Source organism: Lacerta agilis, chromosome 16 (assembly GCF_009819535.1).
Source record: "Lacerta agilis isolate rLacAgi1 chromosome 16, rLacAgi1.pri, whole genome shotgun sequence".
Classification (NCBI taxonomy): Eukaryota; Metazoa; Chordata; class Lepidosauria; order Squamata; family Lacertidae; genus Lacerta; species Lacerta agilis.
In genome coordinates, this window is record NC_046327.1 from 19,718,385 (window position 1) to 19,789,777 (window position 71,393).

General features: G+C 44.0%; 2 protein-coding genes across 7 annotated transcripts; one reads left to right on the forward strand and one right to left on the reverse strand.

Moving 5' to 3' along the window:
• Positions 1-25,459: 25,459 nt before the first annotated feature.
• Positions 25,460-50,802, forward strand: KEL (Kell metallo-endopeptidase (Kell blood group)). Of its 5 annotated transcripts, XM_033173562.1 has the most exons (20): positions 25,460-25,612; positions 25,915-26,061; positions 27,245-27,279; positions 28,127-28,259; positions 28,660-28,863; positions 30,336-30,460; positions 31,062-31,208; positions 32,470-32,535; positions 35,508-35,696; positions 37,097-37,242; positions 37,621-37,750; positions 38,409-38,519; positions 40,809-40,907; positions 41,873-41,950; positions 43,499-43,602; positions 44,349-44,459; positions 44,794-44,861; positions 46,316-46,482; positions 48,129-48,224; positions 49,373-50,802. In XM_033173562.1, exons 4-20 carry the CDS (start codon positions 28,178-28,180, stop codon positions 49,547-49,549), a joined length of 2,100 nt encoding a protein of 699 aa, XP_033029453.1. In that variant the 5' UTR covers positions 25,460-25,612; positions 25,915-26,061; positions 27,245-27,279; positions 28,127-28,177; the 3' UTR covers positions 49,550-50,802. The 5 variants fall into 5 exon arrangements, with proteins under 5 accessions (XP_033029453.1, XP_033029449.1, XP_033029452.1 ...); XM_033173558.1 differs by lacking the exon at positions 27,245-27,279; XM_033173561.1 differs by lacking the exon at positions 27,245-27,279 and having other exon boundaries at positions 30,339-30,460.
• A 1,483-nt stretch (positions 50,803-52,285) lies between these two features.
• LOC117060806 (LLLL and CFNLAS motif-containing protein 1-like) lies at positions 52,286-55,155 on the reverse strand. 2 transcript variants are annotated; one of them, XR_004428034.1, is made up of 2 exons: positions 54,906-55,153; positions 52,286-52,639 (listed from the first exon to the last, which is right to left on the reverse strand). XR_004428034.1 is itself a non-coding variant. In XM_033173350.1 (2 exons), the coding sequence occupies exons 1-2, from the start codon at positions 55,030-55,032 to the stop codon at positions 52,497-52,499; spliced, it is 312 nt and encodes a 103-aa protein (XP_033029241.1). In that variant the 5' UTR covers positions 55,033-55,155; the 3' UTR covers positions 52,286-52,496. The 2 variants fall into 2 exon arrangements, 1 of the variants encoding a protein (XP_033029241.1); XM_033173350.1 differs by having other exon boundaries at positions 52,286-52,681; positions 54,906-55,155.
• Between the last annotated feature and the right edge of the window lie 16,238 nt (positions 55,156-71,393).

Here is a 71,393-nt window from a genome sequence, read left to right on the forward strand (position 1 = left end):
AGATTCTGTTCAACAACCAAGGTACGACTGCATACAATTTTCAGAACTTTTTAAAAAATGTTTAATGTTTTATTTATTTTTTATACATGTTGGAAGTCACCTAGAGTGGCTGGGGCAACCCAATCAGATGGGCAGGGTAGAAGAAGAAGAAGAAGAAGAAGAGTTTGGATTTGATATCCCGCTTTTCACTACCCGAAGGAGTCTCAAAGCGGCTAATATTCTCCTTTCCCTTCCTCCCCCACAACAAACACTCTCTGAGGTGAGTGGGGCTGAGAGACTTCAGAGAAGTGTGAATAGCCCAAGGTCACCCAGCAGCTGCATGTGGAGGAGCGGAGACACGAACCCGGTTCCCCAGATTACAAGTCTGCCGCTCTTAACCACTACACCACACTGGTAGTAATAGTAATAATAATAACGGAGGAGGAGGAGGAGGAATAAGACGTCCCTACTTTCATCAGAGAAATGTTGAAGGGTATGTCACTGGAAGATGTATCCACTCCACTGCTTTCCTTTATCTTCTGAGATGCTTCCCTTCACATTTTCTGCTTCTCTCTCTCCTCCCTTCCTTTATACATTCCATGTGCCTCCCTCTGCCAATAAATTGCCTTTGCAGATCTTGGATGTAGTAGGCCTTGGATCAGCTGAGTCAGAGCTCCACTGTGGCACCATGCCCTGGGTACCGTAGCTCAGGATGGGGCATCACTCAGTAGAACAGCCCCTGCTTTGCATATCAAAGGTTCCAGGTTCAATTCCTAACACCTCCAGTTTAAAAAAGAATCAGGAGGGGGGGGGGACGCTGCTCGAAACCCTGGAGAGCTGCTGCCAACCAGGGTAAACAACATGGAGCCAAGTGAACAAACAGCGTGACCTCCTAGTATAAAGTAGCTTCTGATGTACCATGTCAATGGGTGGCCCTGTTTCAACTACATGATAATACCAGCTTTGCAAGTAGGAGGTTGGAGGCCGGAGAGAAAATGCAGGGGGATAAAGAACTGGTTAATTTCCACTACCCACAGCGCAAAAGCCTAAGGGTGCTGAATTTGGGGGCTAAAGGAGTAAACGTCCTGCTCACCTATTCCCCAAACTCAGCAATTTTATGCTGTTTAGCACAATAGCCCGATAAAGCTGATGGCTGAGCTTTGGGACTAGGTTAGCAGAGATCCAACTCTGATTGTCTGGAGCGGGAAGGTACATACTTCCTTCTCCCCCATCCTATGCTGCAGTAAAAGCTGGGAGCATGGTTAAGGTCTGACACATCTCAGGTGTATCTTCTGACTCTATTTTCACCTCTCTCATTCCAGAATACTTCTAGCTACCTGGGGCTTGACGAGGCCACTTCTCTCCTCCTATTCCTTTTTTAAATTTTACCTGTATACACATCATACATTTAATGCATCTGCCAATAATCCTGGGAGCTGTAGCTCACTCTTCACAAAGCTACAGTTCCTAGCACTCTGAACAAACTTCAGTTTCCAGGATTATTTGGGGTGAGTCATGCACTTTAAAGGACTTCAAATATATGGTACTAGTGGTTTAAGCCCGTTAAAAAAACGGGCGGTAGAATATATGTGGAGGGGGCTGGCGCCCCACCCCCACCACCCCGCCAAAGCCTGCTTTAGCGGGTGGTCGGGGGGTGGAGGAGAGGCAAGCAGGGCTTCTCCGCTTTAACGGGGAAGCCCTGCTTGCCCCCCGCCCCCCGCCCGCCTGCCAAAGCCTGCTTTAGCAGGTGGTCGGGGGGTGGAGGAGAGGCAAGCAGGGCTTCTCCGCTTTAACGGAGAAGCCCTGCTTGCCCCCCCGCCCGCCTGCCAAAGCCTGCTTTAGCGGGTGGTCGGGGGGTGGAGGAGAGGCAAGCAGGGCTTCTCCGCTTTAACGGAGAAGCCCTGCTTGCCCCCCCGCCCGCCTGCCAAAGCCTGCTTTAGCGGGTGGTCGGGGGGTGGAGGAGAGGCAAGCAGGACTTCTCCGCTTTAACGGAGAAGCCCTGCTTGCCCCCCCGCCCCCCGCCCGCCTGCCAAAGCCTGCTTTAGCGGGTGGTCGGGGGGTGGAGGAGAGGCAAGCAGGGCTTCTCCGCTTTAACGGAGAAGCCCTGCTTGCCGCCCCCGCCCCCCGCCCGCCAGCCAAAGCCTGCTTTAGCGGGTGGTCGGGGGGTGGAGGAGAGGCAAGCAGGGCTTCTCCGCTTTAACGGAGAAGCCCTGCTTGCCCCCCCGCCCGCCTGCCAAAGCCTGCTTTAGCGGGTGGTCAGGGGGTGGAGGAGAGGCAAGCAGGGCTTCTCCGCTTTAACGGAGAAGCCCTGCTTGCCCCCCCACCCCCCGCCCGCCTGCCAAAGCCTGCTTTAGCGGGTGGTCGGGGGGTGGAGGAGAGGCAAGCAGGGCTTCTCCGCTTTAACGGAGAAGCCCTGCTTGCCGCCCCCGCCCCCCGCCCGCCTGCCAAAGCCTGCTTTAGCGGGTGGTCGGGGGGTGAAGGAGAGGCAAGCAGGGCTTCTCCGCTTTAACCGAGAAACCCTGCTTGCCCCCCCGCCCCCTGCCCGCCTGCCAAAGCCTGCTTTAGCGGGTGAGGGGGTGGAGGAGAGGCAGCAGCGCCATGCAGGCCAACGGGGCAGGAGGGGGTCAGCAGCAACAGGCTCTCCTTGTAGCGGCGGGAGCAGCAGCGTGACCTCCCTCTTCGGCTTCCCCTCGTCCTCTGCAGCGCCGGCGTTCCATTTAAACCGCCCCGCTTGAACTGCCGAAGCTGCTCGTGGCCCGATGTCTCTCTGCTCCAATCCCTGTGTCCCTGGGGCACATGCTCAGTTGCGCAAACCCAGAGACACACGGACTGGACGCAGAGACACTTGCATTTTATATATATAGATGTATACATAGCCAATGTTCTTCAGCACTGCATGTGGGCAATGCATATGCTCAGTCCTCTGCTGAGGACCACTGCTCCATTATTATTATTTTTTACATTTACAAGCTAATATTTTTCTACATACCTGGGTGTCCCTTAAATATATGCAACCCCCTACCTTTCTTGCTTGTAAGGTGGCCCCATTTGACTTCATTTGATAGGCATAGGACTATCAAGTTTAGTAAAGTATTAGGTAAATGATGATGAGGATGTCATAGGAAACATCCACTGGGTGGCAGCACAGCTTTGTAATATCAGAAACAGAAAAATGGCAAGACAGCCTTCGCTACAGGTCTATACCTAAGAAATCATGCTTGTCCTGTTTCAGAGGTGTGCCGAATAGTGGCACAGGTGCATGTTATCAATAGTTCAACATGGAACCTTACCAGTTTCTTAAGGGTGAAAAATTGAAGACACAAATACACACAATTCCAACAAGGAAGAAAAATGGGAGGCATCTACAGAAACCAGTGTGCCTACATAAGGAGCTCAAAGATGAGCTGAGATTTAAGATGGGCATTTATAAGAAATGGAAGAAAGGGGAAATCCCAAAGGAAGAGTATACATAATTAGCCAACAGTTGCAAGGAGAAGATCAGGTGGGATCAGATCAGAATGAGCTCGGGCTTGCAAGAGAGGTCAAAAATAATTTTTAAAAGGTTTCTTTGGCTATGTTCAAAGCAAGAGGAAGAACAAGCAAGTAGTAGGTCCTCGGCATGGAGAAGACTAAGAAATGCTCTTGGGTGACAAAGAGAAATCAGAACTGCTCAACACCTACTTTGCCCCTGTCTTCACCCAAGATAAGAAAACAGGTGGTAAGGGAACACTTAGCTACTTTAAATGAATTCAACTCTCCAAGACCGGATGAGCTGCACCCAAGGGTACTAAAGGAGCTTGCGGATGTAGTCTCAGAGCCTCTGTCTATAATCTTTGAGAATTATTGGAGACCAGGTGAGATCCTTGCAGACTGGAGGCAGGCAAATGTTGCCCCCACCTTCAAAAAGGGAGAAAATAAGTCCCAGGTATCTACTCACTGGTGAGCTTGACATCAATACCAGGAAAGGTCCTAGGACAGATAATTCAACAGTCAGTCTGTGAAAACTTAGAAAAGAATGCTGTGATTACTAAGACCCAGCATGGGTTTCTCAAAAACAAGTCATGCCAGACAAATCTCACTTCTTTTTTATATAGTTACAAGCTTGGTGGATCAAGCAAATGCTGTGGACATATTGTATCTCAATTCCAGTAAGGCTTTTCACAAAGTCCCCCATGATATTATTGCAGAGAAGCTGGAAAAATATTGGCTGGACGAGGTTACTGTTAGGTGGATTTATAGCTGGTTGACTGACTGAACCCAAAGAGTGCTCACTAATGGTTCCTTATCATCTTGAGAAAAAGTGACAAGTGGGGTGCTGCAGGGTTCTGTCCTGGGCCCATTGTTGCTGAACATCTTTATAAATGACTTGGATGAAGGAAATGAGGGGACGCTCGTCAAATTGGCAGATGACACCAAACTATAAGATAGGGGGACACCTGGCTTGCCAGCAGTACATGTGAAACGGATCTAAGGATTTTAACAGAACACAAGCTTAACATGAGAAAACAGTGTGATGCTATTTAAAAGCTATTGCTGTTCAAGGCTGCATCAACAGAGGTATAGTGTCACGATCAAGGGAAATAATTGTACAACTCTATTTAGCCTTGGTCAGACCATACCTGGGGTACTGTGACCAGTTCTGGGTGCCACAATTTAAGCAGGATATTGACAAGCTGGAATGTGCCCAGAGGAGGGTGACTAAGATGATAAAGGGGTCTGTGCCAGACACAGATTCCATCAATGGTGTCTCTGAAATTTTTACACATCACTTGGGAAGACAGGTGAACTAATGCCAGTATACTGAAGAAGCAAAGATCACCAGTGTTGAAGCAATGATTTTTCAATATCAACTTCATTGGACTGGTCATGTTGTGCAGATGCCTGATTATCGTCTTCCAAAGAACTACTCTATTCCAAACTTAAAAATGGAAAGAGTAATGCTGGTGGTCAACAAAAGAGGTTTAAAGACTCTCTCAAGGCAAATCTTAAAAAAGTAGTATAAACACCAACAACTGGGAAACACTGGCCTGCAAGCGCTCCAGCTGGAGAACAGCCTTTACCAAAGGTGTCATGGACTTTGAAGATGCTCAAACTCAGGATGAAAGGTACAAACACGCCAAGAGGAAGGTGTGAGGGATCCTATTCCCTCCCCTTTAGATACTTCCCCAACCGTGACTCTCCCTAAGTTTCACTGTCCACTAGGATGAATCCTTCAGTGGTTATAAGGGAGTGTCCCTGGGGTACCTCAGTGCTTTACGTTCGAAACAACTCTTGCCACCTTTGGGATCTCCCGCCCTGGGTTCCCAAACTACTGCAGCTTGCCTTCACTTTAGGCAACTGCGTGGCACCTTTGGCTTCCCTGCCCAGTCCTCTGTATGCCAGGAAAATAAGCCACCCGTTCCCTCTATCACAGGAAACCCCTAGTGCTTTTCCCCTCAGCCACACCTCTTGAGGCACTGACGCACTGCCACAGTCAGCGAACGTTTAAACACTTTTAACTTTATTAAGGTAACTTGAAAACATGGATGTCTTGAGTTCTTATTGGTACAAATCTTCTTATATAATTCAGCTCAGTTATAATCTTTCCTGCATCCCGTTAGCAATGGTAATGACCTTTCCTCCCATTCCCCAAAGCCTAACCTCGCAGTTTCTCTTTCTAACCTCCACACCCAACTGCCAAACCCCCAACTGCCTTTCCAGGTTGTTCCCCCTCCTTTTAGAATGTCAGGTAGCTCCGCCTCCCAGGGAACACCTACCTAACATGGGAGTGATAGGTTAACCCATGATGAACCAGGCCTTATTCCGCCACATTCGTCCCACCCCCAAAGTCATTGCATAGGCATAGTTATACATTTTAAACAATGCCGAAGCAATGTATTGGAGCTTAATCAAAACCAACAACATAGTATTTCCCTTTTGTACACAACTTCTATGTTGCAACATAACTTAACAAATAATTTACCTTTTCCTGTATCTTATTTCCACCATAACAACTAATTTGGCACTTATACACATTTCTAATTTGGAATAACATTTGCTATCTTTCTATTTTTTTTCCACTCTAGCATTCAGTCCTTAAAACATCTTGATAATGCATTAGCTATGACATTATCCTTCCCTTTTACATGTTTAATGTCAAAGTTGTAATCTTGCAAATGCATACTCCATCGAATTAATTTATTATTGGTGCCTTTTACTTGGTTTAACCACTTCAAAGGAGAGTGATCGGTACACAGGGTGAATTTTCTTCCCCACAAGTAAGGCTTTAGTTTTCCAATCGACCACACTATTGCTAAACACTCCCACTCTAACCTGTGTTTTTCTTTTTTTTCTTTTTTGTGACAGGTCCAGGCCATTTATTAATTGCTTTGACCTTGCTGTGGTCAGGCCTGAGGACCCCACTTTCTAAAATGTGTCCCAAATACCATACTTGCCTCATGCCAATTTGACCATTAACCTTGAATATTACCTTGGTTTCTGTCAAAATATGGTTTCAACATATTGACATGAAAAACTTTACATCGTCTCTCTTCAACATTTAACTCAACTAGATAGTTCACCGCTGATAGTTTTTCTATCACTCTAAAGGGTCCATCCTAGGAAACCTCGAGCTTCCGCTGTCGTCTGGGCCTCAACACCAGGACTTGGTCACCAGGTTGGAAATTCCGATCTCTGGCGTGTGCGTCGTACCATCTTTTCTGACGTAGTTGTGCTCTTTTTAAATTACAGGCTGATAGTTCCTTAAGTTCCTGTAAATCACTTTGTAGATCCTGAAGATAGGTTAAGACGTCCGCATTCCCAATGGGTTCCTTTCCATTCCCATTCCGGGCCAATAAAACCACGCTTTTATTCTGTCTCTAGTTTTATTAATGCCTAGATAAGCAGCCATGGGTGACTCCAGTGCCAACTGTAAAACTTGTAGTCGGTATTTCCGGGGCAAAACCAACTTTTTTTTTTTCATTTTCCATTTGGCTGCACCTTTTCTCCTTTTGGCTATTTTCATTTTCCACTTGGCTGCACCTTTTCTCCTTTTGGCTATTTTCATTTTCCACTTGGCTGCACCTTTTCTCCTTTTGGCTATTTTATGACGTCTCCCTTCTATTGCAGTAAACAGGCAGGGATTCTCTAAAGTCACTTCGGAGTCAGGACCCTGCACCTCATCCCACAAGTCTCTCAGAGATTCATCTTCCCTCTGTTCCACTAAAACCTGGGTGCTAGATTCCTGTGCATTTGGTAGCGTAATCAGTACTTCCTCTCCCACAGGCTCTGTGGTTGGTGCATTAATGGCAGGATTTGAACCCACAAGGGCTTCTGGTTTCGCTCTTGTGATAGCATGTCTCCGTTTGGCTAGGTCGTTGCCTATCAGGACAGGAACCTCCAGATCATCCCAAATACCCACTGTCCACTTGCCATTGAAATCTTGATACTGAATATTCACTTCTGCTACCTGCACCTCAAACTCCGGTCCCCATATACCTTTTATGCTGTAAGATTGGTTTGGGAGATATTGTTCCTTAGGAATACAACTAGATCTCATCAGAGTAACTTCCGATTCAGAGTCCTGTAGTCCCACTAACTCTTGTCCATTTACACTGACACTCTCCAAAAATTCCTTATTAACCTCTTCCTCAGATCTCCAGACCTGCATAACTTTTGCAGAAGCCTCTGTTTGACTATACGTTGGCTCCTGGACTGGTGTCTGCGGAAGGTTTTTAATATCCGTCTGAAGTAACAGTTTTACTGGCTTCGCAACAGCAGCTGCAGTTTGTGCTTTGACCACTAGAGGACATTTAGCTCGTATGTGATCTTCACTTTCACAAAAGAAACACGTAATTTTCTTTTGAGGTGGCTTATCAGACCCGGATTGTCTGACAGGATTGGGTTCTTGTCTTTCCTTTCCTTCCCCAGCTTGCCACAGTTTATTTTTCTGTGAAGGCGTAAAGAATGTGACTTCATTACTATCTTGGCTCTGAGATAATTTTGCTCTTAGCCGTATCTCCTCCAGCCTCAGTCTTCCCAACTGCACTTCTCTCTCCATAGCAAATCTCTCCTGTTCTGCCTCAACCTTGGCTAATTGTATTCTTTCAGATTGCATTCTCTCCTCAGCAGCTATCTTAGCCTTTTCTGCCTCAACCTTGGCCAATTGCATTCTTTCCTCAGCAGCTATCTTAGTCTGCTCCTTTTCTGCCTCAACCTTGGCTAATTGTATTCTTTCAGACAGCATTCTCTCCTCAGCAGCTATCTTATCCTTTTCCTTTTCTGCCTCAACTTTGGCTAATTCTAATTTAAGTTTCATTAACTCCAGTTCGGAACTCGGATCTTCCCTTGCCTCAGATCCTTCTGTTCTCTCATCTCCCTTTGCCTCTTTAGCTTTCCTCAAATGTGCCATTTTCCTGACTGGAAAATCTTATCAAAATCACACAAAACTTGGCGTGTGGGCTTTGTATTCGAATCGCGACGCTGCCACCAATAAATGTGAGGGATCCTATTCCCTCCCCTTTAGATACTTCCCCAACCGTGACTCTCCCTAAGTTTCACTGTCCACTAGGATGAATCCTTCAGTGGTTATAAGGGAGTGTCCCTGGGGTACCTCAGTGCTTTACGTTCGAAACAACTCTTGCCACCTTTGGGATCTCCCGCCCTGGGTTCCCAAACTACTGCAGCTTGCCTTCACTTTAGGCAACTGCGTGGCACCTTTGGCTTCCCTGCCCAGTCCTCTGTATGCCAGGAAAATAAGCCACCCGTTCCCTCTATCACAGGAAACCCCTAGTGCTTTTCCCCTCAGCCACACCTCTTGAGGCACTGACGCACTGCCACAGTCAGCGAACGTTTAAACACTTTTAACTTTATTAAGGTAACTTGAAAACATGGATGTCTTGAGTTCTTATTGGTACAAATCTTCTTATATAATTCAGCTCAGTTATAATCTTTCCTGCATCCCGTTAGCAATGGTAATGACCTTTCCTCCCATTCCCCAAAGCCTAACCTCGCAGTTTCTCTAACCTCCACACCCAACTGCCAAACCCCCAACTGCCTTTCCAGGTTGTTCCCCCTCCTTTTAGAATGTCAGGTAGCTCCGCCTCCCAGGGAACACCTACCTAACATGGGAGTGATAGGTTAACCCATGATGAACCAGGCCTTATTCCGCCACAGAAGGCACGCTTGGCAAACCCTCACCGTGATCAACTCATACCTATGTCCTCTGTCCCTCTGTGGAAGGATGTGTGGAGCCAGAATTGGCCTCCACAGTCACTTCCAGACACACTTTTAAAACCATGTTTATGGAAGACAATCTTACTTCGCTATGAGTGATCACCAAAGAAAGAAAGAAGAAGAAAAGAAATCCTTTTAATTAAGCCAAGTATTAAAGGCTAATTAAGGAAGGCTAACTTCCTTGTGAGGTGATAGCCTGGGAGATGAGCCAGATCAAAGGAACCCCGTGTGAGATGGCAAATGAAGGGGGCCTTTCACTCCACAGATAAAGCTATGTGAGTTAGAAGCTTAGGGTAGGAATTATGTGGTAGAGAAGCAGGTAAGCAGGAGGTGCAGCACAATGGCTGATGTATGTTTGAATCCAGGGTTGCAGCTATGGGAGAAGGCAAGAGACCCTCTTGGAATGTGATGCAGGGAACCCTTCCATTTTAGGCCCAAGTTGTAGATATGTGTAAATAAACCATATATTGTAAAGACACCACAGTCTCCGACAGTGTCTCATTTCCCAAAAGAAAACACAAACTCTGAGTAAGTGTACCTGGAACTCCCTGAAATCTTGCACTGTTCATAAACTGGGGGTAAGTGCAACAATATTGTTTTACAGTTCTGATTTTTTTAATGATTAGCATTATATAAACATTTTAGCAGTATTTAAATAAAATAAATTATGGACACACTTATAAAAGCTAAAGTCAGTATCTTATATTCTGAGGCCCTTGGGAGCTTTTAGGGCCAAACTGAATGTGATGTCAATTCATGTTTTGCAAAAGAACAACTGGTTGCTTTTCTTTTGGAGGGGGGAAAGAACTGGAGAACCTTTAATCTAGAATGTGCTCCTGCTCTAAGTAGACCCTGCACTGGTTTTATGTTAAAAATCACCTCCTACCTGACTGCTATTTGCCCATAAATATGCTGTTATTTTCATAAGGTTATATAGAGAGTTGAACTGTTTCCAAAATCAAAATAAAATTTAGGGAATGATTAGATAAGCTTTCTTGGGGGCGGGGAACCTTTGCCTAAAGACAAACACATTTCATCTATGTCATAAATTGCCTCTGGAAAGCAATCTCTCTCACCACTGTGCTGGCATGCAAGCATTCAACAGGATGGCACATGATTAAATTAGGATTGATTGGCAAGAATTTGAAACTGTTGCCTGCAGCATAACAGCTCAATTAACTTTCATTTTTGTAGAGAGTAAGCAGCTGCATGAGGAATGCAAGATGTGCTTCAAAATCAGCTGAAGTTGTTATTCAAAATCAGCTGAAGTTGAGTGTAATTTATCAGGAAGTTTTCTCCGGGTAAACCCTGTCCGTGGATTGTATTGGCATTGTTTAGAGAAACACAAAGAGTGCGGTCATATGCATGTTCATACAAACTGTGTACCATGGAGATTATTCCTGGGTAAATGCACATTGGATTGTGGCGAAAGGTGCAATCATATTCACACTTACTTGGCAGAAAATTCAGTGGGACTTAACTACTAAGGGGGGGGAATGCACAGGACTGGTCTCCATGAAATACATTTCAGTCCCTCTTGTTCTTTTTATTTAATAGAGGAAAGAATTCAGAATAGTAATCAAATATCTGCTGTGGGCAGTCAGGGTCAGTTTCGCATTTGTATTGGCGGATTATATAATGCAAAGTCAATATACCGTATTTTTTGCTCCATAAGACGCACTTTTTTCCTCCTAAAAAGTAAGGGGAAATACCTGTGCGTCTTATGGAGCGAATGGTGGTCCCTGGAGCTGAATTGCCCAGGGGCCAAAAGCAGATTGTGCTTTTTATTTTACAAAGAGAAAAGGGAGTGTTGAAAGGACCCCGCTCAGCAGCTGATCAGCAGGAGATCGGGAGAGAGATAAGAGTCCCTGGCTCCCTTTCAGCCCCGCCCTCCTTTGTTGAATGTGCTGCAGAGGGAGGTTGTTTGTTTCCCCAGGACCTGTGACTGGCTGATTAGATTATCTGTCTGAAAACAGTAGAAATGGCTCCCTTTCCTTAAGATTTTTCAGAAATGTGAGTTAAACCCCATAAAAATGGGGCTTTTCCTCTTTGCTTTTCCCCCTTTGCAAAAGGAGCTTTGCTTTTCCCCCTTTGCAAAAAAAGCTGCAAAACCTTTAGCTGATCCTCAAAAAAAAACAAAAAACAAAAAAAAAAACCCTAGGGCTTTTCCCTTTGCAAAAAAGCTGCAAAACTTTTAGCTGATTCTCAAAAAAGGCCTTTTGCCTTTGCAAAAACAGCAGCAAAACCTTTAGCTGATCCTCCAAAAAATAACCCCCCCAAACCCCAGGGCTTTTCTCTTTGCAAAAAAAGCTGCAAAACTTTTAGCTGATCCTCAAAAACAAAACAAAAAACAAAACAAAACAGGGCTTTTAGAGGAGGAAAACCAGAAAAATATTTTTTTTCTTGTTTCCTCCTCTAAAAATGAGGTGCGCCCTATGGTCCGGAGCGTCCTATGGAGCGAAAAATACGGTAAGCCTCATGTGTAGAAATGTCCTAGGATGTGATTACCTAAAAGGGGGATGAGCTAGAGAACATAAAATTCACTGCATCCTTGATGTTTTATCCCTCCTCTTTTATTTTTTGGTAATCACCTCCTAGGGTATTTTAAAAAACCCACCACGTGTATTTCTTGAACCTTAACTCTTTTATTTAGGAACGTAATACAGTTTGTTGCTCAGATGGAATACATATTATACTTCACTGGACTGAATCAAATGGGCCTTTTCATGTTCTACAAGGAAATTGGGATTGAATCTGGGATCCTTTTCAAAAGCAAATCACATGTTCTTCTACTGAGTGGTAGCATGTACTGCTTTAAGAACACCTTCTCCAGCAATTAAATGTCCAGATATATTCAATGTTGGCTATTTTAACTGATGGCTATGGCCACCTATGGGCTAGCTTCAGCAAGTTTCCCCTTATATTGACAGATGCCGATTTCATTGGCCTTCCCACCCACCAATATATTGTTACAATAGTTGGGCACCACCCCTGCTCTCTGCTGAGAGGTAGCAAGATTCGAGGGGGTTCCAGGCACTCACCCAGGGTCTGTGCTCCTTTGGAGAATAGAAGGTGAGACGGAGACCGTTGTAGCTTTAAGAAATAGGATTTATTCACATCTTTGCACCTTCAGCCTGCATGGAGGGAGTCCCAGCTCCTACAGCATGGTCATTTCAAGAGGGGCTTGTTCCCCACAGAAGTGCAGCACTTGGTCTCTATGGCATCTCTCCTGATTTCTGCTGTTTCTTACAACTAAGCCTCCTTCATTCAGTTGCATTTGAATGGTCCGTCCTTTTGATGCTTTGAAGTACTAATAGTTAATCTCCCCAGGCACTCACTGAAAAAAGGAGTTCCGGACTTCATCAACACTTGTTGATTGACTAGGATTAAAGACTGGTACACACTTAAGACATTTACCTAAGTTAAGTAACTCTTCTCATGCTAATTGCTGATCCTCAGAAGTAGGTCCAGGCACATGGATCTTGTTAACATTCTCAAGGTCTGACACACAGTCTTCACACATCAACACAAATTAAACACCCCAGACCCCTTGCATAACTCCCTTTCTAATACATATAGAGACTGTCTTATAACATATTCCAGTTATACAAGTTCTAATTGAATCCTAATGTTTACTAAACCTAAACATTTAGCACCATATATCTATTATATTTATCTACTTGCACTTTGATGTGCTTTTGAACTGCTAGGTTGGCAGGAGCAGGGACCTAGCAACAAGAGCTCACCCCGTCGCGGGGATCCGAACCGCCGACCTTCTGATCGGCAAGCCCTAGGCTCTGTGGCAGGAAGGTAAAGGGAAGTGGCTTAGTCATGTTGGCCACATGATCCAGAAGCTGTACACCGGCTCCCTCAGCCAGTAAAGTGAGATGAGCGCCGCAACCCCAGAGTCATCCGTGACTGGACCTAATGGTCAAGTGTCCCTTTATCTTTATCTATTATATTATTGTTCCATTTTTAAATGTTGCAACTGCCACCCTCCCCTTTAGGGGCAGTTCACCTTAGGGTGAAAAGTAGGTACAATAATAAGAATAATTCTAGAATCTAAACCTTTTGAGGACTGAGTTTTCTTGCAATATTTGCTCAAAGGGTATAAGTTGTCTAAGAGCATTTACTGTTTTATAAGTAACAAACTTGATGTACATTCAGCCAATTTACCTGTATTCCTTAAAAGGGATGCCAATTCTTATGTTCTTGTTCTTGGTTTTGCAGCTGGCTAAAAATCTGACATTATCTATCTATACATGCACACATAGGACTAAACCTTCTGCAGCATGGAAAGTCCATTGCATTTCCACTTGTCGTTTATAGCAGAGGAGTCAGGTTTGGGTAACATTAGGAGCTGCCAGCCAGGAAGCACCCCATCTCTTCTCAGTGCCATCCCAGGACATATTGCAGCCTAGTATTGAGCCCAAATGGTACCCCCATTTCCTGGCTAGAGGCAATACTGTCAAAAGTGTCTTTGTACCTTTCAGATTTCAGCACCTGCTTTTGTGTATCTCCCCCACCCCCAATGATTCTGCCTGAAGCGGGTTACTTGCTTCACATTCTGCAGCATAGCAGTGCTGGCCATGCTTGTTCTTGAGAGCTTGAAAAGGCTCTAAGCCACCAGGCAAAAGAGCTGCCATCTGCAGTTTACTGATAAAGAATAAGTCAGCTGATAACAGTTTTTGTGACGTCTCTTTCGCTGCTATACCTCTGGCCCTCTCAGTGGCTAATAAAAATTCCCAGGCTCAAATAAGCTTCTAATTTGGATATGCAAGCATATTCATATCTGTTACCCATTATTATCAACTCCAGACCCATGGCAAGAAGATTTGCAACTGGAGACCATATAATGTTTAAGGCACACAGTGGCTATCCATTCTACATCCTGTTTTAGTTAAGGCAACAATAAGGAAATGTTTCAACTCCCTTCCTGCTTAAAAGTTACAGAAGAACAAGTAGCTGTTAAGTACATTTGGGGGGGGGGTCAAAACGCACAGTAGGGCAATACTTTTATCAGGGTCAACTGAACTGCCACAAAATAGTGAGCAAGTTTTCAAGTTTTCTAGAGCCCTTCATCAGGTAGAATGTTAAAAAGCAAGGAGCTATGAGTGGTGCAGTTGCTCTGTAGCCTGCAGTTTATAAGCATATTGAACTGGAATACAGATCTTTTGCAGTCATAATTGGATTAGCCTCTCAAGGTGCATTGTAGAGTGTAAGGACATCCTGGGCTACTGGGAGAATAAAATAAAATAAAATAGATCCTCTGTTTTTTACAGCATAAAAGATAGTGGCTATTTGGTTCTGGAAGTCCAGAATCATATCAATAAGTTGTATGAATGGATCACATGGGTGAATCATTCTTCGAGACATTATACGGACACATCACACTCAATTTTAAATGGCAGGAAAGAACTGTATGCCAGTACACTGTCCCAAAATTTGTCAATGCAAAACTCTCACAATTTTCCAAGTTGCAAATGGTCCCCCCCCCCGGAAACCACATGGAAATGTGCACTAAACTTCTACTAGATGTCCAAGTGGCCTTTAAGTCACGTGAAAGTTGAGAGCTTTCCCTGCGAAAACCTGCTCTTTAAAGCTCAATCGGAGCAATGCCAATCAGCAGAAAACCCGAACTGACATTTGTTCTGATTGAGCACCAAAGAGTGGATTTTTGCAGGGAAAGCTCTAGGGCAAAAAATAAAAATAAATCAAATACTCCTGGACAATGAGCTTTTAAGCATGGGCCTGTGTGGGGCAGAAGGCAAGTGTGGATAAGCCCTTTGACAGGCTCCCCGACTCCAGTAAGGAAAAACAGGATAAATAACTATGTACTTAAGTTGATGTCTGTTTTTCCTAGGAAAGTCACTTTCTCATAGCAAGACATGGAAGTTAAGCAGTAACCAGGATTTGGTGTAAACTGCACTAGTTGATCACAAGATATAGCTTGGGGAACAAGCTGGTGTGACTGCACAGTCAGTAACTGTTCCCGCCATTTGCTCCTGTTTCTGTTCATTGTCTTAGTCTGAACCACTTCGTATTTCTTTTGCCTTAAGAAACAGATGTATTTGTATTTTTGCATCAAAGCATGAACTAGGTAAAGATACCTATGTTCTCTGGGTTCTTTGCACAAAGAATTTTTATTTTTATTTTTTTTACAAAAGGTCAGTCACTCAGTTCTAACCCCAATATACGAGGAAGACAGGATGGAAAAGAGAGATTGACTGAATGTTTGATTAAGGGCTTAACCACATTTCCTAGAAAGCATGGGCCTGAGTGTTCTGCCTTTGCTCTGCTGCCTTCCCCTGGAAAACCTGCTCTTTAGTGATAAATCAGAATAAGCATCAATCGTTTGCTCCAATTCACTGCTAAACCATGGGTTTCCCCGGGGGAAGGCTTTTTCCTGCTTGGCAGGGGGTTGGACTGGATGGCCCTTGTGGTCTCTTCCAACTCTATGATTCTATGATTCTATGATTCTATGATTCTAAGGCAGGCATGTCATTGAGCCACACATCATCGCCAATGACGTCAGACGGGTGACCTAAACATAAGTGCTGTCTGGATGCCATATCGTCCTTCCACCTATAGCCTCTCTTTTGCACCCGATTGTGTGGTTAACCTTCTTCCTCACCTCGTTGATTTTTGAGGGAGCTGGGATATCCCACCACTGGCGCCTCTCCAATAGTTCGGACCAGCAGATGGTCATTTGCGGGTAAAATCCATTTAGAGAGCCCAAGTCTACAATGATGGCCCAGGTGAGGTCTATGCCCTTCCTAGGGCCAAGGTCATTCAGGCGGACAGGATGCCTTGATTTTGGCTGGCAAGAGTGGCATCAGCTGCTCTCATCGCATACCCCTGCAGCTGAACCGTGTCATCTGGACATCTGCTGGCAAACTGCCTCCATGGCTTCGGGAGGAGGATGAAGCAAGGGCCCTTGCCCAATGAACGATGCTGTGGCCGTGTATCCAAATTCTTTTGGGTGCCATACCTGAAAGTGAAGAAGTCAACAGGACATACTGAGAAACGGAAGGGGAGTGTGAATGTATTACCTGTCGGATGCAGAGAGCCACCTGCCCAAAGCTTTAATTTCATCCACTGGCAATCCGCGAGCGGATGTTATTGTTGCAGCACTGATTCTGAAGGAGTGGGGGGCAAAGTTGGCAGGTGGGAGGCTGCAAGCTGCTATGGCTTTACTGAGGATCCGAGAGAATTGGTGCCTGGCCACAGTGGGGCTGTTGTCAAATTCTCTCTTTACCACCCTCGCTTTCTCCCGACTGGCCATTTCTCCTTCCTGCCATAATTAGATGATGAGTTGGTGCTCTGTCTGTCACAAATGGATGCACAATATTCAATAATATTTTCCTTTATATGGATGCCCGTCAAAGCAATGGGCTACACTGATATGGACCAATAGATGCTGCACGTTTGCAAGGAATCTGGGTAGTAAGAGGACTGGATCGCAGCAGGTGTAAACAAGCCCTTACACCTACATTAGTTCGTCAGGCATGCCAGAAGAAATAACATTAGCAGGAACATGAAAGGGAAGGGCAGGGACATGCAGATTGTTTTTCTTTTTCAAAATGTGTGTTACTCAAGGGCAGCCATTGTCACAGTAACCAAAAAAACCAAACAGCCGTTCAAAAACTATATAGCTACAAGACAGCTAACTTTAGTCATAATTAAGTGCAATTGGAAATCATAAAAATTAAAGTTACTTGCAACTAACTTGTTTCTGTGGGACCCAGTGATGGTTGGATGGAGGCAAATGCTGGGAGGTTGATTTTTCAGAAGCATTATAGCAGCAATAGCTCCCATCTAGAAGTGTGTGAAAATAGCTCCTAGGTTGTGTTGCTCTGAGGGTAGCTTCTGCGTTGATCATTTAATTTAATTTAATATATTAACTTTCATATATAAATCAGTCTTCCCAATCTGATGCCATCCAGATGTTTCAGACTACAATTCTCAGCTGCTCCTGTTAGCATTTATATATGTTAAAAATGTATTCTTTTTGCTTCTTTGCAAGCATTTCTGTTTTGCCTCAAGCTTCAAGAATTTCTGCTTTATCTCAAAGATCAGCCCGCATAATTTGTCAGTTTACTTCTTCAGAGGGCTTGGGTTCCAAATCCACACATAGCTTGCTGAAGCTGTTCTGCCTTTTTCTTTTCTTTTTTATTAGTAAAAAAAAAATCTATTCAAACAGTGAATATATTATCGGTTTTAAGTTGTCCTTTGACTAGTTTTCCTTTCTGTGCTAGTTTTTTTTTTTTTTTTTTGGCCATTGCTAAGATGTAGGGTTGCCAGGTCTGCTTCCAAAAAATAGCGGACAAGCGGGGGGGGGGGGTGTTAAATTAAATTAAATTATATATTTTCTTACAAACATTTTAACACATATTAAAGTAATCACTTCAAAACTTTACTTAAAATTCAAAACATCAAATATATTATAATAATATGTAAAATATTAAATTACATTTTACTTTGCTGTCGTGTGTATTTTTTATTTGACTGCGCAGCTTTGATCAATTCTTTGTGTTTAAGGAATAATTCTTTAATTTCAGTACAACGTTGAGAAATATTAAAAAATATACAAAGTTCACTTCGAACTGATGGTACAAGCAGTCGGTTATGTTCGTTAGTCCACAAATTTCCCATGACGCTGAAAATTCGTTCAACGTTTGCATTTGATACCAGAATTGATGCACAATACTGGAACAGTTTCAGTAAACTCGGAGCTGGCTCTTTCTTGAAAAAGTACGTCCACTTTTCAAGGGATGAATCACCCTGCAGATGAACATAAACTTCTTCTAAGGCAGAAATTTCATCGAAGAGAGTGTTGGGTGGAAGTTATTCTCGACATGGTGATAATAACCAGATGTTTGTCATTTCTTCTAAAGTTGGGGGATTATTGCGATCAATTAGATTGAAACAATTTAGCGTCTCATATACTGAATCGGTGAAATCATAGCACTTTTCTAGGTACGCAATGGCTCTTTGATACACGTTGATGGCTTCTTCCTTGAACTTTTGCACGGCATTCTCAGGCAAATGTTTTTTACGTAAGGCAAATAAAACTTTCATTCCAAAAAAATGCTAATCTTTTTTTTTTTTGCAAAGAATCACGCAGCTTACACATGATAATGTGAAGATCACATGCAATAATTTTCTTGCTTTCCAGCTTCAGTAGGGTGTCTTGCATTATTGACATGAAGAAGTGTGTGAAATATAAATACAATTCTGAAATTGTTGGTTCATCGTCCTTTGCGAGTTCATTTTCCTGATCCAAAATAAGGTTCCAGATAACCTTATGGCACTCATCAGATCCAAGAGAAATAAAATACGATTTTAGAGCTATCCAGTTTAAAAGTAGTGTTTCGACCGCTTTAAACAAACTTAGTGTTGGAACATGGCGCAAAGCTTCATGGAATTCTGACTCGCAAAACTCAAAAAATTATTTCAACTCTTCTCGTTTCTTCGCAGAATTCGAAAATTCAGCAAAAACCTTCAGCACTACATTTTCGATATCAAAAGATAACTGCTTTAATACATTTTTTGCACTGTTGTGTAAAATGTAATTATTGCAACGAGCAGCTACAATATTGTCATTTTCCAGCAATAATTTTTGGTAAACAGATTTGTTCACTCCATAATTCACTGATGCATTATCTGCTGAGTAAGCTGAAACATTATTTATTTCCAATTCGTTATCACTAAGAACTCGACACAGCTGATTTTTTATTGATGTAGAATCTTCGAAAGAATCCGCATAAAAGTCTAAAATTTTCACACACAGTTCTTCTTCACAAGTAAAATATTGTGCAACATTTTGCGATTTCCCTTGTTTGATGCGTCAGTGGAGAGAGAAAATGGAATTCCAGTTTTAAGATCATTGAGAACCAACTCAATAGAAAAAGGATACAAAACCTCATTGACAATAGCTGATGATTTGGTTCTTCCACAAGACATCTTTTTTACAATTTCTGAATCATCAAAAATTTGCTTCATTAACTTAATACCGCAATCTTGAGCCAGGAAAGAAATATGGTGTTTGATCCCATGGTAAGTTTAAGCCATTTCAGCTACAGTCACTTTCTCACTGAAAGAGGAGTCTTTAACAATGAAAAACGAATTGATTCGCTTGTTGCTGGAAGCTATTTTTTCCTTATCTAAATGATTTTTTTGTGCTTGCATGCTGTGTGACAGCTTTTATACCATTATATTCAATAGTGAACGATTTCTGACACAATTTACAGTAGGCCGTCGTATTTGTTCTGTTGGTTTCATTGTTGGTAATGCATGCAAAAGTAGCTTCCCAGTCCTTGGTGTATTTGCACACTCCTCTCTTTCGTTTTAAATAATTTGAAATCTCGCCGCTGTCACTCTCATCACTCGATGCCATTTTAGGGAGGCGATCCTTGGGGCAAGGATCTCGCTCCCTCAGGTCGTCGGGCAAGTCTCCTCCAAGCCCACCCCCCCCCCGTGCCTCTACCAGTAGCTGGTTTGCTGCTGCTCCTGCGCGTCAGGAACAGGAAGAGGCGTCTTTTTCTTTCACGCCTCTCCCTTTTGTTCTCCCCGCGAGTCAGGAACAGGCGGAGCAGAACTCCGGCAAGAGGCGCCTCCCCCCCATTTTTTAAATGTCTTGTGAAACAATTGAGTATGATTAATAATTTTTTCGGAGAATCGAGTTCAATGGATATTCGATCTTTGTCTCATTCTTACTTATGGGGAAAAAAAGACAAAACACGATTCTCCTATCCTTATTCTCTTAGACTGTACAGCTTTAGATTACGTACCATTTCATCATAAAGCTTTTGAATAAAAAAAAATGTCCACTATTTTGTGAAAAAAAATAGTGAACATAATGTGAAAAAGCGGACTGTCCGCTCAATTAGTGGACACCTGGCATCTTTCCTCAAAATAAATAAGCATTTGGACACAGCCATCATATGTGGTAATAGGTACCTCTGTTATACCCACACATCCAAAAATAAGCAGTTATTTATATAGGAAAACTCCTGCATTATACCACCTGTGGATGAGTTTTAAATATTGTTTTTCATGTAGGTAAATACATTTCAAATATTCATTGTCCCAGATTGTTTTCCAGCCTTTTGTGCTATTTTCAGTTTCTAGATCCATGCCCCCCTTTTTAGACTTTCCAGTGCACCTGTGTCTGGTATCTATGTTTAGATATTTGCCTTTCTTCCAGTGCAGTAAGTTGAGTTGCTTATCAACTTGCTCAAGTATGTATACACTGTCTTACATAAAAAACCATGGGTGATATTAAGTGTTATATTCAGAGTAAATCCATTGAAATAAATGGATTTGAGTCACACAATTAAATTGACTTCAACAGATCTATTCTTAGTATGATTTACATTAGATACCACCTTTCTCTAATTTCGTGTATTGTGAATGGACTTGAATTACACACAAGCTGCTCTTATTGTTGTTGTTCTCTGTTGCATTCATTCATTTCTGTATATGAAAATATATCTCAAAGTGACTAGAAAACAGCTAAAAATCAATTAAAAAGCAAATAGCAAAGAAAGCAAGACACAATAAGTAAAAAAACAAATAATCCTTAAAGTACCCATCCAGCAATACTATAAATAGTACAAATCCTATTCCATCCCACTAAAAGTGAGCACTACAGTAAAGATCCAAAGTATTCCAAGGTACGATCCAAACTTATAACCAAAAGCCTAGACAAACAACATCTAAAGGTCTAGCACTGAAAAGCTGGCAAGAGCATTCCACAAATGGGGAACCACAACTGAAAAACCCTGTATTTGTGTTGCCACTCTCCTCACTTACCTTGGAGGAGGAGGAGGCTCATTGAGAAGGGCCTCTGATAAAGACTGTAGGTTCTAGGCTGCTTCATGTAAGGAGAGCTGGTCCTTGAGCTCCTTATCATAAATATGAAAACCTCAGCTGTGGAAAGGCAATTGAGGGAGGAAAGTGGAGGAGAGTAGAGGTGAATGGGAGGATAAATAACCCTCCTCCACTTGCTATTTTTTCACTATAATTTCTTCAACATTCTACAGAACCAGATCCAGGGTTGCTACGAAATATCTGGTTTGGGTCTAAGCCCTCATAAGGCTTCATCTAGAAGACATCAGATGTACATTCCCTCCAACATTTCTGCAATGAACATGGGGATGTCCCATTCCATAACGATATTTTTACTATACCCCACACAAATTACTGGGTTGCCCCAGCCACTCTGGCCAGTATATAAAATTATGAAACAGGATGCGGGTGGCGCTGTGGGTTAAAGGGGTGAGCTCCTGTTGCTCGGTCCCTGCTCCTGCCAACCTAGCAGTTCGAAAGCATGCAGTACAAGTAGATAAATAGGTACCGCTCCGGCGGGAAGGTAAACGGCATTTCCATGCACTGCTCTGGTTCGCCAGAAGCGGCTTAGTCATGCTGGCCACATGACCCGGAAGCTGTACGCCAGCTCCCTTAGCCAATAAAGCGAGATGATTGCCGCAACCTCAGAGTCATTCGCGACTGGATCTAATGGTCAGGGGTCCCTTTACCTTTACCTTTAAACTTAAAAAAACACTTCCCTATACAGGATTGCCTTCAGATGGCTCAGAGGTTGGATAACTCCATACTCTCCAACATTTCTCCAATGAAAGTAGGGACATCCTAAGTTAACATGGAACATTCTGGGATCAAACCAGAAACCGGTACGGCTTCTCTAAATCAGGGATGTCCCTGGAAAATAGGAACACTTGGAGGGTTTGAGATGAGTGTTACTCTCTCTTATCTTAGCTGCTCACCTCTTCTGAATTGGTTGCCAGCTGTACTGACTTTGAGACAAATTCATTATCGCATTTGCTATCACTAGCAAGGGGAGGAGCCATAGCTCAGTGGTAGACCATGCGCCTTGCATGCAAAATTCCCCAGGTTCAATCCCTGACATCTCCAGGGAGAACATCCTGTCTGAAACTCTGGAGAACTGATGCCACTCAGTGTGGTGTAGTTGTTAAGAGGGGTAGATTCGTAATCTGGTGAACTGGGTTCGCGTCCCCGCTCCTCCACATGCAGCTGCTGGGTGACCTTGGGCTAGTCACACTTCTTTGAAGTCTCTCAGCCCCACTCACCTCACAGAGTGTTTGTTGTGGAGGAGGAAGGGAAAGGAGAATGTTAGCTGCTTTGAGACTCCTTCGGGTAGTGATAAAGCGGGATATCAAATCCAAACTCCTCCTCCTCCTCTTCTTCTTCTTCTTCATCATCATCATCAGCAGCAGCAGCACTGAGTTAGTCGGATCAATGGTCTCACTCAATATAAGGCAGCTTCCTATGTTCCTAATACCACAGTGGTTGTTAATCTTTAAAAAACAACAATCAGGAAAATAATTCTGGCCTGCATACTGCTTTCACTTGCAGTTTCCCCAGTAACTTATATGATCCACGCTCATCTCTATTTTTAGCTGTCTATGCTAGGGGTGTGTACTGGCTGCAAGATTCAACTTGCTTTGGGAAACAGCCTAGTAGTTTGTTTCTTAGCTGCTCTGTGTCTTTCCCTTTCAGTTTGTTAATAGGGACTAACTGCATTAGAGCTGGTAAGAATTTAACTCTGCTCCCTCCCCAATCATTATAATAGGGAGTCTGAAAGCAGGTTTTTTTCCCCCTTTCCAGAGAAATTTGATATTTGAGGGGGATAGCAGCACCTCTGGAATGGCTTCATAGTTTGATGGGGGGGGGGAACCAGAGGAAAAGTCTGTATTTCATTTTCTACCAGAATTTGATGCAATTTGCAGTCATTGCCACCCTTTCTGGGGAAATGATCATGCATACCAAATTTCAGAATGGTGGATGCAGTGGTTCTCCCCCAAGGGAAGACTTTATCATTTGGGGGTGAGGAAATGTCACCCCCCCCAGCAAGAACTCTGCTACCCCCAAATCATTGGTGAGAGTGTGCTTCTCTCACTCCCCCCAAACATAATTTTGGGGTATACAGCCTGGGAGAGAGAGCTCTCTCTTTTGATTTGCAAAGCAGGAGAAAGTGGTAAAAAAAATTGCATAAATCCTCAGGGAAGAGAGGTGGGAAAAATATATTTCCATTGACTTGTATAGGAGAAGGCACAGATCCACAGAAAAACATAGTTGTCAATCCCTAGACCTGTCATGTTTTTAGGCTAGACCTGATCTTTGAAACAAAAAATCCCCCCTGTCTCCCGATTCCCTTCCTCTTGAGCTCTGGGCATTTACCTAGTCAGCTTGGTCTTGTGTCTCAGGCTTCACAAGAATATTTGCATTTTGGAAATCTTGAAAAACATATCCTGCACATAGAACAGTAGCCTGTCAGGGAGAAGAGTCCAGTCTGACCTCCCTCAGTGTGGAAACAATATAAAAAAAATCCTTCCAGTAGCACCTTAGAGACCAACTAAGTTTGTTAACAAACTTAGTTGGTCTCTAAGGTGCTACTGGAAGGATTTATTTATTTATTTTGTTTCAACTATGGCAGACAAACACAGCTACCTACCTGTAACTACTCCCTCAGTGTGCTATTCTTCTTTATTCAGGGACTATTCCCCACCCCCCAGAGGCATTCAAATAGACCACTTCCCCAGAGATGCTGTTTTTGTGAACTGCCTATATTATAAGGACTCTGGGGGAAAACGCAAGGATTTAATGGGGCAAAAACAGAACTATATATAGCTGTCAAATTTTCCATTTTTTAAAAGGGAAATTCCCTTATTCCGAATAGGATTCCTCGTGAGAAAAGGGAAAAGTTGACAGCTATGTATCTGAGTTTCAGCCTATCTGCCTGAAAAGAATAATGTTGTAGGAAGAGCGCTTAATATAAAAACTGAGGCCTAGTTTCACTGAGGTGGTGAATTTCCATCCAGGCTGTACAATTTCATGGTGCAGGGTGAGGGTTTGTATAATTGAATAGCCCTCCATTAAAAAATGAATAAATCCAAAAACAAACTCCTTTCTCTGTCAGAAGATCAGATTCCGTCTAGTTTTCTATGTACAGTAGTGTGATTTTTGTGTGTGTGGAAAAGCATTCAACCCCAAGAGTTTCCAGCTGCCCTCTGAAGTGGTGTTGCCAAGACAGTAAAACTGCTTCGGTGACAGCTACAAATGCCTGACTTGACCAACTTCCCCTGTGCTGTCCTGCAAAGGTGCCTGGAGCTGCCACAGTTAAAAAACCAACAGCAGTCTTTCTGAAGGTTATGCTCAGCATAGCAGACAACTGCCTGTATTTAATAGTAATCCTTATCTCGTGACCATAAAAGCACAAGCTTCCATGTGCACTTCAAGGATAAGCACGTACTGAGAGGTTTGGAGGTGTGCCTTAACAACTTCTGTGGAAAACAGTTAAATATAATGCTGTGCTTATTTGCTTCCGTGGAAGAGGTTGCTGTAAGAGATGCTGCATTTGCCAGACTATCCAAGCTCAGGGGAAAGGGTATACAACTCAATGGCTTCCTCAGCTTCAGCACTCCCAGAAGCCTTCAGTGTACAGTACTTGCTGGTTCCAGCTACAGGTCTTACAAGCCTCTTTCCATTGCAAATAAGTGGATTCACCCCCACCAGAAAAACAAAACCCGCTCATAATGCTTTCAAAATGATCTTCAGAGAAGGGAAAGTACAGAGAGAGGCTACCCAAATGCTGGATTTAATATTGTTTTTGGACAGTATGCATACCCTTGAACATTTCTCCGAAGGAAATAGGGGCATCCTATTCAGTCATCATCGTCGCCTTTATACCCTGCCCATCTGACTGGGTTGCCCCAGCCACTCTGGGTGTCTTCCAACATATATAAAAACCTAATAAAATGTTAAATGTTAAAAAAAACTTCCCTACACAGGTCTGCCTTCAGATGTCTTCTAAAGGTTGAATAGCTACTTATCTCCTTGTTTCTGGGATTGCATAACTCCATACATGAGCCAGGATTTTTGTTTGGGGGGGGGGGCAGGCCTTTTGTTGGGAGGGCCAGAACCTGGGTTTACTATGTATTTTTGTAGATTTGGGTGCCCCTCCCTTCCCCCCCAGCTACGCCCATGGCTCCGTACCCTCCGACATTTCTTCGATGAAAATAGGGACATCCTAAGGAAACGTGGGACATTCTGGGATCAAATCAGAAACCAGGGCAGCTTCTGTAAATCCGGAACTGTCCCTGGAAAATAGGGACACTTGGAAGGCCTGGGTGATTGCATTTAGCTTACCACTGCTTCTAGGAGGAGCGGAAGAGAAAAAGAAGGTCCAATGGAATTCACACCTCCCATTATTCCTACTTTGATTATTAACAGAGGCCTGAGGGCCCCATTGTAGCAGGTTGAAACAAGCAGCATGCAGCAGCCCGTATATCAGACCGAAGCAGGCGCAGGAAATTGCTGCAAGATGGGCAGGACTCAAGAGGCAGCAGAAGGATAGTGTGAGCCACGGGCTGCCAAGGTATGAACGTCAAATGTTTGTGACCCACAAGATAACTGTGCATGGGAAGGAGAGAGGCAGGGAAGGCTGCATGCAGTATTGAATCCATCCTCAGACAATGGAGTTACGCTGCAGGAAGAGGGAAGGAAACTGTGGGCAGCTCCATCACAGGGAAAAGAAAGTGGCTATGACCTGCTGTATGTTCCAGGAGGAAAGGGTTGTCATAAGGGGAGGGTTGGCAGAGAAGCTTCCAGGTTTTGCTTTCATGTAGGATGTTATTTTGACCAACCCTCTCTGCCTCTCCTCCTCCTTTGTGCCTCCAGCTAGGGAAGGAAAGGAAGGCTTTGTCTCTGATCTGGAATGATATTCTTTGCAAGCCCTTGAGGGGAAGGTGGAAGGAAGGAAGAAATCTCCAGGAGCACACATTTCGCTAAAGACTCTACAGTGAAAACATGAGGACTCCACAGCAGGTAGTACAAAAGTCAGCTTTTCTCTCTTTCTGTGCTTTTAATTTTTTTTTTTTATCCAATTGCATTTCCTCCTCTGTTTGTGTATCTTCCCAGCTAGTAGGCTACATGTCTGCGTGCTCAAAAATAACTTGGGTCAGGGGTTAAAACGGCCTTTCCTAGACCTCTGACATTAAGATCTTACGGTGTGAGTTTTGGAATGCAGAATTTGAAATTTCAAAACAGTATTTGTTTTCAGCATCCTGATCCACAGGTCAAGAATGAATTTTGTGTGTTTTCAATGCCAGGCCCAGCTTTTTAGGACAGATTAATTAATAATTAAGATGGTAGTGCATTTGAGCATGTACAGAATGCCGTTCCACCCCCCTGGACCATCTACAGCCATATTAGGCCAGAGGCTGTCATTTTATGGTAATACCTCCCTCTCTCTCTCTCTCTCGAAATTAAGCAATGGGTATTCTTAGAATAGTTCCGCTCCAAGAGATATATGAATGCAATGTTTTCTTTACTCTTTTAAAAAAATTGCCACTTTTTGTTGATGCACCTGTGCAGTCATTATAGAGTAGTCTATTAAGTTTCCTTATGTCCTAGTTTTCCAAAGATTTGATTTATGTCAAAGATACACTCCAACTGTCCCTGTTTATCTTGTTTTCTGGTACCAGTCTCTTGTAGAACGCTATAACTCTTTTTCTGTTTGGGGAGATGCCAGAAATACCTTTTAACAATTTTGTTAGCAGGCACACACATGCACTAGAGTTTTTCAGGTTGAGCTTGCTTTCCCAGGTTCCTTGATGTTAGATATTTGAGTGGTGGGATAGATGCATCTTGACTCTGTGCATGTTCTCGCACATACATGGTTACAAAATTCCAGTGTCCTGCCTCCCACCTGGCGACCCTCCCACCCCACAAAGTAGGGGCTTATCTGGACAGTAAATATTGTTGCTTTTTATCTGGTATTGCCAGATGATCCACGGTGGATTGTATTGGATATTAAATATTGCATTTAATGTATTTGCATTTTAAAATGCAACTTTCAGAATACAGGATGGAAATTCCAAAATGCGCAATTGCGGGTGCGAGAGAGAGAGAGAGAGAGAGAGAGCTCAGGCAGTAATCCTTGGGTATGAGAATGGGGTTTTAGAGATTCATAAGGGTATCCATATTTTCTTCTTTGGAAATGTTGCAGGGCGAGTATGAAAAAACTGCAAGTTGCAACCCAAGGTAAGTTCTGGAAGTCTTGAAATCATTCAGATCTCTGTTGGGGCTGTCTTCAGTGCACTTGGGCATTGCTGATATTCTGGAGCTATTTGTTTCTCCAAACGAGTGAAGGCACAGAATGGGTCACATACGGGCAACATAATTTTTACATGAATTTGGACTTTTCTCCCTTAAATAAATAAATTGTAAGAATGTCATTGTGCATCACCCCCTCCCACCTCCACAGGGTGCCTTATCACAATTCTGGATTTGCATGAAGTCAAGGAGGGGGTAGGGAGGAAAAATCAATGCAAAACAAAATCGAAAATTCTTTCTAGTAGCACCTTAGAGACCAACTGAGTTTGTTCCTGGTATGAGCTTTCGTGTGCATGCACACTTCTTCAGATACCTGAAGTGTGCATCTGAAGAAGTGTGCATGCACACGAAAGCTCATACCAGGAACAAACTCAGTTGGTCTCTAAGGTGCTACTAGAAAGAATTTTCGATTTTGTTTTGACTATGGCAGACCAACACGGCTACCCACCTGTAACTAAAATCAATGCAGTTTGCACAACAACAAACTATTGCATGGGAATGAGAAGAAAAGACCTTAAGAGGGGGAAAGTGATTGTTTAAAACAATGGCAGAAGTTTGAATGAAGCAGAGGTAATAATAATAATAATAATAATAATAATAATAATAATAATAATAATATTGTTCTACAAAGTGATGTTCCAAACACTGTAAACATTCATGTAAGCATTTTCATGAATACATTCTATGTGATGTGAAGAAAAAAGCACAACCACATCCCCTAAGCGAGAAGAAGTGATGGCTCTGTTTTCAAATACTTTTTTTCTTGTAATTTCAGGCATATGAGGACTCAGGAGAGGTTGTGAAAAGACATCAAAAAGCCAAAACCATGTTCCTTTGTGCTCTGCTGTTCATCACTTTCCTTGGCCTCCTGCTAGTCATTATCTTCACCGCTGTTACACGTAACCTAGGTACTAGAATACTCCTTCCCTCCAACTTACTCCTTTCTTGTCCATATGAGGGATTTCCCCTTATCACTTGTTCTCTCCCTTTGAAATGTAGGCAGCCAGTGGCTGGGACCAGTGGCTGTGTCCACATGTAATGCTAAACCATGGTTTTAGCATAGCATTGGGGAAGCTGGGTCCATCCAGAAGTTGTTGGACTACAACACCCATCACACCTTACCATTGGCCATGCTGGCTGGGGCTGATGGAAATTGGAGTGTAACTGCATAAGTTCCTCAACCCTGATTTAGTGTTTATGTTGACAAGTCAGCACAAGCCTGAGCAAAACGTTGATTTTGCACACTCCCCTGTCCTCCCTACAGCCGTTGCCTATTCTCTGCTAAACGTTGTCCCTACATTTCTCCAGAAACATGCAACACTGCAACATGCCTTGCTTTCCTGCTGAGGTTGCGGAATTCCCTCAACAACACTATTGATCCCTGTGATGATTTCTACAGCTACACTTGTGGCAACTGGGAAGCTAACCATACGCGGGGGCTAAACATGCCGTTGGTGAATGTCTTTGATGTGCTATTGGAAGAAAACCAGCTGATCATGAGGCGGCTCTTAGGTAGGAACAAGAGACAGATGGTGGCTGCTGTGTTTGGAATCCTTTACTGACACCTATTGTGGCGGAGGGACGGGGACCAATTCCAATAGGACTATAATTGGATGTGTCAAAACATCATCCATCACAAGAACACACATGCACCACTAGCACTAATAATGTTCACCCTACGCCATCATAAGAAGGTTTATCTAACTGGTGCATCCATCCATCATTAAAAGAACCATACCTTGCGCAGAACCATTTTAGATGTTAATTTTTGATGTTGTAATGCCACCACTAGGTAATATTTTCCTGCTGTTTTGATGTGGTGAACCAAAATGTACTTTAAGGGGAAGGGAGGGGGGTTGTTTTTAATATATACTGAGCCTAAGCACATGTGACTGTCACATGCCCATATATCCATTCCTTTTAATTCCTGCTTATATTTATTCCTCCTGCCCCCTTCCTTCCCTCTGATGTCTTCCTCACTGTCAAAAGTTATATTGCATGTTTTGCAGTTTAGCTGCTTGTCCTTTTTTTAAATCATGGAGCTGTGCAAAGCGTTGGCCACGTTGATTGCACAATTTTAAGCAGACGGCTGGAATTCTTATAGCTAATAAGAAATAGCTACCATATATACCCGAGTATAAGCCGACCCAAATATAAACCGAGGCACCTAATTTTCCTACAAAAACCTGGGAAAGCTTATTGACTCAAGTATAAGCCGATTCACCTTTGCCGCTGTGGAGGAGGAGGAGGAACAAGCAGCCCGAAAGCAGCCCTTTGGGCTGCTCCTTCCTCTTCCTCCTTTGCCGAGTTTGCATTTATGCGAGCAGTTCAGGAATGGAACAAGCTGCCTGGGGAGAGTAAAGAACCGCTGTTCTTGTACACTTCTTAAGGAATGGTTGACTGGGGAGAGCGGGTGGCGGCACGAGTGGAGAGAAAGGGCTTCTTTCTCGCCGCCCCCACCGCCCGCCTCACTCGAGTATAAGCCGAGGGCAGCTTTTTCAGCACAAAAAATGTGCTGAAAAACTAGGCTTATACTCAAGTATATATGGTAATTTGTTCTATGCTACATTTGAAATTCAGCCCCATCATTGCCACCCACTGCATTCTGGTCCTTGTTGCCCTTTTAGCACCGTCAGGTCACAATACTACAGTGACAGTAGAAGCCACAACTGGCAAAATTCCCCATCAGGGTCTAGACTTCAGAACTAGCAATGACACGTCCCCTTACCTTCCTACTGCCTTCTTGCCAATGTAGTATGCAGCCCATCTTGGCTATGTATACTGTATAGACAAGAGGCAGAAGAGAGACTGGTCAAGAAGCAGGATGACTAAAAGCAGTTCTGTCTCTTGACCAGACTGCCAGCATTGCTGTTCCACTGTGTATTTTATCTTCTGCCATCTCCAGGTTAATTTGCTCCGCCTGATGCAGGCAGCTTGTTAACTTCCGACCGTTTTTTGTATGTTACCTGCCTTCTCTTCCTCAGAAGAGCCACACCTGGGGTTTAACAGCTCAGCAAAGGAGAAGGCTGTACAGTTTTACACCTCTTGCATGAATACAGAACAGATTGAAGCTCGAGGTGCTCAGCCTTTGGAGGAGCTCATAGATAAGGTGATGAACGCACACAGAAGTGAACATTTCCCCCCACACTTGCACAGATAGGCCCTTGAACATATCTAGGTCCATCCCCTTCCTATCAGCAGTAGAATAAAGCAACAAGAAAGTTGGATAGTTCAACTCATAAACAATCTGTATCTCACGTCACTAATGAGCTGGTGATTGTTTGGTAGGTTGTATCAATATTCGTTTTTGGCATGTATCCACAAAACACCAGCATTCCTTACAATGTGCCATATCTTATCTTTCTACCCTTATTTTCTGTTATATCTCAAGTTGAGACTAATGCACCTTTTGGCATTTGCTCTCATTTGTCCCTGTTACCGTTATCTCTTCCCCTCCTTCAGCGCCTCCCACTATTGAAATTTAGATTGCAAGAGCTTTGGGAAAGGATTCCTTAGTTTGGGGTTTTTGCTAATCTGCAAAATTCCATGCATATTGATGGTGCCATAGTAATCACAATCTTACTCTCTCTTTTTGTAACTGATAAAGTGATCATAACGTTCACATCAGTCAAACATTGATTTCTCATACATCACTCAGTGGAATTTATTTGACATTTTGGAAAACCTAACTCATTTTTGTCTTTGCTCAGATTGGTGGCTGGAATATCACAGGAACCTGGAAGGAGACAGATTTTAACCAGACTCTTCAGATACTCATGGGAAAATACAACACGTTCCCTTTCTTTATAGCATTTGTGGGACCCAATGCCTCTGATCCAAGCAACAATATTATCCAGGTAGGGAACACCAGGGGGCAAAAGTTGGATGTCAGAGTTGGATCATGAGAAATTCAGCCCTATAGGGGAACATTTTAAGAAAGTCTGCTGCCTGAAATCCTGCAGAGATGCTGCCAGTCAGTGCTTGCTGTGGGTGGGCAGAGTTCTGAATCTGTTTTGTGTTTTAGAGAATTCACAAATCTACCAAACTGAGCCAAGTGCAAAAGAAACAGAGCTAGAATTAAAGAACAAGGCACCACTGACTGGTCATATTCAGAGTCTAGCTCATGGATAGGCAAACAAAGGCCCAGGGGCTGGATTCGGCCCAATAGCCTTCTGGATCCGGCCCGCGGATGGTCCGGGAATCGCCGCATGTATTGGCGTGGGGATTCTGATCGTTTGGGCTGCGCCATTTCCCCCCTTCTCCCTCACCCACACCGCGTCAGCGCCTCCTCCCTCCCTCCTCCGGGCTTCTCCCTGCCCTGCCTAGAGGAGGAAGGGGGCTGAGCTTTGTTGAGCTGCAGTTGGCTGATTACCCTTTTGCGCTGCTCATCGTCCCCCCACCACCGCCACCAGCCCATGCCGCTCACAAGGCACAGGTAAGCAGCCACGGGGGCTTATCCAGTGCTGTGGAGAAGGGAGGGGAGAGGCGGGTCCCCCCCCAAAAAAAAATATAATCCGCCCCCCCACAAGGTCCGAGGGACAGTGGACCGGCCTCCTGCAGAAAAAGTTTGCTGACCCTTGGCTAGCTCTTTGTTTTTAGAACTCGAGTTGAACTGAGCCCACAACCCTTTCACCCAACACTCTGCTCCTAGTTAGCTGCCTTCATTTCAGCAGCCTTGTTTAGCCTTTAAACAACTGCGAATCAGAAACCAATGAGCAGGTCCAGAGCTGTCTACCTTTCAGTGCTGTCCAATATACAGCCAAGCATACAGAGAGCTGAGAAAGTACAAGTTGTGGTACAATTTGGACTTGAGTTGATAAGGGAGCACTTGGGCAGACCCCACTGTATACATGTGTGCAGTGTGCATACATGTCAAATCACCATCTGTGCAAATGCAATTAAAAACAGCATGCGCTGACATGGTAGGCATTTGCTACGGGCTCTGCTGTTTCCATTGGAGGGATTTCCACAGAGTTCAGTATTTACCGTATTCCCCTCCCCTTATGAGTTGCAACTTTGGCATCATTAAACCCCCACAATCTTCTGGCTATTGATTTCATTTGTTATCCCATCTATAATGACATTCATATTTATTCCGTCCATGTCTTCCTCTCTCAGATTGACCATCCAGAGTTTGAGCTGCCTCCAGAAACACAGTTCAAGAAACCAGGGACTTATTCCCAGGTAAAATGTTAGGTCCTACATAAAATAGACAGTTGGTTCACAGCCAGCCTGCCTTGGTGTTGTATGAGAAACCATTGTTTGGAAAAGTTATGGATGGAACTGCTGAGAACTGAGGAAGTGTATTTGCATGTGCAAACATATCCTGTGGGCATGGACATAGCTAGGTTTTTTTTGCGGGGGGGGGGGCAGGCCTTTTGTTATGTGGGGGCAGAACCTCAGGAGGAGCGCCTCCACCCCCATTATTCAGCCCGGACACTGAGATCCAGTGCTGAGGGCCTTCTGGTGGTTCCCTTACTGCGAGAAGTGAGGTTACAGAGAACCAGGCAGAGGGCTTTCTTGGTAGTGGCGCCCGCCCTGTGGAACACCCTCCCATCAGATGTCAAAGAAATAAACAACTACAGTGGTACCTCAGGTTACAGACGCTTCAGGTTACAGACACTTCAGGTTACAGACTCCGCTAACCCAGAAATAGTACCTTGGGTTAAGAACTTTGCTTCAGGATGAGAACAGAAATCGTGTGGCGGTGGCACAGCAGCAGCGGCAAGCCCCATTAGCTAAAGTGGTACCTCAGGTTAAGAACAGTTTCAGGTTAAGAACAGACCTCCAGAACGAATTAAGTTCTTAACCTAAGGTACCACTGTATTTGACTTTTAGAAGACATCTGAAGGCAGCCCTGTTTAAGGAAGTTTTTAATGTTTGGTGCTTTTAATATTCTGTTGGGAGCCACCCAATATTATTATTATTATTATTGATTTAGGGGGGCAGCTGCCCCTCCCTGCCCCCCTTGGCTACGCCCATGCCTGTGTGCCAGGGCTGCTAGTCTGGAGGTAAATGGAAATTCCAAAAGCAGCACATATGGGGAAGTCAGGCCAGAGTCAGGTTGGCTTTTACAGGGCCAAATAGAACTGGATTGGCTGGGGGGGGGTCACCTGATCCTGGTGGTATTTGTATCTTCAGTAAAAATAAAATAAAATAAAATAAAATAAAATAAATATTCCTTCCAGTAGCACCTTAGAGACCAACTAAGTTTGTTATTGGTATCAGCTTTCATGTGCATGCACACTTCTTCAGGAATTTTTTAATTTTTTAATTTTGTTTCGACTATGGCAGACCAACACGGCTACCTACCTGTAACTTATATCTTCAGTGCCATCTTCAGGCCATCAGCTGTGGCAGTGCTTGAAGAGCAGGAGGTGACAGGCTAGCTGCTCGTCATTTAACAGGTTGACCTTGCGGCACAGGAGATAAGATGCCTGGGGTCCCACTGCCAGGAACTTGGTTTTGGACCCCAGGCGACATATGTTATATTATCTATTTATTTTTACCCTGACGGGACTCAAGGCAACTTACAGATATAAACAAGATAGAAAAATCCATTATTAAAACGCAAATTAAACACTGATAGAATTAAAACTATATACATATATAAAATCTGTTTAAAACATACCAATATTGGCAATTAAAAACAGCACAGCACTTGCCCTGGAATTAAAAGCAGCCAGTTCCCAAAAGTCTGGTGGAACAAAGAAGTCTCTTCACCTGCAAGGAAGGAGCCTGTCTAGCTTCTCTAGGGAGGGAGTTCCAAATTCTGGGAGCAGCTCTCTCAGGACCCCACCAAGCATGCCTGTGAGGGTCGCGGGACCAAGAGAGGGGACTCCCCTGAAGATCTCAAAACCTGGGTAGCTTCGTATGAAGGAATACGGTCTTTCAGATAGCTTGGAACTAAGCTGTGTAGGACTTTATAGGTCACAACCTTTCCTTTGAATTGAACCTGGAAACAGACCGGTAGCCAGTGAAGCTGTTCTCACAAGGGAGTCGTATGCTCCTTATAACCAGCCCTGGCCAACAATCCGACTGCAGCTCTTTGAGCGGGTTGAAGTTTCCGAGCACTTTTCAGCCCCACATAGAGCGCATTACAGTAATCCAAACAAGGTGTAAATCGGGTTCTACCTTGGGTAAGAGCACGTGTTGCGGTCGGGGCCTAGCAAGACACTAAATTGACCTGTGGGGAGTGGCCGGACACTGGCCTTAGTTAGGATTGGGTCAGGCGGAGTTACTGGGCAAAGTTAGATGTAACAATTTGTGATGGACAGGCCAGCGCCCTTTATAATCCTCTGCACGCAGGGTGATCCCTCTCTTGGCTTCAAGCTTCGGATCACCCACCTGCCCCCCCCTGTTTTCATAGGCCTCTGCTTTGACCTTGCAACTGCCTGTCATGGGGTCGTCTGCTTTGTGGCAGGGGCCCAGTAGGAATTTTTCCATCTGGCTGATTGGCTGTTGCCATTTGGTTTTCGCCTACTGCAGTAGCAACTTGTCACAACTTGTAAGGTTGGCGGTTAGGCATTGGTTATGTTTGGATTGCTCGGATGGTGAGGCCCCACCTCCGCAATCATGTTGATGTTGGTACAGGGAATTCCGTTAAAGGAATCCGGCGGCTTTTATGCTTTGTCCGAACCCCCGGTCGGGGGCTAGGGCCGTAGTCAGAGCCCCCGGGACCGCTGGGGAGGGGGAGGTTCCGTCCCCAGCCTCCTTAACTCTCCCCAGCTGCATTCTCCCGACGCTGACTGGAGGTCAGCAGCTGTCCCGGTTGGACAGATAGTCTGAACCAATGCCTACGCAACCACTCACCGAATTTGTATTTTAAATAAAGTTGTGGCCTAAATTATTGCCAAAAACCCAAACAAAAATATGTCTCTGTGTTTAATTCTTGGGGGGTGGCTTGAGGACCTCGACACGCAACTAAAAGGCATGTGTCACTACCCCATGTCTGCATTGCTACAAATTATCTTGGCCAGAGAAACCAACGTTATATGTAAGTGCTTGACCTTAAGTACGGGTTGAGTTCAAGGACAGGTGGATAGTAAAGGGCCCAGGGAAGGGTAGGAGGTGTCTGAAGAGTTTTATTCTTTGGTGTAATGGATCAAATGGCTCAGAGATGGAGATTCTGTTTGACGGCAAGGTTTCTTTTACAGGTTCTGCGTTTGTACTTCCAGTACCTCACAAAGCTAGGACACCTGATGGGAGGGCGTACAGACGTTACCACCACTTACATTGCCTTGGCATTCTCCTTTATCTCCAACCTCCAGAAGGCAGTTACGCCCTTGAAGATGCGAAAGGAAAAACGGATGCTATTTTACTCCACTACCATCAAGGAGCTGCAGGTATATATACATCCTGCAGCCATACACGGCACTGTGGTCTAAACCACTGAGCCTCTTGGGCTTGACAATCAGAAGGTTGGCGGTGAGCTCCCGTTGCTCTGCCCCAGCTCCTGCCAACCTAGCAGTTTGAAAGCACACCAGTGCAAGTAGATAAATAGGTACCGCTGTGGCGGGAAGGTAAACGGCGTTTCCGTGTGCTCTGGTTTCCGTCACAGTGTCCCATTGCACCAGAAGCGGTTTAGTCATGCTGCCCACCTGACCTGGAAAGCTGTCTGTGGACAAACGCTGGCTGTCCTTACAGGACATACTGGTTCCCCCCCACCCGAAATTGTTCCATTTTTTGTTGTTCATGAGTAATCTATATTATAATGCACTAGGAGGTTTGTGAAATGGCTGACAGTGATCAGTTGAGTCTTCTTTACATCCTAGAGAGGCAGGCTAAGTAGAAGGGTGTCTGGTTGCCATGGAAGGAGAAAGAGAAGATGCATGGGCCTGGGAAAGGAGGAGTCAGAGGTAGTCTTCATTGGAAAAACTGGAGTTAAGAGGCAAACAGTCAGTGGAGGAGTACAACTGCCTTCATGCCTCGCTTGTGGGATTCCCAGAGGCATCTAGCTGGTCACTTCTACATTAGAAGGATCTTTGGTCTGCTCCAGCAAGTTTCTTTTGGTTTTGCACTCATTATACAGTAAGCCTGCGACTTACTGCATTTAACCTGTGCGCGTTCAGCTTTATGCATATAGCAAAATAATAACGATAATAATAATATAAAAGGGGGTGGGAAGTGGGCAGGGTTCCGGAAAAAATGACTTTGGCAATCCTGCCTGCCATTGAACCCAGTGGGTTTCGACTATACAGTGGTATCTCTGGTTGCGAACACGATCTGTTCTGGGGTGCCGTTTGCACCCCGGAAATTCCACAACCAGAGCGGCGCTTTTGTGCATGTGAGAACATTTCCAGAATTTCCACGTTCTTAACCTGAAAAAACGGAACCTACAGCATCTTACTGAGACACTTCCAAATAAGATTTTCATGTTCTAGTTGCGAGGGTTGAGTGGGTGCTTTCTATTTTATGGGCTTCATCCAACTAAATTCTGTTTACAGTAGAGTAGACCCATTAATGGGCCTAAGTTCGTCATGTCCATGCACTTCATGAGTCTACTCTGAGTAGGTTTCCATTTACCTCTCCCTAAAAGGAAGTATGCACTATTTAACTTTCACATGAACATGGGCATAGGATCTGATTGCCCATTCCAGTGCATGGTGTGTTCTTCATTCATTCATCCATCCATCCACAGTATGAGCCTTTCACTTCAACAACCACCACTAAGCAATGCTTACTGGGCATTTTGCAATTCTTTCCCCCTGTAAAATCATTTAATTCTGTTTGAAACTCTTTTAAGGAAAAGGCTCCTGCCATTGATTGGCTGTTGTGCCTCCAGGCTGCTTTCTACCCGGTGCAGCTGAACATGTCTCATCCAGTTGCTGTGCATGACATGGAATATTTGAAAGGGATGTCGCAACTAATTGGAGAATGGCAGCACAAAAGGTGAGGAGTTGGTGTGTGGTACTACACAGTGGTGTGCAGTGATTTTCTTTTTGGTAAGGGAATAGTTAGGGCCAGAAGTGCCACTGAGTAACTGAAAACCCGTTCTCTTAGGGTTCTGTAAACATCATACCCAGTGCTATTTTTATGGAAAAAGAGGTGCTGGAGCTCACCATGAACTTCTTCTTTGTTCTCTTAGAATGGCATTGGTGCTCACCTGAGAGTTGCTGGAGCCAAGCTCCTGTGAGTTCTAGCTGAAAAAAGCTCTGTTCATACCTGTGCCTTTTTATTCTTGCACATTTGAAATACACCTGTGATGAAGTGAATTGCACACATTTTATTTTATTTTATTTTATTTTATTTTATTTTATTTTATTGCAGGGATGTACTACAGATCTACATGATACTCTATCTGGTTAGGAATCTGTCCCCAGCTCTCGACAGACAGTTTGAGGAAGCTCATCAGGAACTGACAGACAAGTTGAATAGTAGGGCAACAAACTCAGAAATGGTGAGCTTAGTTCCTTTATCTCCCACATTTTAACAGTGAGCTGGAAGTTCCGCTTAGAAACTTCCACTTGGGCATTAGGGGCATTGGCGCTCAAGGAAGGGATGAAAGGCTCAGCCACACTTCCTGTTGTCCCACTGCTTTCCCCCAGGGAAAACTGCTCTTTAGTGCGCAGTTGGAGCAAACAGCAATTTGGGTTTCCCCAGATAGATGTTTGCTCCAATTAACACTAAGGAGCGGGTTTTTGCTCAGAAAGGAGCAGGGCAAGGGGGAAACTGCTTGGACTCATGTCTAAAAAGTGCGCGTCAAGCAGAAAACCAGCTGGACCCATGCTTTCTCGGAACTACAAAAGTGGATTGTGGACAAGCCCCAAATGTAGAACTTTTCAAGGAAGCGAGGATCATGGGTTGAATGGAGCCACAGAAATGTGTGTGTGCATACATGCGGGGGGGGGGGTTGGCTCAGCATTTGCTCTCGTTTTCCAAAGCTATATATTTTAATGTCAGCGTTGTAGGGGGCATAAGCAGCTGTAGCAGACTCTTGCGTAGCTCTTAATCATCTTTGGACTTATTCAGGAGAGCTTCCCAGTGGATTGTGCCATGTGTCATCTTTCTTTCTTTCTTTCTTTCTTTCTTTCTTTCTTTCTTTCTTTCCATTTTAGGTAAGAGCTGAGCGTTGGAGAAAATGCCTACGTGAGACCAGCATGTTCTTTGGCCCTATACTTGGGAAGATGGTTGTGCAGGAGACTTTCCCCCAGAAGGCCAAGGATCTCGTAGGTATTCAACAATGCGAGACATAGATTCACTTTCCTTTATCCTGCTGTCCTTCTCGCCTAATATTCATAGAGAAACCATCGACCCTTTGCTGAAGAGGCTTGCCGATCTTACAGACAAGTCTAAACTAAATTCTCTCCTCTTAGGCAAAGATCACAAGACGACCTGGCTGGTAGCCAGATTCTGTGCCCAAATTTGTTGGCACAGATCATCCTCTAGAACTGTATTATTATTATTATTATTATTATTATTATTATTATTATTATTATACCTAAGTGCAATGGCTGCTCTTGACTGGTCTGGGGAATACACATTTTGGCAGGGGGAATACCGCTGGAGAGTAAGGAATTCACATCCACTATTCTATACCAAGCATGGCTTAGGGCAGGGGTAGGCAACCTAAGGCCTGTGGGCCAGATGCGGCCCAATCGCCTTCTCAACCCAGCCTGCAGAAAGTCCAGGAATCAGTGTGTTTTTACATGAGTAGAATGTGCTCTTTTATTTAAAATGCATCTCTGGGTTATTTATGATTTAAAGTTAGCTCCACCCCCCCAGAAGATTAAACACAATTTGTCCAGGTCTGTAAATAATTATAGTTATAATATTGTATGGTATGCCAGGCCATGTGGGCTGATACAGTACAGTATGATGTTGAATGATATTGAATTAATGAGGCAGGTTAACGAGATCAGTAAAACAGGGTGCATTTCCCTACACCAGTAGATGATAGGCTGTATGCTTATGAGAATATTTTATTATTTTGCTAGTTATGCTGTTTCAAATGTTCCTTTTTTATTTGACTTCACTCAGTAATGCTTTCTTTTGAAATGTTTAAGATATTTTTTTTGTTAACTTTGCTCTGCTAAATGTGCATTCTACAACTGACCTCCCCTGTAGTGGTTTTTAACAAATGTTTAGGATATTTTAGTTTCCTGTTAATTATGTTTGGATGGATGTTAATTGTCTTTAAATGTATACTTTATATTTGATTTTTTTCCAGTAATGCTTTGTTGTGGAATGTTTTATTTTGATGTTTTAATGTGGGTTGTAAACTGCTTTGAGATTTCCCCCCCTTTACAAATATTAAGCAGCATAGAAATGAAATGAATAATAATAATGCCAGTGACACAGCATTTCTATGGCAATGACTTTGGCTGAACCATAGTTTAGGGTTATGTGCAATGGGGAGCCTCAGAATTATGCCCCCCCATTTCCTCTTCCTGTCCAGCATGAAGCTTTTGCTTCCATTTTGACTAACCACCATTTTTTGTAATGTATGAACCCTGAACTGATGTTAATGTTAACTATGGCTTAGGGAAACAAGACAGGATCAGTTACAGGTGGGTAGCCGTGCTGGTCTGCCATAGTCGAAACAAAATAGAAAATTCTTTCCAGTAGCACCTTAGAGACCAGCTGAGTTTGTTCTTGGTATGAGCTTTCGTGTGCATGCACACTTGGTATCTGAAGAAGTGTGCATGCACACGAAAGCTCATACCAAGAACAAACTCAGCTGGTCTCTAAGGTGCTACTGGAAAGAATTTTCTATTTTGTTAAGACAGGATCAGAAATGTTTGGCACTAGTCAACTTAGTTTTACTTAAGAGTGCACATATTGGAATTAAGAGCCCTAAGTTAGTCATGTTCATTTATTTCCCTGGGTCTGCTCTGAATAAAACTTAATTGAATACCACCCTATGATTTAAAGTTAGCTTCACCCCCGAGAAGATTAAACACAATTTGTCCAGGTCTGTAAATAATTATAGTTATAATATTTTTATTATTTATACCCCGCCCATTTGGCTGGGTTTTCCCAGCCACTCTGGGCAGCTTACAGAATATATAAAACATAATGACAAACAATAGTTACAGGAAAACTGAAGCAAAATTTCCAGTCCTTTCCTTGCAGCTTCATGGGAGGCTCGTGAACCTGATGTTTGTTCTTGTAACACTAAACTATGAAGAAGAAGAAGAGTTTGGATTTGATATCCCGCTTTATCACTACCCGAAGGAGTCTCACAGCGGCTAACATTCTCCTTTCCCTTCTTCCCCCACAACAAACACCCTGTGAGGTGAGTGCAGCTGAGAGACTCCAGAGAAGTGTGACTAGCGCAAGGTCACCCAGCAGCTGCATGTGGAGGAGCGGAGACGCGAACCCGGTTCACCAGATTACGAGTCTACCGCTCTTAACCACTACACCATACTGGCTCTCAATGCTGTGGTGTAGCATTATGTCTAAATGCAACTGATGTGTTTCCTTAATCGTGTGATTTCCCTATTTTCTCTGGCCAGGCTGAGCAGATGTTCTCTGAGATCCGAGATGCCATCCACAGCCATCTGGATCAAGTGGAGTGGATGGGAAGTCAGTCCCGCCAAGAGGCCAAGGAGAAAGTATGTATGTGTGCCTGGATGGCTATGAGGACAAGGTGTGGGTATGTGGCTTCATGAGAATCCAAATATGGCGAACAACTGTGTTCTCCAGCTCAAAGTCCTTGAGATCAGTGGTTAGGGCCACAGATGGAGCCATGAATGTAGCAGGCAGAAGTGTTAATTTACTGACAAGTCAAGAGCTGATCAGGCTCCTAGTATTTATACTAGTCCTCACTAGATGTCTACTAGTCACAGGGAATGATGTTACATACTTCCTTTTCTTCAGTATCTGAGCTTGAAGCTACATAGCCCTAGATTGCTCACCAGCCTAAGTCCCAGCAATGGACTCTTAAGGTCTATGGTTCAAGCCCCACAGTCCTTGACAGAGGTCTGCGTACTGCTGAGCTTGCATTATCCACCTTAGTGAAGGGATATGGGAGGCCTTGAGTAATAGTCACGTATATAAATCTTAGGAGAAAGAATTTGTTTACGTTCCATATTCATTGTCAGGGACTGGACTGAAGAGGAGGAGGAATGGTGGAAATCGCCCCCCCCCTTTCTCTTGTAGCTTCCAGAGAAGGGGAAGGCAGTATTAAATTACAGCGGGGCTCTGAGGAAGATCACAGCTCAGACGCAGGCGAACAGCAGAGTTATGAGGTATTAGAAGAAGGGGGACGCACAGCAGCCAGCTGACTCGTCACTGGAAAGCATAACTGACCCCCCTTCTCCCAGAACACGGCGTTTGTTAAGAGTGCAGAACGCGGCGTTCGTTAATGGGGAATGACTGGATTTCTTTGTCTCTCACCATGTTGACTGAATAAACTCATTAGGAAGGACTATCTTTGTTATCTGCCTGCTTCTTGCTGCCACCAGGGGAGGGAGAGACTTCCCCAAGCCTGACATTCATGTATATAGTTTAAAAGGTGTCATTGGATGTTGAAAGCAAAACAACATCAGTCCTCTTGATAATTTTCTTGTATTTTTAGATTTATAGCCTCCAGGTGGAGATTGGCTACCCAGAGAGCATCCTCCAAACAGATGAAGTTGACAATGAGTATCAAGAGGTGGGTTGATCAAACATTGCTTGCAATTCCATGGTATTGCCTCCTGAAGGGATGTTCTCATGGCACAGGAAGGTTTCAGTTTCACTGCCCTGGAACTCTGTTTCATGGTTCTCCAGTGACATTTGAATCCAGCCTGTGGCTACTATTTCATTGGCTCCTCCCCAAGAGAGTTGAGTTTCTGAAGACATTTTCCTCAAATACTCCTCAACCATTTTTAACGGCGTCTGCCGTACCTTCCCACCCACATGCACACAGTAGGATGCTAGCTCTGGGGCACTGTGGGGGAAGGATGCAAAATGGTGGCCAGGCTGCCAACACAGTTAGGGGGAAAGAAAGAAGCCATGCTGCCACCTCTGCTGATGCTGAGAGATCTCTAGTTAAAGTTTCAAAACATCCAGCGCAAGAAAAACAGGAAGTAGGCATATTTTGTTCATGTGTGGCTGGATACTCTAGGAATTTACAGTGGATTTTTGGAAACTTCAACTAGAGCATGTTTTTTGCTTAGATCCTAACAGTCTGGTGATTGGAGGATTTTCTCACAGCATTTGCTTAAATCAGATGAACATGAAACCATATTCAGACAAGCCTGCCTGATACACTGCGTACTCAGGTTCCACGCTGGAGCAGCTAATCTGTTTATTAATAGTTGCCTTATGAGTGAAAAATGTTTGTCAGTTTACAAAGCAATCCAAACCTACAGTTCGCTGTGCAGGGTGGGAATTGGACAAGGCAGTGGGGTCCTTCTGCCAGCGAGTGGGTGTATATCTGTCTCTACTACCATGGAACACCCGGCTGTGCCCATCTAAACTATTTGATTGAAGCTACTGCAGGTGACTCCTGCCAACCTAGCAGTTCAAAAGCACGTCAAGTGCAAGTAGATAAATAGGTACCGCTCCGGCGGGAAGGTAAACGGCGTTTCCGTGTGCTGCTCTGGTTCGCCAGAAGCGGCTTAGTCATGCTGGCCACATGACCCAGAAGCTGTACGCCAGCTCCCTCGGTCAATAAAGCGAGATGAGCGCCGCAACCCCAGAGTCGTCCGCGACTGGACCTAACGGTCAGGGGTCCCTTTACTGCAGGTGATATTCCCACTAGCATATACTCTGAAAATGGAGTGTTGAGGGGGGTGGGGGGTGAGCTAGTCAAGGATCTGCTGAATCCAGTCAACCCAGCTGCCTGCAAGTTGTGGAAATGGGCCCAGCCCAAGCCTCTTCATTGCACCAGCCTGCAGCAAGAGCTGCAAACCAGAGTTTTCATCCACTATGCAAGCTGCGCACCAGGGTTTTGTATTGTGCCCTCGGGGTGCTATTAATCCACAACAGGTTGTTTTGTCTTACTTTCACCTGTCTTTCAGTCACTATTATATTTTATTATTGCGTTCCATAGTTTTATATTTTGCTGTATTTTAAAATGACTCGTCTACAATATATTCAATAAACTTTTAGTGCTTTTTTAATGCACTTGACTTTTACATTTTGTCTGTATATTGAGAGTGCCAATAAATTTTGTTCCGTCTCCCCTTCTAATCCTATTGCATGATTTTTCCTTCAGCTGCAGATTTACGAAGATCACTTTTTCCATAATGTAGTTTCCTGCCTGAAGTCTCTGAGGAAGAGATTCTCCCTGAGACTCATCAATCCCCATCTACAGGATAAGTATGTTCTTCTTGTACGATGAAGGAGAGATTATGTGAATGCAAGGCAGGCAGCGAATCATAACAAGGAGAACTGACTTTGCTCCATTCAGTCCCTTCACAGTTTTGTGGATTCACTCCCATTCTACGTGTCTTGTTTTAATATGGAGAGTTTCAAAAATTAATTCCAGGACTGGCACGTTACAATTTGCTACGGCATTAATTATCCATCTTTGTATTAATCCACTAGCACATATATGTGGCAGCATCAAGATCTTTTTTACACTGTAGTTGAACCAATGTACATAGGTGGTAGCTGGCAAATGCTCTGTGGTCTGAAGAATGTCCAGCAGATTGCTAACTCAGTAGTGCCACTGCAGAAACAAGATCAAACAATTTGGAACTGCCAAAAGTCGTTCAGATAGGGCTCATTTTAGAAACATCCCTGAATCGGATGTACTTAATGACTTAACACTTGGTGGCAGGAAGGGGAATATGAGAGAGGACTTCAGTGACAAATTGTCACATATGAGATAACTTCCAGTGATATGAAAGCTCCCATGATAGCTCATTCACAATTCCAACTCATCCCTTGGTGTTTTGGCTATAATGTAATGAGTGCATCTCTTTTTGAACTGGTACTTAAGTGTAACTACTAAGGTGAGACCAGTTGAGTAGGTGAGGAGGGACGAGATGGGGAATAAAAATCATCGCCCAAGTCATTCCTGCCTTCACCGCCATCTTTTTCCCCTTAACGTTCTATTCCAGTTGGGAAGTTCCCCCATGGTCCGTTCATTCATACTATTCACTGAGGCGTCACGCTGTCGTTTTCCCTGCTGGAATGTTCCGCAACCCTTTCTTCCATATTGAATTTCCCAGGTAAGGAAAGTGGCGCAGAATTGCTCGCAGAACTGCTGCCCTTCCATTGCACTATGCTGCAAATAGCGGTAAAAAACACACACACCTGCCAAAGCAGTTTGATCAGAAAGTCTAGTAGCGAGACAGAAATGTGGGCACAAATAATGATGGCTCTCCCATGCTTATTTTCAACAATCTGAAAAACAACTGTAACCTTACTTAGAATACGGAGTCCACAAGGAGGGAAACAAAGCATGCAGCCCTTTGCTGATGTTTTGCAGGCTTCCCACATAGACAGCCTGTAGATTACAAGCCATGGAGGTTTCGCTAAGCCCTTGTCTTGTGTGTTTTTCAGTGCGGTGAACTTTGGAGCCATGGGGTTTTTCATGGCGCACGAACTGCTGCACTCCTTCTACGATTATGGTATGTAGTGGGAGGCATTGTGGGTAATCTGCTGCACCTTCCGTTAATTTGAACTTGTGGGGTTTTACTTCCCTAAGTGACAAAACGACTCATTATTACCCAGCTGTTCTGTGTGCCGAAACCCAAGGCACCAATTTCTCAACTGCAAAGTGGCTTTGGAAGGAGGCAACTTTCATTGGAGAAGTGACAGGTGGGAGGGAGGTCCTTAACCCTTCTCCCTCAGGTTTTGTCCGCCCTTCCACCCACCCACAGCCTCCTTTGCTCCGGCCAGAGTTCCGAACCCATGTTTATTCCTTCACCAATGTGGATCTGGAACCCCAGCAGTGGGGAAAGTGGCTAGCAGAGGGAAGGGGAGAAAGCAGCTTTCTCCTGGCCATCACACGTTGCCCCTTCCCAGTGTGCTTTGCAGAGACGAAGCAGTAGCCAAGGCTTAAGTACATTGGGTAGCTAGCCAGTTAGCAATTCTGAACCAAAAGTGTAAAATGCAAACTGACAAGCTTACAGACTCTGAAGTTAAGACAGAATTTAAATCTACTGAAAAACCCAGCAAGTTCTGTATTCACCCCTTTGCCTTCCTTTTAGTTGAATCCCCTCCTCAAGAAGCAATCCAGCTCATGTCCCAACCCATCCTAAGGCACATTTAAAGCTGCCCTATCTTGGCACTCACAAGCACCTCAATTAAATGGAGGAACAAAAATAGGATGAATGAGATCCTTCCCCCCCCCCCCGGCATCTTCCATTTTTGATGATGTCATAATAATGGAGCTCTGAATGGTAAATGGTTTGTGTAGACTCTATATTTATATAGGCCCAAGAAGAAACGAAGTCCAGCCTTGACTTGTTTGTAACCACATAGATCAGGCTTCCTCAACCTCGGCCCTCCAGATGTTTTTGGCCTACAACTCCCATGATCCCTAGCTAGCAGGACCAGTGGTCAGGGATGATGGGAATTGTAGTCTCAAAACATCTGGAGGGCCGAGGTTGAGGAAGCCTGAGATAGATGATACAGTTCTCCCTCCCTCTTTTTTCCCTGGACTGTACAGAGTATAGAGCTTATACATGTGGGTCTTGCTTTACCAACATTCACTATGAAAAAATTCACTTAATCCAAACATGAGCAACTAGTACCCAAAGTTCTCTACACACACTCCACATTCAGATAACCAAGAAGGGAGCATTTTTCCCTTGTTTGCCTTTTGCTGGTTGACTGAGGGAGGGACGGGAAGCGATCAGACAAATCAGAGAGCATTTTTTTCTGGGCTTTGCTGGTTTATTTTGGCTTCTGGAGGGCAAAATTCCATGGTCAGGAACGCATTAATAATTTCCCCATAGGAATTAATGGAAATCATGGGCTCATTATGTGAACTCTAGCCTAGTGAACGATTTCCAGGGAACACATTGCTGGTGATCACCACTTGGGACTTAACCATCCTGGTTTTCCTTTTGGTTCACAGTGTTACCCGAGAACTGTCTTGCCTGTGATATGAAAACACTGGCACAACGTATAGACTGTCTTGTGAAACAGTACGAGAGCTACTCCCTGAAGGGCCACAGCATCAATGGCTCTTTCACCCTCCTGGAGAATGCAGCGGATACTGGGGGACTTGCCATGGCTTACCAGGTACCAAAATCTGATAACCATCAGAGCTTGCAGGTATTCCACAGTCCTCACTTGCAGCCACCTCCTCCTCCATGCTGTTTTTGCTAGATTGTGAAATGGAGTGTTCCACAATCTGTAGCGTTTACCAGGGTCCGGCACGTTTGCGTTGCGTTGCTTTGCTTTCTGTGCCTGGCAACTCCTGGCTATTAGCAGAGTTCAAAGCCACAGCGGAAACTTGTGTGTAACTGCCAAGGCAGCACAGCAATAATTCACAGAAGCGTTGTCTTCTTAACGAGCTGAGTTTGTTTACAAAAACAATAAATCTTCTCCCGGAGTGCTCAGTTCCATGACTGCTCCGGTCAGTGAAAACGAAACCAAGAAGAACAGCACACACAGACAAAGACCGTATGTGAACTGCCCACACAGTGACCAGTGCGTCACAGCAGAGCACTTAACTCTTTAGGCTCTTATACTCTCCACAGTTTTATCTCTCCACATATCCTTGTTGCCACTGTCTCTTAGGTGGTCTTCTTCACATCACCCCACTATGGTCCACCTCATTTCTTCTTTTATATCTTCTTGCTAAATCCATTTGAACTTACTTTTCTTAATTGTTTACCCCACAGCGAGTAGGTATTTGTGTTTCCACGCTTTCATGGATCTTAATTTATCATCTTAAGAGTGTTAGTGGCTGCTCTCAATGATGTTGTCCATTAGCATTGCTGCTAGATGTTTCACCTTCATCTTAAGAAAAACTGGGTGGGGGAGATTTTCATGCGGAGACACAATTTCACCCAAGTACACGTGTTCAGTGGTTTGGGTACAGTGCTCTTTTGGAGTGAAAACTCCATGTAAAATGCCAACTTCTTTGTGATTTTGAATTTATTATATATGATCATTTTTAGTCTGTGTTTTTAGATCTTTTTTCTGTTCTATGATGTAAATTGCCTTAAGACTGTGTAGTCTAAGGCAGTACATTGCTGTTGTTGGTATCCACCTGTCTTGAGAGACAATGGAGTATGCCTCCAGGGGTGAAGTCAAACTGTTGCCTATATGTACATACAATACATACAGTAATGATGATGATGATGATGATGATGAAGATGATACAAAAAGAAGATTGATTACACTGGGCAAGCTTATATGCAGATGTAATCAATAGAACCGTGCAAAATGGGCGGAGCAGAGGAGAAATGGAGAACAAACCTGTAAGACTTAGCAAACAGAGTCCTATTTCCTACTCTGCCGATGGGCACTCTCTCCCTTGGGGAATGAGAGGTCATAACAAGGGGCTCTGCAATGATGCTGGGACCTCAAATCTTCCATTTCCCGCTGGGCATCTTCCAGCCAGACAAGGGAAGAGCAGAGTGCAACTCATAAGGTCCAGTGCCTTTCTTTTTAATGGCAGGTGTTCCCTCCATAAAAGTCCCTACTGCTGCAACAGGTAGGGGAGGAAGACAGCCAGAAGGATCCAGGAAAGAACAGGCAGGAGCAAATCCCTGCAGAGTTTCCTAGTGCATTTCCCAGTAACCACTGAAGTTCTCTGGGTGTCCTAGTGCAAAGGAGGATTCTCATTCAGAGGATGCTGTTGGAAAGTCATGCTTGAAATAGGGAAATGTGTTTTGAGAGTTGTGATTGAGATTTCTTTTCTCCCCTTTTGCCCACAGGCATATAAGAACTGGTTGGAAAAACATAAAGAGGTGAAGAAGTTGCCTTGGCCTGAGGTCTCACACCACCAGCTCTTCTTCATGAGCTTTGCCCATGTAATGTACCCTTTGCTAGCTTTTCTTGTTTCTTCTGTTTTGCTCTGGCTGGCTTTTAGCTACACCAATCCCATCTCACTTCTCACATCCTTGCACATTGCCTTCATGCTTATTGGAAGCGAGTGCAAAACTATTTTTTGTAGGGCAACAGCAATCGCTCTTCATTTCTCCTGAGCTTTTAAAACTGTTTTTTGCTTCTGATGTAGTTTGAGAACAATTAGAAGAGGCAGTATTTTATATGATAAAAAATAATTTTTCAAAAAATAGTACAGCACACTAAAGTCAGAAAGGAATTAATTTCACTTGCTTTTCATCTCTTTACTTATTTGAGAGTCACTGCATCAAATGTAGTGGGGTTTACTTCTGAGTAGATCTGCATGGGATTGGGAATTCTAATCTGAGGTAGTCATTGTGAAAATTGAAGCAGGGTAATCTTTATTCCAGATTAATGTAATGCAGAAAACCTTTTGTCTGCCCATTGTCAACTCTCGCTCCTCCCACCACTTGCACGAAGCTCCCCACAGATTACCCTTGAAAAAATATGGTCCTCGACAGAAAAAAAGTTTGTCTGCTTTGGACCCATACAAGCCATACAACAACATTTATACAGGGTGAGTCTTTTAAAAGAGGCCCTGTGGAACATGTGTACTCTGTATCCATGAGGCCTCTTTTAAAGGACTCACCCTGTACATGGGTGTTTTCCACCAGTGTAGATTTTGCTGCTCAGAGCTGGCTTAACATCTTTTCAAGTAATGTTTGAAGCCTGACGAAAACCTCCAAGACTTGTTTCTTTGACAAGAGACCACGGTGGAGCAGATAACTATAACGAACATGGACAATTTCCCCTGTACAATACCACCCCAAAGAGCTGATAATTATTTGGGTGCTTCTCTCAAGGCTAGACTTTCCATGTAATGTGAAAGAAGACCTTAACTGATGCAGCTATCGGGACCTAAAGGTCCTACTTTACGTTACATGGAAATTCCACAAGCCAATTTGCTCTAGAATATGTGTGGTTCCTCTGCCCCCAAGCTTTCTATCCCACAACGAAAGCTGAGCGGAAACTTGACATAGAGGAATGTGAAGGAGGAGAAATGACTCACTTGTTAACCACAGGTCAATTATTCACACACCTATCTTCTCTGCAGGCAATGTGTGGGCACCAGAGCCCTGAAGGACTGCAAACCTTCTTGCACAGAGATCCACACAGCCCCCCGCCACTCCGTGTCCTTGGGTCCCTAAGCAACAGCGAGGATTTCTCCAGGCACTTCCACTGTCCGAGTAAATCACCAGTGAATCCAGCTGTGAGGTGCCACATCTGGTAAAAAAAAAGATGCTGAAGAGCATGTGGGACTGTTGGTGCAAAAAGATGGAGACAGACACTGAGGGCTCATGTGGATTCGGTGGTGTCAGCGAAGTGCGCAGCAGACACTTACCCCATTCCTTCCATGTGCAATGCCCCTTCTTCCTCTGCTAAGTCCATCCAAGTGGTCAAGGTGGAAGAAGATTCCATCAAGAAGGAAGAGAATACAGAGAAGATACTGTGTTGCAGAAATTTGCTACTTCTTAAAAAAATTTTTTTTACCCTAAATGGCCTTAGGGACAACTTGGAACTGAGGAACTGAAGATCAGTTGGCAAGTCTCTGGTGACTGTGTTTAGTGGCTCTTTTCTAATCAAAGATGAAAATAACAGTGAGAGACTTTCTGAATAGTGTAACCCGTGCTATTTTTCTAGAAAAAGAAGTGCCGGAACCGTGAACGCCTCCTTTGTTCTCTTATAATGGCTATGGCGCCCACCTGAGAGGTGCTGGAACTCAGTTCTGCCAAGTTCTGGCTAAAAAAAAAAAGTCCTGACTATAACCCCATGGAACAATGAGACACTAAGATTCAATTCATGTCAAACATAAGATGTGCTAACTTAGACCCAAACCATGACCTAGTTCTTGGTGCCACAGGACTTGTTGTTGTTTTTTTTGCTGTGATAGACTGTCTACCCCTCTCATTTAAAGTGGTAAATCTGTGTCTGTACTACTTCAGAATGCAAGTAAGGGTTCATGTGTCTGCTTATTCTCCATACAAAAATTTGTTTCCATATAGAAAACTAGAACAGAGTTCCATCTTGCCTTCTCCTTTACACGCTAGTTTCATAAATTCAGGGATTATTCTATATGAAGGAGTATTCCATCATCGAAGTCTGAAGTCGTACGCTCAACACACAAGTTGACCACTTCATTGAGAACTAGGCCTGCCATGGTTTGATCTTCTAAATCCCCAAAGGCAAGCCATAGTTTAAAGTTGCTTATTTGCTTTTGTCCCCTCAGCTTCATGTGTCTTCCTCCACCTCCATGGTGTAGTGATAAAAGAAATGGTGATAGCTATGGTTTTGTGAATTTAGACTGTGCTAAACTATAGTTAGGGAACACCATGGTTTCCAAACCCATTTCAAACCATGGTTTCTAACTCTGGTTTGCTGACTGTTAATAAATTATGGCCTGTCAATTTAGACATCGCACCAAAACCATGAAAAGTTAAGGTTTGGTGTGATGTTTGACTTGAACCTAGATGAATGTACATTGTTTCCTAAATGTTTTTTTTATTATTTACACTTTATATATATGAGATACAGCCTTGAGATTTTGTATGTGTCAAAGGGAGTGAAATTGTGTTGTCTTTATTCCATCACCTGGAGGCCTAATCAACAGGTTGTCACTTGGTCTGTGGGTTCAACCCCCGAAGCAAATATCTGGTCCATTGAAGATCTAGCAAATTTTAATCAAGGTGTAGTTCAAACAAACAAAAGGCTCACAGTTTCAATTAAAGGGAAAAAATAGTCTTCATGTATATTTCATATGGATGCTATTGCATTGCCAACTCATGTTCATTCTGGGAAAAGGGATGAAATCGTTGTTAATTTGCCTCTCAAGGCATTCTTTTAGGGAGCAAATTATTTATCCGGCGCCACAGCCAAATAACACACCTGCTCTCCAAACACCTGTGTTCAATACTGCTAGATGGCTGCAACTGTATTGTGGAACTTGCTGGGCATGGAGCCTGAAACTCATGGGATGCAAACACAATAATGCCTGGTGACTCGGGTGGAGTCGGAAGGGGGGGGGGAACAGAACCTAGTGGTGAAGGCAGAGGATGGCTCCAGGCAGTTCAATAGAAGAGCCTATTTGTGCCAGGAATGGAGCATATGGCAAAAAGCTATCTCAAAATAGTCTGCTCGTGTGATTTGGCTTTTCATGCTGACCAGGATAGGGGGCTGTGAGACATGAGGAGGCAGTTTAGCTCTTTCCTAAAAGAGCCATGGTGCCAACAAAAACCACCTCTCTTAACCTGCTATTTCTCCCCATCTAGTTTGGCCCTGACCTGAATTCTGAGAATTGTCTCCTGAGGACTGAAGAAAGATGGAGGAGCTGGCCTCTGACTAATAATGAGAGTGAAGGAGATGTGAGAGGCTGGTAGCAGGCCTCTCCCTTTTGTTTTTTACTGTAACTTCACTTAGCTCTAAGAACCTCTGGAGACGGCGTAGTAGTTGAGATTAGACATCTCCCGCCTCCTCAGTATAACTTCAAGGCAAGCTCCTCCAGGCAACTTCCCTCAGCAGTCAGGAGGGAGCCTTCTGAATTCTTAAAAGACTGAGCAAAGCTGCTTTTCAAATGGCGAGGCTTACATGGAGCCAGACTCTCTTCTCTTCAGAACTTAACACATAGTGGTGAAACTACGGGAAGTGTCCCACTTCAGATTATAGGTGGGTGATTGCATGACTGAAAACTTCTCCAAAAATAAACAGCAAACCCTTCTGCGCATTGAAAACTAGGATATCTGTGAGGAGCCTGTGCTGGAATTTTCTCAGACGTTTGGTTTTCTATGTGCAGGGGGAAGATTTAAAAAACAAATCTGAGGTATTTTCCATCATGCAGTATCTTGCCTTCAATCCAACAGTTTTACCTCATGATTAGGTAGATCTTTCTAGAAAGCTTTCAGAGCCCAAGAGCCTGTGACAAGGTGTCACCAGGGGAGGATCAAAAGGCGCACTTCTGGCTTAGAACAAACTCTACAAGCTTTGGTCAGAGGTTTTATTGTTCTCAGGGGGCCATGAATGTGGAGGTGTGTGTAGCTGGTACAAAAGCCCCTGTTCTCCGGTGGAGCCCCAAAAGTCCCTGGACGCGAGCGATGAAGCCACAGCTGCTTCTCAGAAGGCAATCATGAAGCACAAGTAGATGTTCATGTTGTCTTCATCCATCACCATTGCTAAGACTTCGGGCTCTATGTCACGCATAAAAAAAACAGCATGACGCTGGCTGTGTTCAGAGAGACGGCTAAGTCCAGCAACATGTCCTTCACGGCCGCATTCCCCAGCAGTTGGGAGTCCTCGCTCTCAGCCATGTCGATCACCTCCATGCCTTCCCCTGTTGATGAAGCCATAAATGTTTCTTCCATCTTCCCCCCGCCTTAAACATAAAGGGGGAATCAAAAATCTCTTTTCTATGATTCTCACTCTTTCATTCACTGTCTGCTGACACTCCATTCTGCCCCTTCCCCTGAATTGCGTTTGCGTTCCATTCTTAGGCTAAAGCTAGACATATATTTTAAAAAATGGTGTGGAAATGCTTTTTAAAGAAACGTTCTAAATATATATATTGAATTTCCCATTAGCTCACCATTGCCAACTAGTGTCACATTTGTATCATGCACTTAAAACGCCCTTGAAACATTATATTTGAGTCCCTTAGTTTATCCTGACACTACCTCTAGCAAATTTGCATTGAGTTTTCATGAGAACCGGGTTTTCCTGAGAAAGTGGTTATTTCAAGAGGAATGGAAATGTTTTGCAACACACACGCATGCATGCTACTTTTGGTGCATTTGATATAGCTATTTGCAGACGTGTCTTTCAGACTGTTGCTGCTTCACTGCTGGAGGCTGATGTGGAGGAAATAATTCTCCCTGCTGTGCCACATTGTACTGGCAGTTTCATTGATCTCCTGCACTGCACAGAAAGCCTTTTGTCCAATCCAGCTGCAGCCAATGCACATGTGTGCATGCCTATCTGAAAGCAATGCAGTGTGTGCTGATGGAACCCACATTTGGATGCATGAGATGAATGTGCTCCCTCTTCCCCACTACATTGACACCTCTCCAAGCAATCTTTTGCCCCCTTAGCAAACAGCTGTGAACAAATTTATTTTGTGGACACAAAAGTTCACCCCACTCCACTTCTGCTGAGCATGCCTATTTAGTTTTCTATGCATTCTAGCAATTGCCAGTAACTGAGGAACTACTGGATGCATCTCACGAAATCCTGGTTCACAAGAGAAATTCTGGGGCACAGAGTTCATACTTCACCATGGCTGTCCATTTCGAGGTAACGGGTGAGCAATCTGTCTTTAATGAAAGCATGCCTGCCACAATCAATCTTGAGGATTTCAGGACAAACCTGGGGTTCTCATAGATAGATTCTGGCTTTTGAAACCCACTGCCCAGTAAATGAGCCTGCACAACTTGTGACTCACATACCCTCCAACTTTCCTCAGATGAAAATAGGGACATTTGTCACTCCCCTGCAACTGACCCTCCTTGACCCCCCCATTTTTTGCTGTCCCCCCACAGAGCATTTCCCGTCAGAAGAAGGGTGAGTGCCACCATCACTACCCCAACGGGACACAACACACACACACACCCTCCAACATCCTGAGAAAATCCCTTCATCCAGATTTTATTCCCAGGGCAGAGTTCCCTGGGAGGAGGGATTGTGAAGGAGGGATTGTGAATCGAATAGGGGTCTCCTAGCAACTCTCAGCACACTTAACAAACTGGGGTTCCGGGATTCTTTGGGGGAATCCACAACTGTTTAAAGGGATATGACCCTGCTTTAACGGTATGGTGCCAATGGGGCCACTTGCCTATCCAAATCTATCCAAATGTTGCTCAATATTTTGGAACTGCAGTAGCTGTTCTATAAGTGCCACACCATCCACTGTGAGATGAAACTTTCTATTAAATGTTTCAAATGATTTTTTTTTAAATAGGGAACTCTTTCTGTCCATTTACCAGCACATCCTGCTTCCACATTCAGCACAGGGCAAACTATTGCAGAGGGCGGGTGGCACTGTGGTCTAAACCACTGAGCCTCTAAGGCTTGCCGATCAGAAGGTTGGTGGTTTGAATCCCCGCAATGAGGTGAGCCCCCGTTGCTCTGTCCCAGCTCCTGACAACCTAGCAATTCAAAAGCATGCCAGTGCTAGTAGATAAATAGGTACCGCTGTGGCAGGAAGGTAAACAGCGTTTCCATGCACTCTGGCTTCTGTCACGGTGTCCCGTTGCTCCAGAAGCAGTTTAGTCATGCTGGCCACATGACCCAGAAAGCTGTCTGTGGACAAGCGCCGGCTCCCTCGGCCTGAAAGCAAGATGAGCGCCGCAACCCTACAGTTGCCTTTGACAGGACTTAACTGTCCAGGGGTCCTTTACCTATGAGTATACGGTATGAAGTCAGTTGATGGGGGAGGGGACATTCCACAATCGTGGTGTGGGATTTTTAGGCACAGGTTTTCACTCTCACTGTTGCCATCTTCCTACTGCTATGTCACCACCTTCTGTCTGTTTTGCCTCCCTTCCTGACACCACTTATTTCTTGGGTAGCTATGTCCTGTGGCTCTATCATACAGTATTACCTACCTCCTCCCTGTCTTTTGTCCATGCTTGCTTGGAGGACAGCTTGGCTGATGAAGCCATCAGAGTAAACAAGGAAGTGGGTTGTGAAGAGCACAGCCAACAGGCCGATGGTCCCCTCCAGGGACACCATTGGGACCAGATCACCCTTTCTCCACCTCTACCATTTGAAAGGACAGGAGACACCCCTCCTCATGGACCCCCTTGAGTTAATGAAGCACTGTGTCAGGTTTCTCACTCCTGAACAGGGCTCATGACATCACCAGACCTTTGTGACATAATATGAGCTCACACACTTCTTCTGTAGGCCTCCAGTGAGCAGGATCACAAAGGGAAGGGGACAACAAATAATGAAAACGCAGTTGTCTTTGAACAGAGAAAATCTCAGAACAAAGAGCGAGGCTGAGGTTTGGGCCAGGAAGACAACTGGCTGGTGTTCATTATATGTAGATACCAATCCAACAGGAAGCAATCCAACATTTCTCCGATGAAAATAGGGACATCCTATTCAATTGATATTAATATTATTATTAATAGCCTGTCCATCTGACTGGGTTGCCCCAGCCACTCTGGGAAGCTTCCAACAGATATAAAAACACAATAAAACATTAAACATTAAAAACATTCCTATACAAGGCTGCCTTCAGATGTCTAAAGGTTGTATAGATGCTTATCTCCTTGGTTTGGGGGGGGTGTCACATAACTCCATACCCTCCAACATTTCTCTGATGAAAATAGAGATGTCCTGAGGAAAAGTGGGGCATTCCAGGATCAAATCAGGAACCAGGACGGCTTCTGTAAATCCAGGACTGTCCCTGGAAAATAGGGACACTTGGAGGGTCTGCGTTCTTATTAAATTTTCAGAAACATGGAACTATAGCTGAACAACAGCACACATCCTGCTGGTGCTGCTCCTGAAATCTCATAGAAAACTTAATGTAATCATTCTGCTTCTCATGCCAGGAAGGTTATTCCTCTACTAAATATCCCCACACCCACAGGTAGGAGGCAGGGTTGCCCCCTGTAGTATTGCCATCTCTCAAAAGAAAAGAATCTGGGGAGGTGGCAGCGGCAGCTGTTCATTTCCATGAGACTTGTGGAGGAAAGCATCTAGTTGGACTGCACCCATCGGGACTTTGAAAGACGAACACTTATTCACTAATTACAGGTAGGTAGCCGTGTTGGTCTGCTGTGGTCAAAACAAAATAAAAAAATTCCTTCCAGTAGCACCTTAGAGACCAACTAAGTTTGTTATTGGTATGAGCTTTCTTGTGCATGCACACTTCTTCAAACTTAAAACCATGGAGAGACCTGGTCTGAATAGAGACATTGGATTATTATCCCATTATATTTGATAAAGCTATTTTTAGCCATCTCACCCCTTGCTTTTCCCTGTAAGATCAACTGCAGTCATTAACAGTCGTTAACAGGTTTACCACACCTATCAGCCAATCACCCATTCCTGCCACCCTTCTGAGTCATACCCCTCCCCACTCTCTCATTATATATAAGGGTCTGGTGACTTCTGTTTCAGTGTATCTGAAGAAGTGTGCATGCACAAGAAAGCTCATACCAATAACAAACTTAGTTGGTCTCTAAGGTACTACCGGAAGGAATTTTTTAAAATTTTGTTTAGACTTGTTCACTAAGATAGCCTCCAGATGGTGCTCTAACATAGTAGATACGTTAGTCCTGGAAAATGAGACTGTGAACAAGTAAAACAATACAGTACAGTGGTACCTCAGGTTACATACAGTTCAGGTTACAGACTCCGCTAACCCAGAAATAACGCTTCAGGTTAAGAACTTTGCTTCAGGATAAGAACAGAAATCGTGCTCTGGCAGCGCAGCAGCAGTGGGAGGTCCTATTAGCTAAAGTGGTGCTTCAGGTTAAGAACAGTTTCAGGTTAAGAACGGACCTCCAGAACGAATTAAGTACGTAACCAGAGGTACCACTGTACTGCTTTTTATATATGTTTGACAGCCACCTCTTCTGTGACACCTTGTTATGGAGTATCATCTTTATTTTTGTGTGTCATCCTGGACTGAAAAAGATCTTGCATGATCTAGCCTAGGTCCTCTACTAAGCTTGTAGCCTAGGAAGGGCCATAGCTCAGAGGTAGAGCATCTGCTTTGCATGTAGAAGGCCTGGGTTCAATCCCTCAGCAACCTCAGTTAGGGCTGGGAAAGTCCCCTGTCTGAAACGCTGACAATCCACTGTGAACCAGTGTAGACTAGACAATACAGTGGTACCTCTGGTTGTGAACGGGATCCGTTCCGGAGACCCGTTCACAACATGAAAAGCCCGCAACATGAAGTGCCATATCTGCGCATGTGTGTGGTGCAATTTGGCGCTTCTGCGCATGCGCAAAGTGCGATTTAGCGCTTCTGCACATGCGTGCGCACCGAAGCCTGGAAGTAACCCATTCCAGTACTTCCGGGTTCGGAGTGGAGCGCAACCCAGAATTGCGTAACCGCAGCGAACGCAACCCGAGGTATGACTGTACTGACCTAGACAACCAATAGACAGGAGTCGCAAGGTACACTTTGACAAAATTAGTTGAAAAACCCTCAAGACCACAAACTGGGTGGGAAGCTTCTCCAAGAGTCAATACTTTCTTTTTTGTAGAAAATATATATATTAAATTGTTCTGTTTTACATTTAGAATATTCCTTTAAAAAACCTTAAAATATCAGTGACTTCCCTTCTTCTCTTTCCATGGTTCATTTTGCATATCATAAATCCCTGCGTATTTTACATAAACTATACCAATTGGTTTTCCATTATTGCATCCATCAAAATTTATTTGCACTGTTAAATTTATCTTAATGCTGCCAGTGTTTTCAGCTGTACACAATTATTTCCCATATATTCAATAAACGTTTTCCAGTCTTCTTTATACGTATGTTCTTCTTGTTCTCTTAGTCTATATGTTAAGTCTACAAGCTGCACATATTCCATCAGTTTAAGTTGCCATTCTTCTTTAGTTGGGACCTCACTCGTTTTCCATTTTTGGGCTAATAAAACACAGGCCGCAGTAGTAGCATACATAAATAACCCTCTTTTTTTTTACACCTGGGAATTCCCAAGAGACAATACTCTTATCTTTTTAAGCAAGCCTTCTGCCCTCAGTTGTGGTAGCATTAACCTTGCAGTTTCAAGCATATTAACATTTTACTTTGTTGACATGACACCAGGTCTCTGGCTGACAGCTGCCGATCTCTGGAGGCTTCTCATACAACTCCAGTAAACAGGAGCCACATTGGAAGGGGCAGGGTAATTCTGAGTATCCCTCCACCTAATCGATGCCTTCCATTCCTGACACATTCATGGTGCAATATGGAGCAGAGGTGCCAATTTGAATAAAATGGTTTTGGGAGGGGGGCAGGTAAACCCCATCCCCATAATCGATCACAAGACACGGTGCTCACACACTATTTGAATGGGAATGCCCATCAACCTTGGGGGAGGCAGCCCCCTCAAATATTTTATTAGGGAGGTGGCGAAGGCACCTCAGCCACTATTATATGGAGCCAGTTCCAAAAAAACTCTTAACTTCCTTTCAATAGGGGAAAAATAATGTCTTAAAATGGAAGACAAGCAAGGACCCCTTGACCAGCAAAGTTTTGTGTGGTTGGTTGCTCAGTGCTCTAGGCCAGGGGAGGGGGAAATGGTACTGGTTGGCTAAAATATGGCTCAGTTAACAGGAATATTTTGTATCCAGTTCCTAATTCAACCCCATATTTCTAAAAATCCACAGGGTTTTTGCAGTTTGGTTTTCTGGCTTCCCCAAAAGACGACAGGCAGATTCAAACCTGGGTTGATTCAGGAGGACTCTGAGAGACATACCGTATATTCTGGCGTATAAGACTACTTTTTAATCTAGGAAAATCTTCTCAAAAGTCGGGTGTCGTCTTATACGCCGGGTGGAGAATCTGCAGTCGAGTATACCTCAAACTCTATATTTTAACTGGAAAAGTTGGGGGTCGTCTTATACGCCCAGTTGTCTTATACGCCAGAATATACGGTAAATATCAGAAAGAGACTATTCGGGTGAACTGGAAATCCTGATCTGGCATATGAAGGAACACATAGGCCAGGAGAGTATCTGACATAGATGTTGCTGACTACAATTCCCATTATCCTAGACCTTTGGCCATGCTGGCTAAAGCTAATGGGACTTATAGTCCAAAGGATGGAGAGCACCACTATTGGTTATAGGCTTATCAGCTGCAAAGGAGGACGGGACTCTTGTGCCTTTAATAGCAAAGGAGAGAAAAGGGGGAGGGATTTTAGCAAGGGGAGTTGGTCTCATCCCTCCAAAACAGGCGTAGGCAAACTGGCCCTCCAGATGTTTGGGGCTACAATTCCCATCAACCCAGCTAACTTCTGCTCCAGATTTCAGGGCCAGCTTTTTCTCTCTTAATATTCAAAATGAGGTGTGTGCAGATGAGGCAGACGGGTTAATGCTCCCCCCACCAGGGCAAACAAGCAGTCGCATGAGCCTGTTGCCTAACGCAGTTCTCCGGTCCAGCGGAGCACAGAAGAGGTTATCGCCCTCCGCATCGAAACACTGTCCCCATCGAGCTCCTTGGCATGGGGGGGGGGAGAAGAGGTGGGTGTAAGCTCATTCCCAAGAGTGGGCGTGAAGACCCCCAGGCAGGAAGGAGCCAGTGAAGGGAAGAAGCAAATTGGAATGAAAGATCCTAATCAGCCTGCTTGCTAATCGGTGCCCAAGACTTGGCTCCTCGCAAAGGAGGAGGGGATTAGGCCAAGGAAAGACCTTTTCCACTTGCAGGGCAGGACTTGGGCAGAGAAGGGCATGGAGGACAAAGGAAGGGCAGGCAGAGAATTGCAGAGTTGGAAGGGATCCGACAGGTCATCTAGTCCAACCCCTTGCAAACAAGCGCTGGTACAAAAGAGATTGTAGAAAAATCACAGGCAAAGCTGTTCTGTGACTATAGGTAAAAGTAAAGGTGAAGGACCCCTGGATGGTTAAGTCTAGTCAAAGGCGACTATGGGGTTGCGGCGCTCATCTCGCTTTCAGGCCGAGGGAGCCAGCACTTGTGCACAGACAGCTTTCCGGGTCATGTGGCCAGCATGACTAAACCGCTTCTGGCGCAACGGGACACCGTGACGGAAACCAGAGCGCACAGAAACGCCGTTTACCTTCCCGCCACAGCGGTACCTATTTATCTACTTGCACTGGCATGCTTTTGAACGGCTAGGTTGGCAGGAGCTGGAAAAGAGCAACAGGGGCTCATCCCATCGCAGGGATTTGAACTGCTGACCTTCTGATCAGCAAGCCCAAGAGGCTCAGTGGTTTAGACCACAGCACCACCCGCATCTCTGTAAACTTCATCTGTGACTACAGGTTTACAGGATAGGTTTAAACAGCTTCCCTAAATCCAGGAAAGAAATGTTCTGGTGAACAGGGCAAGCCAGAGGTAGCAGCGCCTGGTTCCTTTATTAAACTGGGATGGTGGAGAAGCAGGTGCCTCTGCTCCATAATGCAAGAATTATTTGATTCGAGTCCCCAGTGCAAATACCCAATGGGGTACTGTTTGCATGATCTTCCCCTGCTTTTTGAGCGGGAAGAATCACTCACAGTGGGCTTCCATGTGGCTTTTGTATCATTCCTCCACATCATGCTGTAGAAGTGTGCTGCCGCAGATGAATGTACAAACCCAGGCCCCAGCAAGGAACTGTTGTCAGTCAGAAAAAGAAAAGTTGTGTATCGTCAGGATGGGTGATAGTGCAGACATGCTTAGAATTCCCCCAGCGAAAGAAATTAGAATAGCTGAAGCAGAGGAACCTTTGGTGAGTTGCCCTGAGGCTGTGAAATGAGCTGACAAAACAGATACAATCTCTGTCAGTCTCTTTAACACACTCGAAAAATGTATTTGCTTTTAACCTTTATAAATTGCCTTTGGACTGGTTGTATCCAAGGCAGTAGAGAACAGCAGCATGAAAACAGCTTGATAGTTTAAAATGGCAGTATGTCAGAACAATTCGTTAAAATAAAAATTGCAACCAAATGAAAATCTGTAAATGGAAAGGTTAGCTTTCACCAGATGCTTGGAGGTGCACAGAGTAGGGCACAGGTGGGCTTTTTATTTTTATTTTAAAGGGGAGCCTGTTTGTTGAGATGGTTTTGGAGATGTCTACTTTCTACCCAAACGGATCAAACGTGCAAACTTAGTGCCTTAAAGTAACGTGGCACTATCTCCTGGGTCGGTCATCTCAAGTCCTATGCTCTCTTTCAGTCATAGTACAACAATAAGAGAAAGAAGGTCTAGGTGGCTTGAGCATAATATTTTGTTTTATTTGGTTGGGGTTTTTTTTTTAAGTATTTCACACTTGGGAGAAACTAATGTATGAAGATGCTCACATGAGCCATTATGGAGAGAAGTAATTCACTTTCAGTATAAAAACTGTATGTGCACATTTTAAGAGCGTTTATGATAAAAAAACAACAACATTGCACAACAGGCACACCCAGAGAGTCCTGCGGTTGTTCCTGAACAATAGTGTTCCAAGTCTTGATAGCCTTTAGGGAGTCATGCCTTCTGACTGTATGTCCTGCTGCTCCCTAATCTTTGATTTGGGTTTTTATTTTTTTATTTACACCATTTACTTGGGTTACAAAAGTACATACATCGTCTCTCTTTTCAGATCATTAAGTCCTTTCTACAGATCAGTTGTTATATTCAATGCGAGACTTTAATGTTGCATACAGTATAAGGCCAGGGGAGCAGAGAGGTGGAGAGAGACAGCAGGGTAATAAACTTTTATTCTTTTACATAAGTGTAGGTGCAAGGCTTTTGTGTCAACCTCACATGAGTAGGTTATCTTTTTTATTCATATATTAGTTTTCATTGCTGTGGTTAACCAGCAATGAAAGAAAGTAAGGAAACTCTGTCCATCCAGCAAATGTCGTCCCACCACAACCCAGTTCCTGAAAATGTGTGCTATGGAGGGAGGAGTGCTTGCACTGAAAAGGGCAGGTCCTTCATTCATTCAGTTTGCATGACTCCTTTCCTTCAAGGAACTCTTCTTGTGATTTCTCTCTGCCCTTCAGCTGTTTTATCCTCGTAATCATCCTGCAATCTAGGTTTGGTTGAGACGTAGTGACAGGTGAAGGGTAACCCAGAGTGGTCCATGGATATGAGTGTATGGGGATTTGATCCCAGGTTTCCTCAGTCCCAATCAGTGTCAGGCTTCGGGGACTCGGCTTCCTCCCCCTCCCCCCACTCCTTTGGCTGTAGGTAAGCAGGACAAAGCGAAAAGAGTCTCTTACCATTTAAAGAGTTTTTAATGATCAAAAGAACAAAGCATCCATTCTCAGAATGAAGGTGCTCCCAATTAAGGTTTCCACCCACTTCCCCCTTAGTCACTTCCGCGTTTTGCAACCTGATCTCGCAACCACCATGCTTTTTGTGTAGCCACCTTATCTGCTCTACGTGACCTTGGATTGATAGGCTGGACACTTTCCAGCAAGAGATAGTCCAGCAAGAGAGAGTCTGCTTTCTCCCAGTTCATCTTCACCTTGCTGTTCACCCCTCAGTTCTTCCCAACTTTTGTCTTCAGAACTATGCCTCTCTGCAAACCACTGTTCCAAATCTGTACTGCTCCACTGCTCCTGGGCAGTTTCAGGATCCTGGTCCTGAGCAGGGGGAGGGGGAGGCTCCTACCATTCCTCATCAGTCTGGTCTCTGACAATCAGACACGTTTAACTACTACAAGTGGCCGAAAGCAGGAGCAAACCCTCCAAGTGTCCCTAATTTTCCAGGGACATTCCTGGATGGTTTCTGATTTGATCCCGGAATGTCCTGGTTTTCCTTAGAACATCCCTATTCTCATCGGAGAAATGTTGGAGGGTATGGAGTTATGTGACCCCCCCCCAGCCAAGTAGATAAGTAACTATACAATCTTTAGAAGACAACTGAATGCAGCCCTGTATAGGGAAGTTTTTTTTAATGTTTCATGTTTTATTACATTTTTCATATGTTGGAAGCCTCCCAGAGTGACTGGGGCAACCCAGTTAGATGGGTGGGGTATAAAATTGTTGTTGTTGTTGTTGTTGAATAGGACACCCCTGTTTCCATAGGAGAAATGTTGGCGTGTATTCAGGAGTCGTCTAGGGTAGGGAAAGGAACACAGACATGGGGTGCCGCTGAAAATTTAATAATTTGTAGTTATTTGACTGTTTTCTGCAATTGCCACCAAACTTACCACAACTTTCTGGAAAAAAGTACTGTACAGCACAGATAACTGGGAGTGGTGACAGGTTCTGCCCCGCAGCACTGCGGCCGTTCTCATGTCACCGAGTGCACTGCGAGGTCTCTGCGGTCATTCTTCTGGAGGCAGGCAGTCCCTCACATTTCTGCGTCTTGCTTATTACTATTATCAAGGTGTTACATACACTGTACTGCCAAAATCTATTTTTAATACCTGACCTGTGCATTCTATGCCTCGCCAAACAGGCTGACTATTCCTTGTCTTGAGCAGAGAGCTTCGCTCCCTCCAGGCCATTGCAACATTAATGCTCTTCTTGGAGGAGGTTGAGCCGCAGTTCAGTTGCCAAGTTTCCCTTATTTTATGCCAGAGATTACCACCTTGTATGCCCTCAGCAAACACTCTAATATCCATAAAACCGTTGGGGGGGCCAAGAGGAGTCGAGTTCTGCAAATTAGGTTGGAGTCTACAGGCAGTAAGGAGTTCTGGAGCACACAAGTCTATGCTCAAAATCCAAACAAGAGGTATAACTCTGAAGCTTAGACTATCTCTGTTTCCAAATGTCCGAATCTTCCCTATCAGGGAAATTGCAGGCCAATGCTTTACAACACATTGATTATAAATGACAGAACCTCCAAGAGCTGGGTGAATTCACTTCTGGGCTGGATCTGGCATGTAGGCAATGCTACCCCCCCCCCCGAAAAATAGGTGGTGGAATTCCGTCATTGTTCTCTTATAATGGCAATGTTGCCCACCTGAGAGGTGCCTTAACTGAGTTCCGGCAAGTTCCAGCTAAAAAGAAACCCCGTAGGATGTCCCTTGCTTGTTCTGTGGGATTTCTGGAGTTATGCAACCCCTGAGCCAAGGAGATAAGTAACTATACAACCTTTAGAAAACATCTGAAGGCAGCCCTGTAGAGGGAAGTTTTTAAATGTTTAATGTTTTATTGTGTTTTATGTATATTGGAAGCCGTCAGATGAGCGGGCTATTACTAAAATAATAATAATAATAATAATAATAATAATAATAATAATAATAATAGACTTCCACATTTTCATTAGAATCGCGATTCATTCTTGCTCGCTCTCTTTCACAGACACGCAACTGGCCTGTCAGTGTGATGTGAAGATCTGTTCGTTGTACTGTACCTTTTTTGTTTTGTTTTAGTCCTGGCCCTCAAACCCCCACGCCCTTGTTGTTTCTACATCCAACTTGGCTTTTACTTCCCTCCGATTCAAATTTTATTATGCAGCTTGACCATCCATGCGGCCTTCAATTTCTTCTGGCCTCAGGTTAAACATTCAGATTGTTATAATGGCCCTGAAGGAGAGGGTAGGGGGCAATGCCGCCTCTTCAGTACACTAATGTCTGAAATCAACAAGAAACCACATCTGAGACCTCTCTCCTTGGCTGATGTGTGGTCGTTAATATATATTGAACAGGCAAAAGTGTACAAAATATGCTCCATTTTTCAAACGTAATATTTCTTCTAAATACCCTCTAGCCTAAGAGTTACACTGCTGTACCACAAAGTGCAATAAATATGAATTCTATGCATTGCTAATCCTATTGCCCAATGTGACTCCCCTGACCATTGTGTTCTTAGGAATGTTAAGGCCTATTGGCCCTATCTAATCTGATCTAGCCTTTCTAGAACTCTATCCCTCACTCATCACAACAAAGCCTCTGTTTGGTTTTGTGCTGAGATCATTTGCCTGAGAGTCTTGCTCCAGGAAACAATATAATCTAGACGGGTTATTTTGCTGCTGCTTCATTCCAACGGTGATGACAGAACCCAAAAAGGTGAAGTTTAGCTGGGAAGTCAGAGGTCGGCCAGTTCTCGGCCTTGTTGGCCTCAGATCTTGCTAAGGAGCTTAAGATGGCCGAAAAGAAAAAGAAATATGGGAGGAAATGCAGATCGAGAAAAGATGAAAGAGGACACAGAACTATGCAACAGAAGTTGCATAGGCTAGTTTATATGTACATGTGGAAATGAAGAAATGGTTACTATAATTTTAATGGAAATTCAGTTCATCTCAAAATAAGGTGGAAGGCTCTGACCAGGCGCTGTGGTTTAGGCGATAACCGCCGATGGGCAACTTCAAGGCCTCTGCTCTCCTTACAGTTCTTTCTCTTTAAACAGGAATTGGACCAAACAGTCCACCAAATACAGGACTTGTTCAAACAAGAAGGCTGTCCTCTGACAACTTTTGAAAAAAGGGAACTATCTGCAGAGGGATAGCGAGGCCATGTGGTAACCGGTGCGAAATTTTTTTGTCATCCCCCCCTCAACGGCTTAGGGTAGGCTTGGGAGTCGTGGGTGGGCGTCACGCCAAGTGTCACCCCCCTCAGCAATGACACCTCAGGGGTCCTCCCCCCGCCCTGTGGAGCGATTCAGGGCTTGGCACTTTGCTTTCCTGAGTCCCCGCAAGTCTCCTGCTACCTTCAGGAATCTTCCCGTTATGTAACACCCTTCTTTGCTTTAAACATAGGAGGGTGGGGACAAAGACATAAGGCAGAAACCAGAAAATAACAGAATTGCACATATCTCACGACCCCCCCAAAAAAACTTGATTAAAAAGCTCTCCTCGGTGCCTCCCTCTCCCACATGTTACTTTGGAGAGCCCCCTCCCCCCCCCGTTCCACTTTGTTTATATGCTGCTCACACATGCCCAGCACCTCGGCCAGAGTTGCTACAAGCTGCCATAGCTGCAACTTCCTTCCGTACCAGCCCGCAATGGAAAGCAAAACCTCCTTCCCCTGGTGGGGATCGCGCTGTGCCTCCTGTCGAGCGAGGCGAGCTCGCTGGCTGCGCGAGAATGTGACCTAAGGCAGAAGCAGCAGAAGGCAGGCGCCGAGTGCCAAAGAGGTCACACGGAATTTCCTACCCGGAGGTCTCTGGCTGACAAATCCGTCAAGCTCGCCTGGGAGGAAAACGGCTGCACGGTGGGGTTTCGCTGCAAAACTGAGCGCGCACAAAAATGCGTGTGCAAACGGAAGCTCCTGCAGCCAGTCAGAAGCAGCGGAAATCCCGTCGGATGTTCGAGTTCCAAAAGAATGTTCGCAAACCGGAACAATCACTTCCAGGTTTGTGGGGTTCAGGAGCCAAAACGTCCAAGTACCAAGGTGTTTGGGTTCCAAGGTATGACTGTATGTTGGAAGCTGCCCAGAGTGCTGGGGCAACCCAGTAGTAAAATTATCATTATGGAATGGGACGCCCCTATTTTCATCAGAGAAATGTTGGAGGGCATGGAACTGCTGCTCTCTGTAAAGTAGCAAACATGACCTCCCTAATCTTCATTATATATATATTTTAGGCACCAGACAAAAGCATTCCTCTTCAACCAGGCCTTTGCCTGATTCATATCCTACAGCCTTTTAAAATCTGTCAGTGGGAAGGGGAGCTTTTATTTTTGGTTTTAAAATTATTTACTTTTGTTTTAGCTTGTATTTTATTCTGTGAATCGCCCTGAAATATTTTGATGAAGGGAGTTATCTAAATTTAATAAGCAAGCAAGAAGCAAACAAACAAACTTTACCTAGCTTTTTTTTTAAACCAAAAGTAGCTAGAGACACCTGCATTTGAAGGGAAAGGATGGTGGAAGACAGAAGAACAACTGCTTAAAAAAACCTTGAATTAGGCCCGGAAACCAATTGGCAACCAGTGCAGCTGTTTTAAAACAGGGGTTTATATGAGTTTTAAAAGGAACCCACAGCCACTAATCTGGCTGCTGCATTTTAGACTTAAGGGGAATGTGGAGAAGAGACTGTATGAAAATTCAGGTTGGGATAGGATCCTGAGGCATGGGATGCCTTCATTTACCCTTGCGTTAGCCAAGAGCTGGGCTGTTTAGCAGATGAACTTCGTTGATCAACACTAGGACCTCACTGACCCAACAATTTCATTTTCATTTTTGATTTTTTAAAAAGGGCTGCAGTTTTCTTTGTACAATGTGTCAGTATGCATTGTTTTGTGGTGTGTGTGTGTGTGTGTGAGAGAGAGATCCTGCTCCATTCCTCTCCACTTGCCAGTGTTGGACTGTTGCTCTAGTCCACAGTTCCTTGCGTGGTTGAGCAGTCTGTTAGCAGGCAGCTGATGCAAGCATCTCTACACATTCCCCTGTGCAACACATTATTGGTGCTAGCCTGGGGCCCCAAGGTAAGTTCTGAGAGAGGTGTGCGTGTGTTCCAAGTTCAAAACACCTGAGAAAACAGCTTTCAGCAAAATTGCATGCCAGTCATTGGTTCTGCTGACTAGGTGGGGCAAGGTGGGCTGGCGTGAAGTTGCTGACCATGTGCCTCAGGATAAACTCAGTGACACCAAAGGGTTTAGTGTGGAAAATGCCTTTGGGTCATCTGAGGATGCTCAAATGGAAACAACCCCCACCTCCCTATTATTTCTGTGCTAGGCACTGTTCCAGCCGTAGACCCTGGTGTGCGTCTGATGTGACCTTGTCCACCTATTTTTCATAGTTCGTTCGTTCCAGGTTTAGGCTCTATAGGTCTCCTCTCCCTTTAACACTCGCACAGAATAAACACGGCTTTTCTCAAAGACCTGCATCCCTTCTAGGCATTTGATCACCCTAGCTGCTCTGGGTTAGGGTCCTGTCAACAAAACACAGAATGTGCAGTCTCAGTGAACTATACCAAGAACAAACTTAGTTGGTCTCTAAGGTGCTACTGGAAGGAATTTTTTATTTTATTTTGTTATAAATACAAGGTGTGGCTGGAAAGTTCGGTGAATGGTCACAAAAATCAGACAGCAAGAAATATTCAAACATACATGCCTTACAGGCCCCCTCTGATACAATCACTGTTGACAACGTTTGTAGAACTGCTGGTAACCTCTGGAGAAGTCCTATTTTCTTACTGCTTTCAGTTCCCTCGTCACAGCAGCTTTGACATGTGAAATGTTGGAAAATATGTGCCCTTCCAGTGCAGATTTCAGTTTTGGAAAAAGAAAGAAATCCAGTGGGGCCCGATCAGGAGAACATGGAGGGTGGGACAACTCAGTAACCTCAGTAATGATTTCATGTAGAATATGCAATTCCGCCATCATTTGCATGGACAAACGCCGATCCCGCGTCAATAACTCACAAACTCTGTCGACAGTTGCCGACATTCTGCTCGTCGGTGGTCTGCCAGACCAAGGGTGATCTTCGATGGTTTGCCACCCTTCACGGAAATGCTTTTAAACCACTCATACACTGTCTTTTGAGTTGCAACTTCATCTCTGTACACAATTGTGAGCATTTTGTGGGTTTCCGGTGCCAATTGTATTTTCTTTCTTTTTAAAAAATATTTTTTATTAAGATTTTACAACAGGTTTTAGCATAATCAAAAATTCAAATTACATTTTACATTTTCAGTTGCCCTCCCCGCGACTTAGCCCAATTTCCCTTTTTGGTTTATAGCATATTTATTTCTTCTGCTTATAATTTTATATACCTTATATACTAAAATTAAAATTATACCTTGTCAATCTATTCTAACATTTTTACCTCCTATTTATATTTTCTATTTATATTTGTCCATTGTGTGTTACTCGAATCCTGCAAGTGAGTTCATTTCCATGCATTGTTTCTGTATATACGTCATAAAAGGTTCCCAATCTTTTTTGAAGTCATTGTTGTCCTTATCTTTAAGCCTCTCAGTTAGCTTCACCATTTCAGCATATTCCATCAACTTTTCTTGCCATTGTTCTTTCGTTGGTATTTCATCGCTTTTCCATCTTTGAGCTAGTAAAATTCTGGCCGCTATTGTTGCATACATAGATTCTTCTTGACTCTTGGTAAATCTTGACCTACAATGCGTAATAAAAAACGCTTCTGGTTATCTTGAACATTTTTTTCATTTCATTATAAATCATATCCCAGTAATTTCTAATTATTTTACAATTCCACCACATATGAAAAAGGTACTTGTTGGAACTTGTTCTATACATTTTTGCCATTTTCACCAGTGTAATACACAATCTGTACATCATTTTCATATAATTCTCTTTCAGCAATATACAATCCGTAAATTTTAAATTACTTTTCCATAACTTTCCCCAATCTTCCATTTGTATATTATGTCCTATATCTTGTGCCCACTTAATCATTACTGATTTCACGTCCTCATCTTTTGTCTCCCATTCTCACAATAAGCTATAAGTTTTCTTTAATAATTTACTATTTTCTTCTATTATTTCTCTTTGGAATCTAGATACGGTATAACTAAACCCTTTCTTATTATCCAATTGTATTTTCGAATATTTCTCGCTGTTCGATTTCTGTGACCATTCACCGAACTTTCGGGTCACACTTTGTGGACAACTACAACAGCAGCAAAAAAAGTCATTAAAATGAAACGTTGATAGGTTTTCAAAAGTAAACACATTCAAATCCCAGGAATTCAGCAGCAGAAAGAAAGAGTGGAGGGAGAAGTTAATAAAGCCTATTGATCTTGCTGGGTATAATCTCCATGAGATGCAAGCTTGCTCTGTAGCTTAGGGATAGGCCATAGCTAGGTAGAGCACCTGCCTCTGCCAGCCGTTATAGTCAATACTGAGTTAGATGGACCAATTGTCTGACTTGGTATCAAGCAACTTCCTGTGTCCCTAGTCCTATGTTTATTTCTCCAAATGAGTCTTGCAAGATCGGCAAACAATTTGCATGCCGATTATGGTAGTGTAAGTTTGTTAACTTTGCTATACCAGGAAGACCAAGACGGCAAACTTGACGGCATTGATAAAAGATACAAATCTGGAATCTTTTAAAGAAGTCTGAAAACCCTTTCTAGTCCATATAAAAAGTTGCTTCCCATACGTGAAGATTACAGTTGGGTCCGAAATGTAAGAACATAGCAGAATACAGCCGTACCTCAGGTTACGTAGGCTTCAGGTTGCATACTTTTTGGGTTACGAACTCCCGTAACCCGGAAGTGTAACCCGCCGCGTGCGCAATCCATGCATGCGCAGAAGCGTTCTGCACGCTTTGTGCATGCGCAAAGAGCGTTTTTTGGGTTACGTACGTTTCGGGTTACATACAGCGACCCAGAACCAATTAAGTACGTAACCCGAGGTATGACTGTATATTAAGAAACATTTTAAAGAGGGTGGAATTAGATAAGAAGGAACCTTAACCTGCAATTGTATGTAATTTGATTTATGAACATCGATGTTGGCCGAACAGGAAGTCACTAGTTTTGTTGAATTGGAATAGCACACATTTCTATACGGCGAAAATAATAAAATACAATTACAAAAAAAGGAAGACCAAAATAGGTATTTCTTTCAGGGAGAAATAAAGACAATGATCTGAGCCCTGTTGGGCGCTAGTGCGTTTAGTTTTTTAGTTTTTGTTTTAAACCTCTTGCTTTTTAAAGCCTTGTTGTTTTGATTATGAGAAAATGACAAATACCCTGCTTGCTCCACAAGAGGACAGCAGTCTCCCTCTTGATGTGCTGAGTGGCTTTGTCATACAGGACCAGAATAGTGGCATTTTGCAGGGCTGCATTTTCCAGAAACAAAACCACCCTAAAGCTGTGATCTTGTCAGTTCTCATAAGCGGGGTCAAGTAGGGACACTTGTGTCAGAGGCATCCAGCAGTGGTCTAAAAGCAGAAGGAAAACTGTGGCAATCAGTCTGCCACTAATTAGCAACAACACATCATGTGATGTACAGGCAACCCTGGTCGCCTGCAGAGATGGGTGAGAGAGGACAGCATTTACCAAACCCAAGCCACACATTCCCCACCCTGGATTAAAACTGGAAAGATACAAGCACCCCCTCCCCCATGTAAACATAAAATAAATATTTCTATTTTCTCATTTGCTGGAACAATGAGCAGGCATCTTTCTTGCAAACTTCAGGACCGCCAAGTTAATGTTGTCTCCAAGCAATCCACTCTTTCATTTGCCCAGTCATTCGGGGCTCAGGAATGGGACCCTCCTTCCTTCCTTTATTAATAAGCTTATAACCAGGAAGCCTTTTTAGGCACAAATCCTACATGGTAGGTTTTCGTTTTTTACGCTATGGTTTTCCCAGTACTGATGTATGGAAGTGAGAGCTGGACCATGAAGAAGGCTGATCGCTGAAGAATTGGTGCTTTTGAATTATGGTGCTGGAGGAGACTCTTGAGAGTCCCATGGACTGCAAAAAGATCAAACTTATCCATTCTGAAGGAAATCAGCCCTGAGTGCTCACTGGAAGGACAGATCCTGAAGCTGAGGCGCCAATAATTTGGCCACCTCATAAGAAGAGAAGACTCCCTG

Excerpts from the sequence above, each read along its gene's own strand:
- KEL (XM_033173558.1), top strand. Across the intron at positions 30,461-31,061 it reads TGGAGGAGCTCATAGATAAG|ATTGGTGGCTGGAATATCAC; the intron begins GTGATGAACGCA and ends GTCTTTGCTCAG. Across the intron at positions 37,243-37,620 it reads GGAGAATGGCAGCACAAAAG|GGATGTACTACAGATCTACA; the intron begins GTGAGGAGTTGG and ends ATTTTATTGCAG.
- LOC117060806 (XM_033173350.1), bottom strand. The coding sequence starts at position 55,032 with ATGGTGTCCCTGGAGGGGACCATCGGCCTGTTGGCTGTGCTCTTCACA. Across the intron at positions 52,682-54,905 it reads GGACAAAAGACAGGGAGGAG|GCGGGGGGAAGATGGAAGAA; the intron begins GTAGGTAATACT and ends TTTATGTTTAAG.